Source organism: Zea mays, chromosome 3 (assembly GCF_902167145.1).
Source record: "Zea mays cultivar B73 chromosome 3, Zm-B73-REFERENCE-NAM-5.0, whole genome shotgun sequence".
NCBI lineage: Eukaryota > Viridiplantae > Streptophyta > Magnoliopsida > Poales > Poaceae > Zea > Zea mays.
In genome coordinates this window covers 115,874,487-115,946,153 of record NC_050098.1, presented here as the reverse complement: position 1 = coordinate 115,946,153, position 71,667 = coordinate 115,874,487, and the positions used below count along the sequence as shown (strand labels likewise).

Sequence of the window (71,667 nt, the reverse complement as noted above, 5' to 3'; positions counted from 1 at the left end):
ATCCATTTTGTCTCGGGGTGAACAGTGACGACAGACCCGATTTGGCGCTCGCATATCTTGAGAACTAGGGCATATCTCCCATTGGAACTCACACATAATAGCTAGCCCTAGGTGCCAGGAAGAGATTTGCACAAGACCCTTGGCGAGAATCGCACGTTTGTGATCCCTGCAAGCGTTTGAACAGAGGCAGAAACAAACACCCACGTGTTCGACGCGTTCTAGCGCGCCAGAGCACGCCCAGGCGCTCGGCCCCGCGCGCGCTGCGCCGCGCCAAGCCAGACCCGTGCCCACGCCCGCGCCTATAAAGCCGACTGAGGCCTCGACCGTACGCCCCCGATCGCTCTCAACCTCGTCGGAGCCAAGTTCACTGGCGATCGCTCTGTGCACGGCGTGCCAGCGGCCGCCCGCGACCCGACCACCATAGACCGGACACCCTAGACAGTCCCTGCCCCGTCCGACCCTCGAGAGAGCCTCTACGTGTCTCGGTGAAGCTCCCAGAGCCAGGAATTGAGCTCTACCTCGCCGGAGACACCGAATCGACGTCGCCGGACTTCACTCGATCGCCGTCGTACGTGGACCGAGCTCCACGGTGAGTCTTTCTTCGATTCCTTGCACGGGTAGTTTCCTTAGCACCCCGTGAAGCTCCCTGTGCCCTTGGATTGAACCCTACCGCCGTGAGTAGGCCGGAGCGCACGCTGCCGACGAGCCCGCCCGCCTGCGCACGTGGCCCGATCGATATCGACCATCACCGTCGACGAGCCGTACCTCGATGTGACCGCAAGGACTTCTCGGAGCTAACCCCGCCCTTCGCCGGACCTCCCTCGCCGCCGGTAAGTCGCGCCACCCTGTTTACTTCCGCGGTTACTGTTTCAAAGGGGGAGGGATCTCGGGGGGAAAGGAGAAGAAGTCGGGGGGGTTTGAATAGTCAAAGACTCAGGTGAATAGTTCTGCAGGAGCATAAGTTAAAGAGTTGGTTTAGGAAAAACCCAGGGTCCTCGGTGTAAACTGGTTTTTCATTAAACCTTTTAAACATTATTCATTTAAAAACAGACAGAGCTTGCAAAATTCATAACTTCAGTTTTATTCAACCAAATTTGGTCAAACCAATTTTGCTAGGTTCTAAATAATATGAACTACTTAGGAAAAATACAAACCACCCTAAGTATTGCAGAAGATTTTAAAGTTTAGATTTAATTAGTGAATTGACCTAAAGCTAAATAAAGAAGGGAAAAAATAGCTACACTGTTAGACTGAGGTCAAGAAAAATTAGAGAGATAGTTAACCACTAACTATCTTGTTTAAAAATAATAAACCTCTTAGTGCACTAGATTAGGGAGAGATTTACCATTAAAACTTGTTTTGACTTAAACTTAAAGAAAATGAAAAAGGGAGTTTAAAATAAGGATCAGAGGCCAACCACATTTTTGCTAGCTTACTTTGTTAACATAGTTCACTAGAAAATTTTGTTAAGCCCTCTGTTAGTACAGAAGAAATGCACTACCTTTTATTTTATGAAAACAATGAAAACTTAGAAAAACCTTAGAAAAATAATCCTGAGGAGAAACCACCCCAAACCTTAGGATAATTAATAATATGTTATTATAAATCTAGGAAAAATATAAGTTCTGTTGTTTGACATTTTTCAAATGACAAGTTAGTTATAAGTACCTTTTTGGCATTAAACTTTAGAAAATCACAACTAAATATCTAGTAGGCCTTTTTCTGTGATTTTTTTAACACAAAGATCTATCATTTCTTAGGAATCTTGGCAAAAATAAATGTTGACCCAGAAACCTCACAAATATTAGAGCTATAGTGTAAAGTGCCCTTTTACCCTTACTTTTGTTAATATTGTGCAAGGAGCATCTGAATTAATTTCAACCTCAAATGTTTAGAATAACCCACAGAGGTTAATGTTTACCCACTGTAATTTTTAGAACATTTTTGGAAAATGTTAACTTGCCATGATAGTGTAAAGGTACTCACCAAGAAGCATAATTGAAAGTAAAAATAAGGAATTTTGGGAAGAATAGTGGGGTGCAACCTTAAATCTTCCAAGAGCCAAAACAAACCTCTAGATGATGACTGAAATTTTAAGTTTTATTCAAGACCCCAAAATAAATGTATAAAACCCTTAAGGAAAACCAAAGGAAACCCTAGAGTACCGCTAAATTTAGTACTGTTTTACTATGCATAGCCTTTACAAAATTGCCATATCATTAATATGTATACATCTTTTTCATTGCATTCGATAGACTGTAATCTTGCTGACAGGGAATACATCCTCGTTCCGGAGCAAGGAGTTGCTCAGGAGGTAGCCCAGGAGCCAGCACTAGAGCCTGCCATCGAGGATCTGCCTGCCCCAGCTTTGGAAGGCAAGCCTCGGTTTTATGCATAACCTATTCTATATGTTATTTTACTGCACTTAATGTTTGTAGGCTTGTACTGTGCACTTAAGTGTAGGAGTTGACTGAAACCTTGGTTGCATGAACTCAGGTTCCCTTGTGATGGATGCTAGTATGCTAGGTCGAGTAGCTGCTTTGCTAATTAGGGATCTCGGTAGAAGTTGAGTGATTTTCTAGCACTCACGCGAGGTCAGGAATTGATTGTATCCACCTTGATCACAGAATAATGATGGTATGTGGACTCGGATCCATGGGGATGTGTGATCTACGAGATGAAATGGGAATAAGGATTAACGTGCGGATACCTGTGTCAAGCGTTTGAACGTACTGAGCACATACCGAGAAATATGGTAAATCGGTAAGCCTAGTACCTAAGTGAACCTGCTTGCAGACTTTACCCCTCACACGACCTGAGACGTGGTCTCCCATTCCGGTTATGGTGGGTACAAGTGTGGTCACTGCACGACGGCAGTCGGGGTCAGTGAGGCATTGTACGCCAAGGCGGTAAGCCCTGATCTGTTGCCAGGGGATCGATGGGGACGGTTGATGTGTGTGGGGACGGAGTGCCTCGCCACGTCGTGTGTTTAGGTTTACCTTGCAAGGATAAAAACTCGATTCGAATCATTTGCTTCTCGCAGCTAATGAGACTGCTTGATTCATTGTACTGCATTGAGTAATAAGTGGAAATGTGTTTGGCAAAAGATATTGATTGCTAAATGTTTGATACCGTGTATGATTAGCTAGGTACACATTTAGTCTTAAGAGAGTCACAATAAAACTTGAAAAGTTAAAACTTGATTTTAGACTCAGCTAGTGCTTTTTGGCAAACCAAACCCCTCAGCCAAACAGCTGCATGTCTAGAGGTAGAGGAGTAGATTCCTCACACCGGGTAAGTCTAGCTGAGTATTAGTATACTCAGCCTTGCTTGTGGCATAATTTTTACAGGTTCCCTGGAGGACATGGTTGCTGGAGTGACTTGGTCGTCCATCTTGCAACTGGGTTGGATAGTCGAGTGGGACCCTACCTCGGAAGAGGAGGAGCATGAGGAGTGATGGGCTAGGCTTCCCCATCCCTCCGTTTATTTACCGTTAGTTATATTCTGCTGCATTTCGAACAATGATCACTACTTTTGTTAAACTCCGATGATGTTATAATAAATTAAATACTCCTTAATGTATGGTTTTATGCTTTATTGTATTTGCTTTGTGCCTCGTCTTCGAGTGAGTACGTGGTACTTGAACCTGTTAGTGGCCTCGTCGGACAAGATCCGAGGGACTGACGTTTTATTCCTATTTAAGTGTGGTCTAGCCTTTAAGGTGGGACTTAGGCACTTAAGTTGGAATAATTCGGGCGGTTCTGCCACAGTTTGTGCACCTGCTATCGATTATCCAACTTGATCCACCGGATGCATAAACCTACAAAACAAATTTAGGCCTTATTCTTAGGTACCCAAACGGTCTTGGGTCCTTTGACATTAGAAACAAGCAACTTGGGTACCCAAACACAAGTCCTTGGACTCTTGTGTTTGCCCCCAACATATTTGGCAACTACTTTGCCTGATTTGTTAGTAAGCACATAAGAAGCATTAAAAGTCTTAAATGAAATGTTATGCTCATTTGATGCATTAGGAATTTTCTTTTTAGTCATTTTGATATGAGTGGAATGCCTAGAGCTAGATGCCTCATTTCTATACATAAAATCATGATGAGAAACATTGGCAGGTTTTCTAGCATGAATTTTCCTAATTTTATGCTTAGGATAGTTTGCAGGATATAAAATGTAGTCCTCTCTATCCTGAACCATGTGAGCCTTACGCTTAACTAAATTAGACAATTTGTTCTTGGGAGCATTAAGTTTGTTGTTGCTTTGGCTCCCTTGTTGGAAGCCAATGCCATCCTTAATGTCAAGGTGTCTCCCATTATAAAGCATACTACGAGCAAATTTAAAATTTTCATTTTCTAACTCATGCTCGGCAATTTTAGCATTTAATTTAGCTATGTGATCATTTTGTTCTTTAATCATGGCAAAGTGATCATCAATAGCTTCAACATTAACATCTCTACATCTAGTACAAATAGTGACATGTTCAACAGTAGATGTAGAGGGTTTGCAATTATTAAATTCTTCTAACTTAGCATTTAAATTAACATTCTCATCTCTAAGACAGGAGTTTGAATCATTGCACATGCTAAGCTCCCTAGTTAAGTTTTCACATTTTTCTACTTCTAGGGCATAAGCATTTTTTAACTTAACAATTTTTTTATTTTCTTTAATGAGCAAGTCCTCTTGGCATTCCAAGAGATCATCCTTCTCGTTAATGGTTTATATTAATTCATTTAATTTTTTCTTTTGGTCCATGGTAAGGTTGGTTAAGTGAGAAATTAAATCATCATTGTTATCATCACTAGAGCTACCCTCATCATCAGATGTAGTGTATTTAGGGGTATCTCTAGAATGTACCTTATTCTTCTTGCCATCCTTAGCCATGAGACACTTATGGCCGACGTTGGGGAAGAGGAGGCCTTTGTTGATGGCAATGTTGGCGGCGTCCTCGTCAAAGGAGGAGTCGGTGGAGCTCTCGTCGGAGTCCCATTCCCGCCCCATGTGCACCTCGCCACCCTTCTTCTTGTAATATTTCTTCTTCTCCATTTTCTTCTTCCCCTTCTTGTCGTCGTCCCTGTCACTGTCACTTGTATATGGACATTTTGCTATAAAGTGACCGGACTTACCACACATATAGCAAACCCTCTTGGAGCAGGGTTTATAGTCCTTCCCATTTCTTTACTTGAGGATTTGCCAGAAGCTCTTGATGATTAGAGTTATCTCCTCATTGTCGAGCTTGGAGGCGTCAATTGGAAGTCTACTTGGTGCAGACTACTCCTTCTTTTCTTTCGTTGCTTTGAATGCAACGGGTTGCACCTCGGGTGTAGAGGTGGCGCCTTGCTCCAAGTTGACAATATGTTTGGAGTATTTGATCATAAATTCAAAGCTCATAAACTTTCCAATTACTTCCTCGGGAGACATCTATTTATATCTAGGATCCCCATGTATTAATTGAACTTGAGTAGGATTACAAAAAATGAGGGATCTTAGAATAACCTTGACCATTTCATGGTCATCCCACTTGGTGCTCCTGAGGTTGCGCACTTGGTTGACCATCTGAAAGGGATATGTGCCTTTGGGCCATTTCTATAATGTTTTGGTGATTAAGTGTCCAACACAAAGTAAGTGAGTAGTTATGTGCCAAACAAGCAAGAAGTGCAAATCATGTAACAAGGTACGTTTCTAGACTTAGTACATTCTTTTGAGTACTAACATATTTTGTCTAAGTGCTAGAAACAGGGAGAAAAGAATTGGAAAAAGACTTGGCTTGATGCAGCCAAAACTCAGCTCAGTCTGGCACACCGGACCGTCCGGTGGTGCACCGGACAGTGTCCGGTGCGCCAGGCTGGTCCGCGGTGAACTCGCCGCTCTCGGGAAATTGACGGCAGCGTACGGCTAAAATTCATCGGACTGTCCGGTGGTGCACCGGACTGTCCAGTGAGCCAACGGTCGCCAGCGCAACGGTCGGCCGCGCAATCCGCGGGCGACGCGTGGCCCGCACCAACGGTCGGCAGGTGGCACCGGACTGTCCGGTGTGCACCGGACAGTGTCCGGTGCGCCATCGGGTCCGAAACTGCAACGATCGATTGTGCCTGTTTTGGAAGGCAATCGCGCACCGGACAGCTACAGTGACTGTCCGATGGTGCATCGAACTGTCCGGTGCACCACACGACAGAAGGCAAGATTAGCCTTCCAAGATTGTCTTCAACGGCTCCTAGCTGCCTTGGGGCTATAAAAGGGACCCCTAGGCGCATGAAGGAGACAAACAAGCATTCACTAAGCATCCTAAAGCATCCAGACTCTGTTCCCGCGCATTCGTTTCGTTGTGTTAGAGATTTGAGCTCTATTCGAGTCAAGGACTCCCTGTGTTGTCATTTGAGCTCAAGTCTTCTCTTGTGTGCGTGGGTGTGCTGCGATTTGTGTCTTGTGTGTGTTGCTCATCCCAACCTTACTCTGTGCTTTCATTGTGATCTTTGTTGTAAGGGCAAGAGACTCCAATCTTGTGGAGATTCCTCGCAAATGGGAATAATCATCTAAAGGAAAAACCGTGGTATTCAAGTTGATCATTGGATCACTTGAAATTTCTTTGGTATTTTTCAACCCTTGCACCTTATTATACTCCTCTCGACATAAGGAGTCAAGGAGTATAGAAGTTGCTTGGGAGTTGAAATGCCTAATTTGGGCGGCCTCGTCCGAGTCGTAGTCCTCGTCGCCCACCTGTGATGCCTGCGCTCCAAACTCAACAATATCCCATATGCTTTCGTGGAGTGAGGTTAGATGGTGTCTCATTTTATCACTCCACATACAATAATCTTCACCATCAAAATATGGTGGTTTGCCTAGGGGTACCGAAAGTAGAGGAGCGCGCTTTGGAATGCGAGGATAGCGAAGAGGCATCTTACTATACTTCTTGCACTCGTGGCGCTTCGAAGTTGTAGACTCGGCGCCGAATGTGGAGGGTGATGAAGACTCGGTCTTGTAGTAGACCACCTTCTTCATTTTCTTTTTATTCTTGTCACCCCTCCTATGTGACTTGATGGAGGAAGAGGATTCCTCCTTGTACTTGTCGCCAGACTCCCTTGATAGAGTCCTTCCCGAGCCTATGGCCTTGTCGCCCGTGACAATCTCCCTCTTGGTGTAATCTCCAAACATCACTTCGAGTTTGTTAGACTCTTAATGAAGAACTGGCTCTGATACCAATTGATAGTCGCCTAGAGGGGGGTGAATAGGCGAAACCTGAAATTTATAAACTTAAACACACATTAAGGCCGAGGTTAGCGTTAGAATTAAATTCAAGTGCGGAAGATTGTTTCTCTTACTATGAGTTGCTCAATTAATGCGGATGACGTTTGGGAGCAAACTCAAATCAATATTAGCAAGGAAACTTTAGAGAGAGGAAAGAGGGCAAACAAATCAGGTGAAGATCAATGGAAGTGAACACGGTGATTTGTTTTGCCGAGGTTTGGTTCCAAAGAACTGAAAGGCAAATGTGCCTTTGGGCCATTTCTAAGTATTTTGGTGATTGAGTGCCAACACAAGTGCTTTTGTGTTGATCTATGCAATGTGGTGGATAAAGTGCAAATCATGTCAAAAGGTATGTTTCTAGACTTAGTACATTAGTTAATGGACTAATGTGTTGTGTCTAAGTGCTGGAAACAGGAAAAATTGAATTGGAAATGAGATGGCTTTGTTCAGCCAAGTCTGCTCAGTCTGGGAGCACCGGACTGTCCGGTGGTGCACCGGACAATGTCCGGTGCGCCAGGCTGGCTCGAGCGAACTGGCCGCTCTCGGGAATTCACCGACGACGTACGGCTATAATTCACCGGACTGTCCGGTGTGCACCGGACTGTCCGGTGAGCCAACGGTCGGCCGCGCAATCTGCGCGGGACACGTGGCCGAGCCAACGGCTAGAAGGGGGCACCGGACTGTCCGGTGTGCACCGGACATGTCCGGTGCGCCAACGGCTCTCTGGCTGCCAACAGTCGGTTGCGCCAGTTAAGGAAAGAAATCGGGCACCAGACAGTGTCCGGTGTGCACCGGACTGTCCGGTGCGCCACGCGACAGAAGGCAAGGATTGCCTTCTCAGATTGCTCTCAACGGCTCCTAGCTGCCTTGGGGCTATAAAAGGGACCCCTAGGCGCATGGAGGAGAACACCAAGCATTCCTACAACATTCCTAAGCACCAAGACATCAATTCCGCGCCTTTGATTCTTTGCGATAGCAATTAGAGCTCTAGTTGAGTAGTGAACTCTTTGAGTTGTGTTGTGAGCTCTTGTTGCGACTTGCGTGCGTGGTGTTGCTGTGATTTCTTGTCTTGAGTGCGTTGCTAATCCCTCCCTTGCTCCGTGCTTCTTTGTGAATTTCAAGTGTAAGGGCGAGAGGCTCCAAGTTGTGGAGATTCCTCGCAAACGGGATTGAGAAAAAGCAAGCAAAACACTGTGGTATTCAAGTGGGTCTTTAGACCGCTTGAGAGGGGTTGATTGCAACCCTCGTCCGTTGGGACGCCACAACGTGGAGTAGGCAAGCGTTGGTCTTGGCCGAACCACGGGATAACCACCGTGCCATCTCTGTGATTGAATTCTTGTGGTTATTGTGTTTTGACTCCTCTCTAGCCACTTGGCAATTATTGTGTTAACGATTAACCAAGTTTTGTGGCTTAAGTTTTCAAGTTTCACAGGATCACCTATTCACCCCCCCCCCCCCTCTAGGTGCTCTCAATTGGTATCAGAGCTGTTCTCTTCAAGAAGGGACTAATCGCCCGAAGAGATGGATCCTAAGGGAAAGGGGATGGTGGTCGACAACAACGAGGAGTCTATCTTCAACGAGCCGAAGAATGACAAGTCGACTTGGGCTCGAGCCACAAGCGCAAAGACGGGAAGAAGAAGAAGAAGACAAGGCGCATCAAGGAGATTGTCTACTACGACAGCGGCGAATCTTTCTCTTCCCAAAAGGATGACGACGAAGACTACGAGAAAAAGAAAACGGTCAATTCGAACTTTTCTTTTGATTACTCTCGTATTCCTCAAAGTGCAAATGCTCATTTATTATCTATTCCACTTGGTAAACCTCCTCATTTTGATGGAGAGGACTACGGATTTTGGAGTCACAAAATGCGTAGTCACTTGTTCTCTCTCCATCCTAGTATATGGGAGATTGTAGAGAGTGGAATGCACTTTGATAGTTCGGATAATCCCATGTTCATTAATGAGCAAATTCATAAGAATGCACAAGCTACTACTGTTCTTCTAGCTTCATTGTGCAGGGATGAATATCACAAAGTGAGTGGCTTGGATAACGCCAAGCAGATCTGGGACACCCTCAAGATTTCACATGAGGGGAACGACATCACCTTGCTCACCAAGATGGAGTTGGTGGAGGGAGAGCTTGGACGATTCGCGATGATAAGGGGCGAGGAGCCGACACAAACATACAACCGGCTCAAGACCCTTATCAACAAAATAAGGAGCTACGGAAGCACACGATGGACGGACCACGACGTCGTCCGATTGATGCTAAGGTCCTTTACCATTCTTGATCCTCATTTGGTGAATAACATTCGTGAGAATCCCAGGTACACCAAAATGTCGCCCGAAGAAATTCTTGGAAAATTCGTAAGCGGGCGAATGATGATCAAGGAAGCGAGGTACGTGGACGATGCTCTAAACGGTCCAATCAATGAGCCTCAACCTGTTGCTCTCAAGGCAACAAGGAGCAAGGAGGCGTTACCCAGCAGGGTAGCACAAATTGAGGCCGCCAGACTTAATGATGAAGAGATGGCCCTCATCATCAAGAGATTCAAGACGGCGCTTAAGGGTCGGAAGGGACAGCCAAGCAAGACCAAAGTCAAGGGGAAGCGCTCATGCTTCAAATGCGGTAAGATTGGTCATTTTATCGCTAACTGTCCTGATAATGAAAGTGACCAGGAACACGGGAGCAAGAGGGAAAAGAAGAAAAATTACAAGAAGGCCAAGGGCGAGGCACATCTAGGAAAGGAGTGGGACTCGGATTGCTCCTCCTCCGACTCCGACAATGAAGGACTCGCCGCCACCGCCTTCAACAAGTCATCCCTCTTCCCCAACGAGCGTCACACATGCCTTATGGCAAGGGAGAAGAAGGTATGTAGTCGAAACTCTACTTATGCTTCTTCAAGTGAGGACGAATCTAGTGATGAGGATGAAATAGATTATTCATGTTTATTTAAGGGCCTAGATAGAACCAAGGTAGATAAAATTAATGAATTAATTGATGCCTTGAATGATAAGAATAGGCTTTTAGAAAAACAAGAAGATTTGTTGTATGAAGAACATGACAAATTTGTAGAAGCACAAAAATCTCATGCTTTAGAAGTTAAAAGAAATGAAATGCTTTCTTGTGAATTATCTTCTTGCCATGAGACGATTTCTAGCTTAAGGAGCATTAATGATGATTTGAATGCTAAGATAGAAATAGCTAGTAAATCAACAACTTGTGTAGAAAATGTTGTTATTTGCAATAGATGTAAAGACTTTGATATTGATGCTTGTAGTGAACACATAGCTTCTATTGCAAAGTTAAATGATGAAATGGCTAGTCTTAATGCCCAACTTAAGGCTAGCAAAAGTGATTTTGATAAACTAAAATTTGCTAGGGATGCCTACACGATTGGTAGACACCCCTCAATTAAGGATGGGCTTGGCTTCAAGAGGGAAGCCAAGAACTTAACAAGCCATAAGGCTCCCATCTCCGCCAAGGAAAAAGGGAAGGTCCCTATGGCAAGTAGTACTAAAAAGAATCATGCTTTTATGTACAATGATAGAAGACAGTCTCATAGGAGTTGTAATACTTTTGATTCACATGTCTATGACTCTTATGCTATGTATGCTTCCAGTTCTTCCTATATGCATGGTAGAGATATGCCTAGGAAAAATATTCATCATGTGCCTAGAAAGAATATTGTTCATGTTCCTAGAAAAGTTATGAATGGTCCCTCTACAATTTATCATGCTTTAAATGCTTCCTTTGCTATTTGTAGAAAGGATAGGAAGATAGTTGCTAGGAAATTAGGGGCAAAATGCAAGGGTGATAAAGCTTGCATTTGGGTCCCTAAGGAAATTGTGACTAACCTTGTAGGACCCAACAAGAGTTGGGTACCTAAGACCCAAGCCTAAATTTGCCTTGCAGGTTTATGCATCCGGGGGCTCAAGCTGGATTATCGACAGCGGATGCACAAACCATATGACGGGGGAGAAGAAGGTGTTCACCTCCTACGTCAAGAATAAGGATTCCCAAGATTCAATCATATTCGGTGATGGGAACCAAGGCAAGGTGAAAGGTTTAGGCAAGATTGCAATATCCAATGAGCACTCTATCTCTAATGTGTTTTTAGTTGAGTCTCTTGGATATAATTTACTATCTGTCAGTCAATTATGTAATACGGGATATAATTGTCTATTTACAAATGTAGATGTGTCTGTCTTTAGAAGAAGTGATGGTTCACTAGCATTTAAGGGTGTACTAGACGACAAACTTTATTTAGTTGATTTTGCAAAAGAGGAGGCCGGTCTAGATGCATGCTTAATCGCTAAGACTAGCATGGGCTGGCTGTGGCATCGCCGCTTAGCACATGTGGGGATAAAGAACATTCACAAGCTTCTAAAGGGAGAACACGTGATAGGTTTGACTAACGTGCAATTCGAAAAAGATAGACCTTGTGCAGCATGTCAAGCAGGTAAACAGGTAGGAGGAGCACATCACAGCAAGAATGTGATGAGCACATCAAGACCCCTGGAGCTGCTACATATGGACCTCTTCGGACCCGTCGCCTATCTAAGCATAGGGGGAAGTAAGTATGGTCTAGTTATTATTGATGACTTTTCCCGCTTCACTTGGGTGTTCTTTTTGCAGGATAAGTCTGAAACTCAAGGGACCCTCAAGCGCTTCCTAAGGAGAGCTCAAAATGAGTTTGAGCTCAAGGTGAAGAAGATAAGGAGCGACAACGGGTCCGAGTTCAAGAACCTTCAAGTGGAGGAGTTCCTTGAGGAGGAAGGGATCAAGCATGAGTTCTCCGCTCCCTACACACCACAACAAAATGGTGTGGTAGAGAGGAAGAACAGGACGCTCATCGATATGGCGAGAACGATGCTTGGAGAGTTTAAGACCCCCGAGCGTTTTTGGTCGGAAGCCGTGAACACGGCTTGCCACGCCATCAACAGGGTCTACCTTCACCGCCTCCTCAAGAAGACATTGTATGAGCTACTAACCGGTAACAAACCCAATGTATCTTACTTTCGTGTATTTGGGAGCAAGTGCTACATTCTAGTGAAGAAGGGTAGAAATTCTAAGTTTGCTCCCAAAGCTGTAGAAGGGTTTTTGTTAGGTTATGACTCAAATACAAAGGCGTATAGAGTCTTCAACAAATCATCGGGTTTGATTGAAGTCTCTAGCGACGTTGTATTTGATGAGACTAATGGCTCTCCAAGAGAGCAAGTTGTTGATCTTGACGATGTAGATGAAGAGGACGTTCCAACGGCCGCGATACGCACCATGACGATTGGAGATGTACGGCCTCGGGAACAATTGGAGCAAGATCAACCTTCTTCCTCAACTATGGTGCATCCCCCAACTCAAGACGATGAACAGGTTCATCAACAGGAGGCGTGTGATCAAGGGGGAGCACAAGATGATCATGTGATGGAGGAAGAAGCGCAACCGGCACCTCCAACCCAAGTTCGAGCGGTGATTCAAAGGGATCACCCCGTCGATCAAATTCTGGGTGATATTAGCAAGGGAGTAACTACTCGATCTCGATTAGTTAATTTTTGTGAGCATTACTCCTTTGTCTCTTCTATGGAGCCTTTCAGGGTAGAGGAGGCCTTGCTAGATCCGGACTGGGTGTTGGCCATGCAAGAGGAGCTCAACAACTTCAAGCGCAATAAAGTGTGGACACTGGTGCCTCGTCCCAAGCAAAACGTTGTGGGAACCAAGTGGGTATTCCGCAACAAACAGGACGAGCACGGGGTGGTGACAAGGAACAAGGCTCGACTTGTGGCAAAAGGTTATGCCCAAGTCGCAGGTTTGGACTTTGAGGAGACTTTTGCTCCTGTGGCTAGGCTAGAGTCCATTCGTATTTTTCTAGCATATGCCGCTCACCATTCTTTCAGGTTGTTCCAAATGGATGTGAAGAGTGCTTTCCTCAACGGGCCAATCAAGGAGGAGGTGTACGTGGAGCAACCCCCTGGCTTCAAGGATGAACGGTACCCCGACCATGTGTGTAAGCTCTCTAAGGCGCTCTATGGACTTAAGCAAGCCCCAAGAGCATGGTATGAATGCCTTAGAGATTTCTTAATCGCTAATGCTTTCAAGGTTGGGAAAGTCGATCCAACTCTTTTCACTAAGACTTGTAACGGTGATCTTTTTGTGTGCCAAATTTATGTCGATGACATAATATTTGGTTCTACTAATAAAAAGTCTTGTGAAGAGTTTAGCAGGGTGATGACGCAGAAATTCGAGATGTCGATGATGGGCGAGTTGAACTACTTCCTTGGGTTCCAAGTGAAGCAACTCAAGGACGGCACCTTCATCTCTCAAACGAAGTACACACAAGACTTGCTGAAGCGGTTTGGGATGAAGGACGCCAAGCCCGCAAAGACGCCGATGGGAACCGACGGACACACCGACCTCAACAAAGGTGGTAAGTCCGTTGATCAAAAAGCATACCGGTCCATGATAGGTTCTTTGCTTTATTTATGTGCTAGTAGACCGGATATTATGCTAAGCGTATGCATGTGTGCTAGATTTCAATCCGATCCTAAGGAGTGTCACTTAGTGGCAGTGAAGCGAATCCTTAGATATTTAGTTGCTACGCCGTGCTTCGGGCTCTGGTATCCAAAGGGGTCTACCTTTGACTTAATTGGATATTCAGATTCCGATTATGCTGGATGTAAGGTCGATAGGAAGAGTACATCGGGGACGTGCCAATTCTTAGGAAGGTCCCTGGTGTCATGGAACTCTAAGAAACAAACTTCTGTTGCCCTATCCACCGCTGAGGCCGAGTACGTTGCCGCAGGACAGTGTTGCGCGCAACTACTTTGGATGAGGCAAACCCTCAGGGACTTTGGCTACAATTTGAGCAAAGTCCCACTCTTATGTGACAATGAGAGTGCTATCCGCATGGCGGAAAATCCTGTTGAGCACAGCCGCACAAAGCACATTGACATCCGGCATCACTTTTTGAGAGACCACCAGCAAAAGGGGGATATCGAAGTGTTCCATGTTAGCTCCGAGAACCAGCTAGCCGATATCTTTACCAAGCCTTTAGATGAGCAAACCTTTTGCAGGTTGCGTAGTGAGCTAAATGTCTTAGATTCGCGGAACTTGGATTGATTTATAGCATACATGTGTTTATGCCTTTGATCATGTTCCCTATGCATTTTGTTGCTTACTTATGGTGCTCAAGTTGTACAAACACTCCCCGGACCTCACAAGTCCTTTTTGCAAGTGATGCACATATTTAGGGGGAGCTGTGCTACAACTTGACCCTTTGAGACTAACCATGTGCTTGAGTTTGCTTGTTTTAGTCTCAAAGGAGGTTTGAAAGGGAAAAGGTGGACTTGGACCATGCAAGACTTCCACTGCACTCCGATGAAAAGAGTAACTTTTCCAACTTCATCTTTATACACTTATTGCCTTTGTACTCTTATTTGAAGATTTTGGTGAGGCAATGGGGTTAAAGGGGGCCAAGATTGATCCCGTTTTGGTGCTTGATGCCAAAGGGGGAGAAAATAAAGGCCAAAGCAATAGATGGATCAGCTACCACTTGAGAAATTTTGAAAATAGTAGATTAGAGCTTTTGGAGCTTTTGGGTGTCAATACTCTTTTATTGTCTCTTATGTCAAAAGTTGGCCTCTTGTGGGGAGAAGTGTTGATTATGGGAAAAAGGGGGAGTTTTTGAAATCTTGAATCAATTTCTCTTGGAATGACTCGCTTTATGTCTTAACATGTGTATTTGACTTAGAGATAGAAATTTGAGTTTAATTTGCAAAAACAAACCAAGTGGTGGCAAAGAATGATCCATATATGCCAAATCTGATTCAAAACAAATTTGAGTTTTATTTGAAGTGATTTTGCACTTGTTCTACTTGCTTTATGTTATGTTGGCATAAATCACCAAAAAGGGGGAGATTGAAAGAGAAATGTGCCTTTGGGCCATTTCTAAGTATTTTGGTGATTAAGTGCCAACACAAGTGCTTTTGTGTTGATCTATGCAATGTGGTGGACAAAGTGCAAATCATGTCAAAAGGTATGTTTCTAGACTTAGTACATTATTTAATGGACTAATGTGTTGTGTCTAAGTGCTGGAAACAGGAAAAATCGAATTGGAAATGAGATGGCTTTGTTCAGCCAAGTCTGCTCAGTCTGGGAGCACCGGACAGTGTCCGGTGCGCCAGGCTGGCTCGAGCGAACTGGCCGCTCTCGGGAATTCACCGGCGACGTACGGCTATAATTCACCGGACTGTCCGGTGTGCACCGGACTGTCCGGTGAGCCAACGGTCGGCCGGGCCAACGGTCGGCCGCGCAATCTGCGCGGGACACGTGGCCGAGCCAACGGCTAGAAGGGGGCACCAGACTGTCCGGTGTGCACCGGACATGTCCGATGCGCCAACGGCTCTCTGGCTGCCAACGGTCGGGTGCGCCAGTTAAGGAAAGAAATCGAGCACCGGACTGTCCGGTGCGCCACGCGACAGAAGGCAAGGATTGCCTTCTCAGATTGCTCTCAACGGCTCCTAGCTGCCTTGGGGATATAAAAGGGACCCCTAGGCGCATGGAGGAGAACACCAAGCATTCCTACAACATTCCTAAGCACCAAGACATCAATTCCGCGCCTTTGATTCTTTGCGATAGCAATTAGAGCTCTAGTTGAGTAGTGAACTCTTTGAGTCGTGTTGTGAGCTCTTGTTGCGACTTGCGTGCGTGGTGTTGCTGTGATTTCTTGTCTTGAGTGCGTTGCTAATCCCTCCCTTGCTCCGTGCTTCTTTGTGAATTTCAAGTGTAAGGGCGAGAGGCTCCAAGTTGTGGAGATTCCTCGCAAACGGGATTGAGAAAAAGCAAGCAAAACACCGTGGTATTCAAGTGTGTCTTTAGACCGCTTGAGAGGGGTTGATTGCAACCCTCGTCCGTTGGGACGCCACAACGTGGAGTAGGCAAGCGTTGGTCTTGGCCGAACCACGGGATAACCACCGTGCCATCTCTATGATTGAATTCTTGTGGTTATTGTGTTTTGACTCCTCTCTAGCCACTTGGCAATTATTGTGCTAACGATTAACCAAGTTTTGTGGCTTAAGTTTTCAAGTTTCACAGGATCACCTATTCACCCCCCCTCTAGGTGCTCTCAAGAACCTAGTCCCCGTTGAGGAGGCCACAAAGGCCGGGTCTATTCCAACCCTTTCCCTCTCTCAAACGGTCACTTAGACCGGATGAGCTTTCTCCTTAATCACTTGGGTCACTAAGACCCCGCAAGGATCACCACACACTTAGGTGTCTCTTGCTAGATTTACAAAGCACTTATGAGAATAAGAATGGGGAAGGAGAAAGCAATCCAAGCAACAAGAGCAACAAATGAACACAAAACTCTCTCTCTCTCTCAAGTCACTAAGTGGTTGAGTTGATTTTGAGACTTGGAGAGGATTTGATCTTTGGAATGTGTCTTGGAGTGAATGCTATTGCACTTGTATTGAATAGGAACTTCAGAAAACTTGGATGCCATTGAAGGAGGTGGTTAGGGGGTATTTATAGCCTCCAACCACTTCCTAGCCGTTGGCTGGTTTTGCTGGTGATAGGCACACCGGACAGTCCGGTGGCGCACCGGACAGGTACTATTCACTGTCCGGTGCGCGCCACGTCAGCACGCCCGTTGGGGTTTGGAGCAGTCGACCGTTGAAGTGGTTTGTCCTGTAGTTGCACCAGACAGTCTGGTGCGCTCTGACTTCTCTCCTCTGAGCTCTGTCGAGCACTGTTCACCACTGTTCACTTTTGCAGATGACCATTGGCGCAGGGTTACCGTTGCTCCACTGGTTTCACCAGACATGTCCGGTGCACACCGGACAATCTGGTGAATTATAGCGGAGCGCGCCCTGAGAAACCCGAGGGTGCCCTGTTCGCTTGGTGCTCGGCCTGGTGCACCGGACACTGTCCGGTGCGCCATTTTTCAGCACACTCTCGAGTCTTGCTCCAAATAAATTTAAGTCCCCAACTTAATTTCTTTCTTGGTTTGTGTTGAACCTTATGCATCTGAGATAAATGACATCTAGACAAACTAGTTAGTCCACGTGGTTTGTGATGGGTTTCAAACACCAAAATTGTTTATAGGAAATTATTAAGCTCATTCCCCTTTCAAGTAGCCTTGAATCGATGGTGTTGTCCACCACGCGCTGATCTAGGGTGCAGCAACACCTCCACGACCACCTCCACAGGGCACATCACATCTATCAACGACCACCTTCTGCAAGGCGGAAGCATCAATTTCCGGGTAGATGCCATCACAGTTCAAGAGGTTTTGTTAAGAAGGGAATTTAATAGGATCCAGGAAAAAATGTAGATATGAGGATTTTTAGCAGAAGAGAGAAATCATGCCTAGAGGGTCTCTTAGAGGGTTGAGATGAAGGGTCGAGGTCCATGGAGACCTTGAGGCTCCGAATCCCGCAGGAGGCCACTCCTTCATCTGTGGCTCATGTCTTCGAATCTCAGAACGGGTTCGGTCACGACCTCGGGCGGACTTCCACCTCACCCGAGTCTGGCTCTGACATCGATATCCACAACGGAGGACGACCGACGTCATCAGACACTACAGAGCTGACACACTACTTAAAGATGTTTTTTCCATACTTAGCACTGTGTCAACCACTACGGTATGTGCAACCTTTCGCCAGGGGGCTCGGGTATGTGACCGATCCCTCGTCTTCGGCCTCGGCTCTCAGCAGAAACCGAGCGGGCGCAAGTCAACAAGTACAAGATCATTCCTCAAGCCATACCATCTACAGGGGTACGGTGACATCTCCTCACAGTACGTGTCCAACTTCTGTCCTCCAGGTAGCTCCCTTGAGGCTATAAATAGGATACCCATGACTTTAGGAGGACACGTGCAAAAATATTTCACAAGTTTTCTTCCCCATACGGTATTGGCACTTGTCTCAATTAACCCTAGGGACTTGGGAGTCTTCCCTCTCCCGCTCTGTTTGTACTCCCTACTGTAAGCAGTTAGGTGCGAGTAATATTGTAACACCCCTGGTGTTACGATAACTAAAACTTTGGCATGTCATCATATGCACTTGTATTATCTTGCTTGATACTGAAAGTCGCCTAGAGGGGGGGTGAATAGGGCGAAACTGAAATTCTCAAAAATAATCACAACTACAAGCCGGGTTAGCGTTAGAAATATAATCAAGTCCGCGACAGAGAGGGTGCAAAACAAATCGCAAGCGAATAAGGAGTGAGACACGTGGATTTGTTTTACCGAGGTTCGGTTCTCGCAAACCTACTCCCCGTTGAGGTGGTCACAAAGACCGGGTCTCTTTCAACCCTTTCCCTCTCTCAAACGGTCCCTCGGACCGAGTGAGCTTTTCTTCTCAATCACTTGGAACACAAAGTTCCCACAAGGACCACCACAAGATTGGTGTCTCTTGCCTCAATTACAAGTGAGTTTGATCGCAATGAATAATCAAAGAAAGAAGAAAGCAATCCAAGCGCAAGAGCTCGAAAGAACACAAGCAAATCTCTCTCACTAATCACTAGGGCATTGTGTGGAGTTTGGAGAGGATTTGATCACTTGGGTGTGTCTAGAATTGAATGCTAGAGCTCTTGTAAGTAGTTGAAGTGGGAAAACTTGGATGACTTGAATGTGGGGTGGTTGGGGGTATTTATAGCCCCAACCACCAAACTAGCCGTTTGGTGGAGGTTGCTGTCGTATGGTGCACCGGACAGTCCGGTGTACACCAGACAGTGTCCTGTGCGCCAGCCACGTCACCAAACCGTTGGGTTCCGACCGTTGGAGCTCTGACTGCCGGGCCCGCCTGGATGTCCGGTGGCGCACCGGACATGTATTGTAGAGTGTCCGGTGCGCCACTTCGCGCGTGCCTGACTTCTGCGCGCTCTGGCGCGCATTAATTGCTGTTGCAGATGACCGTTGGCGCGAAGTAGTCGTTGCTCCATTGGCTCACCGGACAGTCCGGTGTACACCGGACATGTTCGGTGAATTATAGCAGAGCAAATTCCCGAGGCTGGCGAGTTCCTGAGGCGCTCTTCCTTGGAGCACCGGACACTGTCCGGTGTACACCGGACAGTCCGGTGAATTATAGCGGAGTGCCTCTGGATTTTCCCGAAGGTGAGGAGTTCAGCGTGAAGTCCCCTGGTGCACCGGACACTGTCCGGTGGTGCACCGGACACTGTTTGGTGCGCCAGACCAGGGCACACTTCGGTTATCCCTTGCTCTCTTTGTTGAACCCAATTCTTGGTCTTTTTATTGGCTAAGTGTGAACCTTTGGCACCTGTATAACTTATACACTAGAGCAAACTAGTTAGTCCAATTATTTGTGTTGGGCAATTCAACCACCAAAATCAATTAGGAACTAGGTGTAAGCCTAATTCCCTTTCAATCTCCCCCTTTTGGTGATTGATGCCAACACAAACCAAAGCAAATATGGAAGTGCATAATTGAACTAGCTTGCAAGATGTAAGTGCAAAGGTTGCTTTGAATTGAGCCAATATAAATACTTATAAGATATGCATGGATTGTTTCTTCATTTTTAACATTTTGGACCACGCTTGCACCACATGTTTTGTTTTTGCAAATTCTTTTGTAAATCCTCTTCAAAGTTCTTATGCAAATAGTCAAAGGTAAATGAATAAGATTTTGCGAAGCATTTTCAAGATTTGAAATTTTCTCCCCCTGTTTCAAATGCTTTTCCTTTGACTAAACAAAACTCCCCCTAAATAAAATTCTCCTCTTAGTGTTCAAGAGGGTTTTGATATATCAATTTTGAAATGCTACGTTCTCCCCCTTTTGAACACAATAAGATACCAATTTTAAATTTATCAATTGAGAATCATACTATTTGAAAAACTCTTTTTAAAATTAGGTGGTGGTGCGGTCCTTTTGCTTTGGGCTAATATTTTCTCCCCCTTTGGCATGAATCGCCAAAAACGGAGTCAAATACTCTCTCCCCCTTTGGTCATAAATAAATGAGTGAAGATTATACCAAAGACGGAGTCCTTTTCTCCCCCAAAGATGGAGAGTTGCTCGGAGTGATGGCGAAGGATGAGTTACGGAGTGGAAGCCTTTGTCTTCGCCGAAGACTCCAATTTTCTTTCAATACACCTATGACTTGGTTTGAAATTCACTTGAACATACGTTAGTCATAGTATATGAAAGAGATATGATCAAAGGTATATGAATGAGCTATGTGTGCAAATCAACAAAAGAAGTTCCTAGAATCAAGAATATTTAGCTCATGCCTAAGTTTGTTAAAAGTTTGTTCATCTAGTGGCTTGGTAAAGATATCGGCTAATTGGTCTTTAGTATTAATGTACGAAATCTCGATATCTCCCTTTTGTTGGTGATCCCTTAAAAAGTGATACCGAATGGCTATGTGTTTAGTGCGGCTATGCTCGACGGGATTATCCGCCATTTTGATTGCACTCTCATTATCACATAGAAGAGGAACTTTGGTTAATTTGTAACCGTAGTCCCTAAGGGTTTGCCTCATCCAAAGTAGTTGCGCGCAACAATGGCCTGCGGCAATATACTCGGCTTCGGCGGTAGAAAGAGCTACGGAATTTTGCTTCTTTGAAGCCCAAGACACCAAGGATCTTCCCAAGAACTGGCAAGTCCCCGATGTGCTCTTTCTATTAATTTTACACCCCGCCCAATCGGCATCCGAATAACCAATCAAATCAAATGTGGATCCCCTAGGATACCAAAGCCCAAACTTAGGAGTTTAAACTAAATATCTCAAGATTCGTTTTACGGCCTTAAGGTGAGCTTCCTTAGGGTCGGCTTGGAATCTTGCACACATGCATACGGAAAGCATAATATCCGGTCGAGATGCACATAAATATAGCAAAGAACCTATCATTGACCGGTATACCTTTTGATCGACGGATTTACCTCCCTCGTCGAGGTCGAGATGCCCATTGGTTCCCATGGGTGTCTTGATGGGTTTGGCATCCTTCATTCCAAACTTGCTTAGGATATCTTGAGTATACTTTGTTTGGCTTAGGAAGGTGCCCTCTTGGAGTTGCTTCACTTGAAATCCTAAGAAATACTTCAACTCCCCCATCATAGACATCTCGAACTTTTGTGTCATGATCCTACTAAACTCTTCACATGTAGACTCGTTAGTAGACCCAAATATAATATCATCAACATAAATTTGGCATACAAACAAGTCATTTTCAGGAGTTTTAGTGAATAAAGTAGGATCGGCCTTGCCGACTTTGAATCCATTAGTAATAAGGAAATCCCTAAGGCATTCATACCATGCTCTTGGGGCTTGCTTAAGCCCATAAAGCGCCTTAGAGAGTTTATACACATGGTTAGGGTACTTACTATCTTCAAAGCCGGGAGGTTGCTCAACATAGACCTCTTCCTTGATTGGTCCATTGAGGAAGGCACTTTTCACGTCCATTTGGTAAAGCTTAAAGCCATGGTAAGTAGCATAGGCCAATAATATACGAATTGACTCAAGCCTAGCTACGGGTGCATAGGTTTCACCAAAATCTAAACCTTCGACTTGGGAGTATCCCTTGGCCACAAGTCGGGCTTTGTTCCTTGTCACCACACCATGCTCATCTTGCTTGTTGCGGAACACCCATTTGGTTCCTACAACATTTTGATTAGGACGTGGAACCAAATGCCATACCTCATTCCTAGTGAAGTTGTTGAGCTCCTCTTGCATCGCCACCACCCAATCCGAATCTTGAAGTGCTTCCTCTATCCTGTGTGGCTCAATAGAGGAAACAAAAGAGTAATGCTCACAAAAATGTGCAACACGAGATCTAGTGGTTACCCCCTTATGAATGTCGCCGAGGATGGTGTTGACGGGGTGATCTCGTTGGATTGCTTGGTGGACTCTTGGGTGTGGCGGCCTTTGCTCTTCATCCTCCTTGTCTTGATCATTTGCATCTCCCCCTTGATCATTGCTGTCATCTTGAGGTGGCTCATTTGCTTGATCTTCTCCTTCATCAACTTGAGCCTGATCCTCATTTTGAGTTGGTGGAAATGCTTGCGTGGAGGAGGATGGTTGATCTTGTGCATTTGGAGGCTCTTCGAATTCCTTAGGACACACATCCCCAATGGACATGTTCCTTAGCGCGATGCACGGAGCCTCTTCATCACCTATCTCATCAAGATCAACTTGCTCTACTTGAGAGCCGTTAGTCTCATCAAACACAACGTCACAAGAAACTTCAACTTGTCCAGAGGACTTGTTAAAGACTCTATATGCCCTTGTGTTTGAATCATATCCTAGTAAAAAGCCTTCTACAGTCTTAGGAGCAAATTTAGATTTTCTACCCTTTTTAACAAGTATAAAGCATTTGCTACCAAAGACTCTAAAATATGAAATATTTGGCTTTTTACCGGTTAGGAGTTCATAGGATGTCTTCTTGAGGATTCGATGTAGATACAACCGGTTGATGGCGTAGCAGGCGGTGTTGACCGCCTCGGCCCAAAACCGATCCAAAGTCTTGTACTCATCAAGCATGGTTCTTGCCATGTCCAATAGAGTTCTATTCTTTCTCTCCACTACACCATTTTGTTGTGGGGTGTAGGGAGAAGAGAACTCATGCTTGATGCCCTCCTCCTCAAGGAAGCCTTCAATTTGAGAGTTCTTGAACTCCGTCCCGTTGTCGCTTCAAATTTTATTGATCCTTAAGCCGAACTCGTTTTGAGCCCGTCTCAAGAATCCCTTTAAGGTCTCTTGGGTATGAGATTTTTCCTGCAAAAAGAACACCCAAGTGAAGCGAGAATAATCATCCACAATAACTAGACAGTACTTACTCCCGCCGATGCTTATGTAAGCAATCGGGCCGAATAGATCCATGTGTAGGAGCTCCAGTGGCCTGTCGGTCGTCATGATGTTTTTGTGTGGATGATGGACACCAACTTGCTTCCCTACTTGGCATGCGCTACAAACCCTGTCTTTCTCAAAATGAACATTGGTTAATCCTAAAATGTGCTCTCCCTTTAGAATCTTATGAAGATTCTTCATTCCAACATGGGCTAGTCGGCGGTGCCAGAGCCAACCCATGTTAGTCTTAGCAATTAAGCAAGTGTCGAGTTCAGCTCTATCAAAATCTACTAAGTATAGCTGACCCTCTAACACTCCTTTAAATGCTATTGAATCATCACTTCTTCTAAAGACAGTGACACCTACATCAGTAAAAAGACAGTTGTAGCCCATTTGACATAATTGAGAAACGGAAAGCAAATTGTAATCTAATGAGTCTACAAGAAAAACATTGGAAATAGAATGGTCAGGAGATATAGCAATTTTACCCAATCCTTTGACCAAACCTTGATTTCCATCCCCGAATGTGATAGCTCGTTGGGGATCTTGGTTTTTCTCATAGGAGGAGAACATTTTCTTCTCCCCTGTCATGTGGTTTGTGCATCCGCTGTCGATAATCCAACTTGATCCCCCAGATGCATAAACCTACAAAACAAGTTTAGTTCTTGACTTTAGGTACCCAAACGGTTTTGGGTCCTTTGGCATTAGAAACAAGAACTTTGGGTACCCAAACACAAGTCTTGGAGCTCTTGTGTTTGTCCCCAACATACTTGGCAACTACCTTGCCGGATTTGTTAGTCAAAACATAAGATGCATCAAAAGTTTTAAATGAAATGTCATGATCATTTGATGCACTAGGAGTTTTCTTCTTAGGCAACTTAGCACGGGTTGGTTGCCTAGAGCTAGATGTCTCACCCTTATACATGAAAGCATGGTTAGGGCCAGAGTGAGACTTCCTAGAATGAATTCTCCTAATTTTGCTCTCAGGGTAGCCGGCAGGGTACAAAATGTAACCCTCGTTATCCTAAGGCATGGGAGCCTTGCCCTTAACAAAATTAGATAACTTCTTAGGAGGGGCATTCATTTTGACATTGCCTCCCTGTTGGAAGCCAATGCCATCCTTAATGCCAGGGCGTCTCCCTCTATAGAGCATGCTTCTAGCAAATTTAAATTTTTCATTTTCTAAGTCATGCTCGCCAATCTTAGCATCTAGTTTTGCTATATGATCATTTTGTTGTTTAATTAAAGCCATGTGATCATGAATAGCATCAACATCAACATCTCTACATCTAGTACAAATAGAAGTGTGCTCAACGGTAGATGTAGAGGGTTTGCAAGATTTTAATTCTACAACCTTAGCATGCAATATATCATTTTTAGTTCTAAGGTCGGAAATAGTAGCATTGCAAACATCTAATTCTTTAGCCTTAGCAAGCAATTTTTCATTTTCAATCCTAAGGCTAGCAAGAGACATGTTTAATTCTTCAATTTTAGTAAGCAAAACATCATTATCATTTCTAAGATTGGGAATTGAAACATTACAAGCAATAGAATCAACCTTAGCTAACAAATTAACATTTTCATTTCTAAGGTTGCCAATGGTCTCATGGCAAGTGCTTAGCTCACTAGATAATTTTTCGCACTTTTCAACTTCTAGAGCATAAGCATTTTTTACTTTAACATGCTTCTTGTTTTCTTTTATAAGGAAGTCCTCTTGGGAGTCCAAGAGATCATCCTTCTCATGGATAGCACTAATCAATTCATTTAATTTCTCTTTTTGTTGCATGTTTAAGTTGGCAAAAAGAGTACGTAAATTATCTTCCTCATCACTAGAGGATTCATATCTAGTGGAGGTTTTAGATTTAACCTTTTTCTTTTTGCCGTCCTTTGCCATGAGACACTTGTGGCCGACGTTGGGGAAGAGAAGTCCCTTGGTGACGGTGATGTTGGCGGCGTCCTCGTCGTCGGAGGAGTCGCTAGAGCTTTCGTCGGAGTCCCACTCGCGACAAATATGGGCATCGCCGCCCTTCTTCTTGTAATACTTATTCTTCTCCTTTCTTCTCCCCTTCTTGTCGTCGCCCCTGTCACTGTCACTAGAAATAGGACATTTTGCTATAAAGTGACCGGGCTTACCACACTTGTAGCAAACCTTCTTGGAGTGGGGCTTGTAATCTTTCCCCCTCCTTTGCTTGAGGATTTGGCGAAAGCTTTTGATGACAAGTGTCATCTCCTTGTTGTCGAGCTTGGAGGCGTCGATGGGTGTTCTACTCGGTGTAGACTCCTCCTTCTTCTCTTCCGTCGCTTTGAATGCGACCGGTTGAGCTTCGGACGTAGAAGGACTGTCAAGCTCGTTGATCTTCCGTGAGCCCTTGATCATAAATTCAAAGCTCACAAAATTCCCGATTACTTCCTCGGGAGTCATTAGTGTATATCTTGGATTACCACGAATTAATTGTACTTGAGTAGGGTTAAGGAAAATAAGAGATCTTAGAATAACCTTAACCACCTCGTGGTCATCCCACTTTTTGCTCCCGAGGTTGCGCACTTGATTCACCAAGGTCTTGAGCCGGTTGTACATATCTTGTGGCTCTTCCCCTTGGCCAAGACGGAAGCGACTGAGCTCCCCCTCGATCGTTTCCCGCTTGGTGATATTGGTGAGTTCATCACCCTCGTGCGCCGTCTTGAGCACGTCCCAAACTTCCTTGGCGCTTTTTAGTCCTTGCACCTTGTTGTACTCCTCCCTACTTAGAGAGGCGAGGAGTATGGTTGTGGCTTGGGAGTTGAAGTGCTCGATTTGGGCCACCTCGTCCTCATCATAATCCTCATCCCCTATGGATGGTACCTGTGCTCCAAACTCAACAACATTCCATATACTTTTGTGGAGTGAGGTTAGATGAAATTTCATTAAATCACTCCACCTAGCATAATCTTCACCGTCAAAGGTTGGCGGTTTGCCTAATGGAACGGAAAGTAATGGAGTATGTCTAGAAGTACGAGGATAATGTAAGGGGATCTTACTAAACTTCTTGCGCTCATGGCGCTTAGAAGTTATGGAGGGCGCGTCGGAGCCGGAGGTAGAAGGTGATGAAGTGTCGGTCTCGTAGTATACCACCTTCCTCATCTTCTTTATTTTGTCGCCACTCCAATGCGACTTGTGGGAGGAGGCTTTCTTCTCCTTCCCTTTCTTTTTGTTGCGGGACTCTTCCGATGAAGCCTTCCCGTGGCTTGTAGCGGGCTTGTCGCCGGTTTCCATCTCCTTCTTGGCGAGTTCTCCCGACATCACTTCGAGCGGTTAGGCTCTAATGAAGCACCGGGCTCTGATACCAATTGAAAGTCGCCTAGAGGGGGGGTGAATAGTGCGAAACTGAAATTATCAAAAATAATCACAACTACAAGCCGGGTTAGCGTTAGAAATATAATCAAGTCCGCGAGAGAGGGTGCAAAACAAATCGCAAGCGAATAAGGAGTGAGACACGTGGATTTGTTTTACCGAGGTTCGGTTCTCGCAAACCTACTCCCCGTTGAGGTGGTCACAAAGACCGGGTCTCTTTCAACCCTTTCCCTCTCTCAAACGGTCCCTCGGACCGAGTGAGCTTTTCTTCTCAATCACTTGGAACACAAAGTTCCCACAAGTACCACCACAAGATTGGTGTCTCTTGCCTCAATTACAAGTGAGTTTGATCGCAATTAAGAATCAAAGAAAGAAGAAAGCAATCCAAGCGCAAGAGCTCGAAAGAACACAAGCAAATCTCTCTCACTAATCACTAGGGTGTTGTGTAGAGTTTGGAGAGGATTTGATCACTTGGGTGTGTCTAGAATTGAATGCTAGAGCTCTTGTAAGTAGTTGAAGTGGGAAAACTTGGATGACTTGAATGTGGGGTGGTTGGGGGTATTTATAGCCCCAACCACCAAACTAGCCGTTTGGTGGAGGCTGCTGTCGTATGGTGCACCGGACAGTCCGGTGTACACCGGACAGTGTCCGGTGCGCCAGCCACATCACCAAATCATTGGGTTCCGACCGTTGGAGCTCTGACTGCCGGGCCCGTCTGGATGTCCGGTGGCGCACCGGACATGTACTGTAGAGTGTCCGGTGCGCCACTTCGCGCGTGCCTGACTTCTGCGCGCTCTGGCGCGCATTAATTGCTGTTGCAGGTGATCGTTGGCGCGAAGTAGTCGTTGCTCCATTGGCTCACCGGACAGTCCGGTGTACACCGGACATGTCCGGTGAATTATAGCGGAGCAAATTCCCGAGGCTGGCGAGTTCCTGAGGCGCTCTTCCTTGGAGCACCGGACACTGTCCGGTGTACACCGGACAGTCCGGTGAATTATAGCGGAGTGCCTCTGGATTTTCCCGAAGGTGAGGAGTTCAGCGTGAAGTCCCCTGGTGCACCGGACACTGTCCGGTGGCACACCGGACAGTCCGGTGCGCCAGACCAGGGCACACTTCGGTTATCCCTTGCTCTCTTTGTTGAACCCAATTCTTGGTCTTTTTATTGGTTAAGTGTGAACCTTTGGCATCTGCATAACTTATATACTAGAGCAAACTAGTTAGTCCAATTATTTGTGTTGGGCAATTTAACCACCAAAATCAATTAGGAACTAGGTCTAAGCCTAATTCCCTTTCAGATACACCTAGAGTGCATCTACTAGGTCTAAAAATTTCGAAACAAAGATAGTACGTTGCGTTGATATGAGCTAAAGAGTTTGAAGAGTTAGTGAGTGATTGAGTGAGAGCAAACTACTTCTAAGCTAAAAATGCCTTGGCCATGAAATCCAAGTATCAAAATTGGACTTTGAGGTAAAGTGCAACCTTGCTTTAAGTGAGGGATCAGACTGGAATATATTTGTATGGAGAAAGGCAAACTCAAATGAAACCCTCAACTAGCCCAAAAGTGGAGTTTTAAATCTAGAGAGAATTTGCTAGCGATCCATATATCAAAGTTGTATATTTTGGAAAGTTGAATGACTTTAATATTTGTATATTTACATGTTGTGTCGAGAAATTTGGAGTAATTTGCAGATTTCCAAATTGATACAGTTTTGGTTCAGCCAAAAACAGTTTGCTTTACCTATTTCTGGACCCCTGTATGTTTTAATCTGGGGGCTTTTGGCAAAAGGTTGCTATAGTAAACTTGTAGAGTGACTATAGGAGAACAACTTTTATTAAGTATTGAAGCTCTAACTCTATATGGAACTGGTAGAAAAAGGAGCCTAAAGAATGCAGTGTTCAGTTTGGAAAAAACAGAAGATAAAAATTCAGTCCTGCTGATTTTTCAGTCTGAAGCAGATTTGGGATACTTCTTAAGGGCTGATTCATGTAGTTCTGGGCCATGAGTGCTGTACCAAAGTGGAAGCCCATACCTTGGTGTGCAAGTTTGATTAAGGGTAATGCCACTAAAACCAGTTGGAACTGACAGTAACAGTAGTTCAAAGATTCAATGTGCTAAATCTGAATTCAGACTTTGGAGCTCTCTAGTGCTTGATCCTTGGAGTATTAAGCCATACCTTTTATAGCAAAGTTGAAGAACATATATTTGTGTGCAAGTTTGCTTAAGAGAGGCTGGCTTGGTTCTATACAAAAATCACAGAAAAGGGTGCCTAAAGATGGGCTGTCAAGTTCTTGAAGTTTTCAGATTAGGAATAGTGAACAGATTTGAGTTTCAGCATTTGGCTCTACTTTGGGGCTGTGTGGTGCCTTTTCTAGGCAATTTTGAACTGAGATCTTTATAACAAAAATGAAGGTTATCTATAAATGAACAAATGTCTTTAAGGGTGAGAGACTTGATCCTATACAAAACCTGGAGAAAATTGGTTCCAAGATCAGCTGTCAGGTTGGCTGTAATTGAATTATGTTCAGTCACTGAAAACTGAATTTGCAGTGCATGATGCCCAGTTTAGAGCAGTTTTGTGACAAATTCATGAGGTTTTGGGCTAAAAGTTCTATAGAAAGAGGGAAGATCATCTGAAGGTGAGACAGTTTCATGTGAAAAGTTGGGCTTGCTACTGAGTAAAATGTGGAGAAAAAGGTGTTGCAATTTTCTGTGTCAGGTTGAGGGTGAGCTGTTCCAGTTAGCTGAAACAGGGTGTTTTAGTCTGCTTGCTCTACTTTGGGGCACCATAACTCGTGACCTATGAAGTATTAACCCTAGAAGTGTACAGCAAAGTGAAAGACCAATGTTCAGTAAGCAAGTTTGATGTGGGGAGGTAGCTCTGTTCTTATGGAGAAATTAGAGAAAAGTAAAGATAAAAATTGAGTCTGCAGTCGACTGAGGCAGATCAGGTCTGTGCAAAACTCTAAAAACATATCCATCCCTGGCAGATATTTTGGTAATTTCAGAGGGTGCCATTTTTAGATGAAACCCTATTAAAGATCTCGGTCGCTGTGGTACTGGGTTTCTATGCGAAATGAGCATGTGAATATGTATTAATATTTGAGAAAGGTATCAGGGTGAGCGGTGCACACTCTGATAACCGTGGCGTCAAAAGCAGAAAAGAAAATCTCCCCAAACCAGTGACTCAGCTACAACCGCGCGCCTCTGTCAAAACCTCAACGTACTCTACAGACTTCCCCTCACTGTAGCTAGCTGTACGTGGATAGGAAAGGGTGAGCCGCGTGCACCATTCTCTGAAGTCCAGCCGTATAGCTGGAGCGCCCGATAAAAACAGACGCTTCAGGCTGTTTCGTTTACAACCCAGTTAGTGATCACCTGCGAGCCGCTCGGCCTGAGACCGCCTAAATAAAGATCGTGCCCTGCGAAATTGGTGAGCATGCCGCCGATACCTCCTATTATCATAATCGGTCGAGCGTGATGTTATTAATATTTATAATCACCTGTTCTGTATTCCGTTGGTAATCATAAAGCTCTGGCAGCCTCAGGTAGGGTAAATTAGGCGTGAGATATCAATATGATCTCGGAACTAGGTCTGACTGGTCCATTATAGACTTGATACGCGAAGCCTACCTTCGCTAGTGACTAGTGAGGTTCATCGACCACCGGTTTTTGCGTGCGTTTCGGGGTTGGACCTGAGTTCATCGTCTGCGTGCAATCTTGGACCGAAGTTGTGAATAAACCAAAGGGGAAGGACCTCGGTGCAAATACCCATGATACATGAAATAGTAGTTAGAGTTCCTGCGTAATTATTTCTGAGTCTAGGGTGCTTATAGCATAGTGGAGATGGCGACTGCTGTACTCAGTTATGGGTACAAATTTTCTGGTTCTTAATGGGCTTTCAGAGGGAATTTCAGCCCATTACTACTCCATGGTTTTTCTTTTAAACTGTAAACTGATAATTAGAAAACCAGAAGATAACTAAGTATGAGTATTTAAAACACCCTAATCTTTAATACTAATTTAGGGTTAGATCAAACTTGGGTCACACAAAATGTCAAACATCAATATTGGCAAGCTTTAGAGTATATGTTCTCGGATACTTTGAAGTAGATTTAGCTTGACCACTTTAAGCCAACATTAGGTAACATAAAACTATAGGTATAATAGCTATATGTTTACTTAAGAGTAATTGGGCATTCCACATCTCCCTTGTGAGAGTTTGCACAACATCTCATTACATGAGCATTCATGTAATTCGAATTGACTTGTAGAACACCAAGAACAAGAATTGGTCCTTGTGAAGAAGGAACCTACTCCAGTGCTATTGATCCAGTGGCGGATTCCATCTAACTGCTTATCGTGTTAGAAGATCTCAGATCTCCTCCTGCAATAAGGCAAGCCCCGGTGCATTTGCCACCTCCCTTGTGTTTTCAAAATTTTATCACTTATATGTTGCATTAGGTGATAGGAGTTGATTGATTAAACACTTGATGCATTACTATCCTTGAAAGATTGATTACCATACATTGTCACCTGTTTTATAAAAGCTAGGGATGCTTAGTCATGCTGATAGACTAAGAAAAATATTTTGATCTATGACTCATGTTTTTACAAAAAAGAAAATGGGCTTGGGATAATGAAGGCATCAAGACGTTGATAAATTCATTATCCAGGCATGGTCCCTCTGCCAGGCGCCAAAATTTTGAAATAGTTTAAGATGGGACCAGACGCTGAGCAGGAAAAGTCGCCCGTCTGTGTCGATTAAGGACCGTACCGATTGTTGTCCTGCTGATCTAGGACCTTTTATCTGGCCACATACCTCGTCATGGGTAAGCCTGAACCCGGCTATTCCATACATGAAAAGACAATCGCGCACTAGGAGTGGAGAGACGGCGAGAGTGGCACATACCCTCCTGGCAAAGGACCGCCTAAAAGGGGTGGTGTGCTCTCGGGTGGCACAGACCTATCATGTGGTGGAGGATCCGTGGGAATGGTAGACATGTGCAAAAGAGTTAAGGGAAGCATATGTCGTGTGGTTGGAGATCCCCAGCTGAGTATTAATCGATTCGGATCGCCGAACTTCTCGGATATGAAGACTGGATCATCAACCTTCATCGCAGATAACAAGCGAAACAAAATTTGGATTTTAAAAGCAACCTAGTGTAGGTCAAGTAAATGATCTAGACTAGGAAAATGCTAGATTCAGGCTAGAAGATTCAGGTAATAAACTAACTTGTGAAATAAAACTTGGCTTAAGGACCCACTTCTAGTAAGCTTTTCTGCAAAAAGAGTCTTTGAAACTTGATGAGCTTTACCTTGAATCCCTTTAAGCCAGCATATCCTTGAGAGTCTTTTCTTTAGTCGGGTAAATCTTGCTGAGTAATTGCCTACTCAGGGTTTTATCCCTTATTGTTTTTGTAGGAGAAGTTTTATTCCCTTATCTTTGGGTTAGTTACTTCATGTGGAGGACTTGAAGCTTAGAATGTTTTTATATATCTCTTATGGAAAGGCTTCACCCTTCCAATTATTGTAATAAGTTATGCACTTCGAGTACTATCAGGACTTGTAATAAATACATCTATTTCTACCATGTAAAACTTGAGTTCTGGAATGTAAAGTGTACTTTGTAAAAGTCTTCCGCTCTATCTCCAATGTGTGTGTATCAAATGTGATTACTGTAATATACCTGTTATGTGGGAGATCCTTGGGATGATGAGTTCCAGTTGGCGAACTCGATAGCCTTGTTAAGTTACCCGGTACACGTGCACAGCCATCTGAGGCCAGTAAGGCAAGGATTGGTGCATGTGGGCCTGATAACTTGGGAGGGCTGTCACAAATATAAGTCTCATCCCGTCTGCAGGAAGTTGGGTCCTTCTCGTTCGAACCAGGATAAAAGACTTGTGTCAACTTGTATCACCATTCGGGTCAAAGACACACGACATTATATCAGTAGTTGGTTAGTTCCTGTGGTCCAAACACCGATATAAATGGTTTGTATGGTGGTTGGTGTGCACGACTACATGTTGTACTGCTCATATCGGAAATGACAAATCTCATATCTTTGTATTAATCATGGTTTACGTAACGTTAATTTAGTAACATTAATTATTTTGTTTCATAAAATGGAATGAATATAGGTATTAAAATGGATAATCTATACCATACTTAAAGCACCAGTTTCAACGGTCGTCATGCGTTATCTTTTTACAAATAACCCCTCACAGCTATTTCAAATTAATCTGTTGCATGTCTATAGATGGCCAAACGGTGTCCGGCACGGGCTAGACGCACGCGGGCCACAACTATGGCCCAGGCACGTCATGCCGGCCTGCTAACTATGTCGGGCCGGCCCGTTAGCCCGTCGACCCATTTAATTAAATCAGCGTAAAATGTTAAAAACGATGCAGAAGGTGGGGTTCGAACTCATGTCCTGATGGAAGAAGGAAGGACGGGAGACACTGGGTGAAGCTGTCTAACCAGTAAAACATCATGCTAAGATGTTTTTAATATTAAATATAAATTGTATATAGGTATATACATTTTTTTGTAAAATAAAAAAATAATCGTGTCGGGCCGGGCCGGGCCAGCACTACGGGCCGAGGCTACAGCCCAAGCACGACACAACGTTCTTGGCTCTTGCAAACATTAGGTCGTTTCTGAGACCACATTGGCGCAATGGACTACATGATGTTTGAGGTTGCTGAATTGGATGGAGCAACAATGATTTGTCACACTAACAACAAGATGAAATGTTATTTATTGGTTTTAAACGTTAGTAATTGCTACGAAGTAGCATACTTTATATGGAGCGCATCTAGTTTTAATTGATGTCTGACTTTAGCAATCACTCCATATTTTGATCTATCTTTTTTATAAGTTTAACTTGATGGGACTTATTTTAGAAACTTGAGCTCACAAACTTTGTCTTATTTGGTCTATGTATGATGGAATTATGTCATTTTATAATCTCCGTTCATTCAGTTAGTCGTTGTGAACTCTTTTCTAATCGCTCACTTCATTGGCCGTGTTGTACCAAGACATATTGCATGGAGTAAACAATAACATCAGTTAGCCAAATCAAAAAAAATATTATACAGAGAGCGGAGACAATCAATATAAAATCTTGAATTTTTTATGGATAGTTTACGTGGGTATTGTTGTAAGTCGTCGCAACGCACGGGCAACCGACTAGTCTCTACTATCTATTAAGTCAATAGTGTAGACCACAATCATGCCCTCGCTCCCCCCTTCCCCTCTTGCGTCGATCCCATGGCCCCGCACCCCTATTCTATGTTCTCCCCCACGCCCCCAACTGGACCATCTCGGCGCGGGCGCGCCGCGACGGCGGCAAGGCACTACATCCCGCTGCCACGTCAAGCCTGTCCAGGCCGACTTTTCTTCTCATCACGGGGCCCTTGAGGGGGACCAGCTCCTCAGAATCCTCCACCATCGCCCACGCGCCCGGCACCGCATTGCGTAGCAGCGACTCCGCCAGCATCAACGCGCCGACACGCGCCTCCCGCGAGGTCGCGCTCTGCAGCACACGCACCAGGGACGCGATTGTCGACGGCATGTCGGCGGCGAGCGCATCGGCCACGCGCCTATTTCTCTCCTCCTCAAAGTCTTCTCCACATCGCCCAGCTGCCCCCACCTCTCGCTTAACCGTACCCCGCACCCTATTCAAACAAACCCTTCTTGTGCTTCCTCCTGTAGATCCCGATGCCTCGGCTCCATGGCCGCCTTCGTCCCTAGCTCCAGTCTCTCCGCCCTCTAGCTCAAGATAGAAAACACACATAAATCCATGGAGCCCACAGTCGAGGACACCGCATCTGTCGTGCCAGACTCGTGGGAGACGGCCGACATCGATGGTCACATGAGCCGGCTCATTCTCTCCGCGTGTTGTGTGTCCTCCCCGCTGGACCTCGCCTTCTCCATGAAGAAGACAGTCACCTCTGTTACTCGAGGATAGATCGCGGGCTAACCCCGACCCCTCCATCACCAATCGGCGCTGGCAGCATCTATTCCCCACTGGATATGAGGGTGAGAACATCATCCCGGTGGACGGTGTCCTCGAGAAGCAGAGCCTCCGGCACGGCTCCAACCTCTTCCTTCGACTTCGACCAAATCCATGAACTACAGTTCAATCTATCATTTCCCCCTACCATCTGCCTCTCCCTGCCAGGGTCTTCAATCCTCTGGGCTGGTTGTCCATTAGAGAGCTTGTGCTATCGTCCCGCAAGGAGAACTTGAAGTATGTTTCTTGAGCTTGATTCTGCTTCTCTTATTTTTAATCGAATAATAAGCATAATCAAATGTGAAAGGGGATTAGGCTTACACCTAGTCCCTAATTAATTTTGGTGGTTGAGTTGCCCAACACAAATAAATTGGACTAACTAGTTTGCCCAAGTATATAGATTATACAGGTGTAAAAGATTCACTCTCAGCCAATAAAAAGATCATGTTTTGGATTCAACAAAGGAGCAAAGAGGCAACCGAAGGCACCTCTGGTCTGGGGGCACCGGACTGTCCGGTGTACACCGGACAGTGTCCGGTGCACCACCGGACAGTGTCTGGTGCACCAGAGGACTCCAACTCGATCTTGCCACCTTCGGGAATTTCTCAGGCCGGGGCGCTATAATTCACCGGACTGTCCGGTGTACACCGGACAGTGTCCGGTGCTCTAAGGAAGCGCGGCCTCCGGAACTCGCCAGCCTCGGGATTTCACTTCAGCCGCTCCGCTATAATTCACCGGACATGTCCGGTGTGCACCGGACTGTCCGGTGCAACTCCGGAGCAACGGCTACATCGCGCCAACGGCTACCTGTGACACATTAAATGCGTGCGCAGCGCGCGCAGAAGTCAGGCGTGCCCATACTGGCACACCGGACAGTAAACAGTAATGTCCGGTGTGCACCGGACATCCAGGCGGGCCCACAAGTCGGAAGCTCCAACGGTCGGAATCCAACGGAACTGGTGACGTGGCTGGGGCACCGGACATGTCCGGTGTGCACCGGACTGTCCGGTGCGCCATCGAACAGACAGCTCCACCAACGGTCAAGTTTGGTGGTTGGGGCTATAAATACCCCAACCACCCCACCATTCATGGCATCCAAGTTTTCCACTTCCCAACTACTACAAGAGCTCTAGCATTCAATTCTAGACACACCAAAGAGATCAAATCCTCTCCAAAATCCACACAACGCCCTAGTGACTAGAGAGAGGGATTTGCTTGTGTTCTTTCGAGCTCTTGCGCTTGGATTGCTTTCTTCTTTCTTGATTCTTTCATTGCAATCAAACTCACTTGTAATTGAGGCAAGAGACACCAAACTTGTGGTGGTCCTTGTGGGAACTTTGTGTTCCAAGTGATTGAGAAGAGAAAGCTCACTCGATTCGAGGGATCGTTTGAGAGAGGGAAGGGTTGAAAGAGACCCGGCCTTTGTGGCCTCCTCAACGGGGAGTAGGTTTGCGAGAACCGAACCTCGGTAAAACAAATCCGCGTGTCTCACTCTTCATTTGCTTGCGATTTGTTTTGCACTCTCTCTCGCGGACTCATTTCTTTATTACTAACGCTAACCCGGCTTGTAGTTGTGTTTACATTTGTAAATTTCAGTTTCGCCCTATTCACCCCCCTCTAGGCGACTATCAATTGGTATCAGAGCCCGGTGCTTCATTAGAGCCTAACCACTCGAAGTGATGTCGGGAGATCACGCCAAGAAGGAGATGGAGACCGGCGAAAAGCCCACTACAAGCCACGGGAGCACTTCATCGGAAGAGTCCCGCACCAAGAGGAGGGAGAAGAAGAAGAAGAGCTCCTCCAACAAAGGGAAGGAGAAGAAATCTTCTTCTCACCACAAAGAGAAGAAGGAAAAATCTTCTTCCCACAAGCCGCATCGGAGTAAGGACAAGCCAAAGAGGATGAGGAAAGTGGTCTACTACGAGATCGACACTTCATCAACATCGACCTCCGGCTCCGATGCGCCCTCCGTAACTTCTAAACGCCAAGAGCGTAAGAAGTTTAGTAAGATCCCCCTACACTATCCTCGCATTTCTAAACATGCACCTCTACTTTCCGTCCCATTAGGCAAACCACCAACTTTTGATGGTTTAGATTATGCTAGGTGGAGTGATTTAATGCGATTTCATCTAACCTCACTCCACAAAAGTATATGGGATGTTGTTGAGTTTGGTGCACAGGTACCATCCGTAGGGGATAAAGACTATGATGAGGATGAGGTGGCCCAAATCGAGCACTTCAACTCTCAAGCAACAACAATACTCCTCGCCTCTTTAAGTAGAGAGGAGTATAACAAAGTTCAAGGGTTGAAGAGCGGCAAGGAGGTTTGGGATGTGCTCAAAACCGCGCATGAGGGAGATGAGCTCACAAAGATCACCAAGCGGGAAACGATCGAGGGGGAGCTCGGTCGGTTCCGGCTTCGCAAAGGGGAAGAGCCACAACACATGTACAACCGGCTCAAGACCTTGGTGAACCAAGTGCGCAATCTCGGGAGCAAGAAGTGGGACGACCACGAAATGGTTAAGGTTATTCTAAGATCTCTCATTTTCCTTAACCCCACTCAAATTCAATTAATTCGTGGTAATCCTAGATATACTAAAATGACCCCCGAGGAAGTTATCGGGAATTTTGTAAGTTTTGAGTGCATGATCGAAGGCTCGAGGAAGATCAACGAGCTTGATGATCCCTCCACATCCGAAGCTCAACCCGTCGCATTCAAGGCGACGGAGGAAAAGAAGGAGGAGTCTACACCAAGTCGACAACCAATAGACGCCTCCAAGCTCGACAATGAGGAAATGGCGCTCGTCATCAAGAGCTTCCGCCAAATCCTCAAGCAGAGGAGAGGGAAAGACTACAAGTCCCGCTCCAAGAAGGTTTGCTACAAGTGTGGTAAGCCCGGTCACTTTATAGCTAAATGTCCATTATCAAGTGATAGTGACAGGGGCGACGACAAGAAGGGGAGAAGAAAGGAGAAAAAGAGGTACTACAAGAAGAAGGGCGGCGATGCCCATGTTTGTCGGGAGTGGGACTCCGACGAAAGCTCAAGCGACTCCTCCGACGACGAGGACGCCGCCAACATCGCCGTCACCAAGGGACTTCTCTTCCCCAACGTCGGCCACAAATGTCTTATGGCAAAGGACGGCAAAAAGAAGGTTAAATCTAAATCCTCCACTAAATATGAATCTTCTAGTGATGAAAATGTTAGTGATGAGGAAGATAACTTGCGATCTCTTTTTGCCAACCTCAACATGCAACAAAAGGAGAAACTTAATGAATTGATTAGTTCCATCCATGAGAAGGATGATCTCTTGGACTCCCAAGAGGACTTCATAATCAAGGAAAATAAAAAACATGTTAAGGTTAAAAATGCTTATGCTCTAGAAGTAGAAAAATGTCAAAAACTATCTAGTGAGCTAAGCACTTGCCGTGAGATGATTGACAACCTTAGGAATGAAAATGCTAGTTTAAATGCTAAGGTTGATTCACATGTTTGTAATGTTTCAATTCCCAATCCTAGAGATAATAATGATGATTTGCTTGCTAGGATTGAAGAATTGAACATTTCTCTTGCTAGCCTTAGAGTAGAAAATGAAAATTTAATTGCTAAGGCTAAAGAACTAGATGTTTGCAATGTTACAATTTCCGATCTTAGAGATAATAATGACATCTTGCGTGCTAAGATCGTTGAGCTTAATTCATGAAAACCCTCTACATCTAGTGTTGAGCATGTTTCCATTTGTACTAGATGTAGAGATGTTGATATTAATGCTATTCATGATCACATGACTTTAATTAAACAACAAAATGATCATATAGCAATATTAGATGCAAAAATTGCCGAGCATAACTTAGAAAATGAAAAATTTAAATTTGCTAGAAGTATGCTCTATAATGGGAGACGCCCGGGCATCAAGGATGGCATTGGCTTCCAAAGGGGAGACAATGTCAAACTTAGTGCCCCTCCAAAAAGATTGTCTAATTTTGTTAAGGGCAAGACTCCCATGCCTCAGGATAACGAGGGTTACATTTTATACCCTGCCGGTTATCCCGAGAGCAAAATTAGGAGAATTCATTCTAGGAAGTCTCACTCTGGCCCTAATCATGCTTTCATGTATAAGGGTGAGACATCTAGCTCTAGGCAACCAACCCGTGCTAAGTTGCCTAGAAAGAAAACTCCTAGTGCATCAAATGATCATAACATTTCATTTAAAACTTTTGATGCATCTTATGTGTTGACTAACAAATCCGGCAAAGTAGTTGCCAAATATGTTGGGGGCAAGCACAAAGGTCAAAGACTTGTGTTTGGGTACCCAAAGTTCTTGTGTCTAATGCCAAAGGACCCAAGACCATTTGGGTACCTAAAGTCAAGAACTAAACTTGTTTTGTAGGTTTATGCATCCGGGGGCTCAAGTTGGATCATCGACAGCGGGTGCACAAACCACATGACAGGGGAGAAGAAAATGTTCTCCTCCTACGAGAAAAACCAAGATCCCCAACGAGCTATCACATTCGGGGATGGAAATCAAGGTTTGGTCAAAGGTCTTGGTAAAATTGCTATATCTCCTGACCATTCTATTTCCAATGTTTTTCTTGTAGATTCATTAGATTACAATTTGCTTTCTGTATCTCAATTATGCAAAATGGGTTACAACTGTCTTTTCACTAATATAGGTGTCACTGTCTTTAGAAGAAGTGATGATTCAATAGCATTTAAGGGTGTGTTAGAGGGTCAGCTATACTTGGTAGATTTTGATAGAGCTGAACTCGACACTTGCTTAATTGCTAAGACTAACATGGGCTGGCTCTGGCACCGCCGACTAGCACATGTTGGGATGAAGAATCTTCACAAGCTTCTAAAGGGAGAACACATTTTAGGACTAACAAATGTTCATTTTGAGAAAGACAGGGTTTGTAGCGCATGCCAGGCAGGAAAGCAAGTTGGAGCCCATCATCCACACAAAAACATCATGACGACCGACAGGCCACTGGAGCTCCTACACATGGACCTATTCGGCCCGATTGCTTACATAAGCATCGGCGGGAGTAAGTACTGTCTAGTTATTGTGGATGATTATTCTCGCTTCACTTGGGTATTCTTTTTACAGGAAAAATCTCAAACCCAAGAGACCTTAAAGGGATTCTTAAGACGGGCTCAAAATGAGTTCGGCTTAAGGATCAAGAAAATAAGAAGCAATAACGGGACGGAGTTCAAGAACTCTCAAATCGAAGGCTTTCTTGAGGAGGAGGGCATCAAGCATGAGTTCTCTTCCCCCTACACGCCACAGCAAAATGGTGTAGTGGAGAGGAAGAATCGAACTCTATTGGACATGGCAAGGACCATGCTTAATGAGTACAAGACTTCGGATCGGTTTTGGGCCGAGGCGGTCAACACCGCCTGCTACGCCATCAACCGGTTATATCTTCACCGAATCCTCAAGAAGACATCGTATGAACTCCTAACCGGTAAAAAGCCCAACATTTCATATTTTAGAGTCTTTGGTAGCAAATGTTTTATTCTTGTTAAAAGAGGTAGAAAATCTAAATTTGCTCCTAAGACTGTAGAAGGCTTTTTACTAGGATATGATTCAAACACAAGGGCATATAGAGTCTTTAACAAGTCCACTGGACAAGTTGAAGTTTCTTGTGACGTTGTGTTTGATGAGACTAACGGCTCTCAAGTAGAGCAAGTTGATCTTGATGAGATAGGTATTGAAGAGGCTCTGTACATCGCGCTAAGGAACATGTCCATTGGGGATGTGTGTCCTAAGGAATCCGAAGAGCCTCCAAAAGCACAAGATCAACAGTCCTCCTCCATGCAAGCATCTCCACCAACTCAAAATGAGGAAGAGGCTCAAGTTGATGAATAAGAAGATCAATCAAATGAGCCACCTCAAGATAACGGCATAGATCAAGGGGGAGATGCAAATGATCAAGACAAGGAGGATGAAGAGCAAAGACCGCCACACCCAAGAGTCCACCAAGCAATCCAACGAGATCACCCCGTCGACACCATCCTCGGTGACATTCATAAGGGGGTAACTACTAGATCTCGTGTTGCACATTTTTGTGAACATTACTCGTTTGTTTCCTCTAATGAGCCACACAAGGTAGAGGAAGCACTTCAAGATTTGGATTGGGTGGTGGCGATGCAAGAGGAGCTCAACAACTTCACTAGGAATGAGGTATGGCATTTAGTTCCACGTCCTAATCAAAATGTTGTAGGAACCAAATGGGTCTTCCGCAACAAGCAAGATGAGCATGGTGTGGTGACAAGGAACAAAGCTCGACTTGTGGCCAAGGGATACTCCCAAGTCGCAGGTTTGGATTTCGGTGAAACCTATGCACCCGTAGCTAGGCTTGAGTCAATTCGCATATTATTGGCCTATGCTACTTACCATGGCTTTAAGCTTTATCAAATGGACGTGAAAAGTGCCTTCCTCAATGGACCAATCAAGGAAGAGGTCTATGTTGAGCAACCTCCCGGCTTTGAAGACAGTGAGTACCCTAACCATGTCTATAAGCTCTCTAAGGCGCTTTATGGGCTCAAGCAAGCCCCAAGAGCATGGTATGAATGCCTTAGAGATTTCCTTATTGCTAATGGCTTCAAAGTCGGAAAGGTCGATCCTACACTCTTCACTAAAACCCTTGAAAATGACTTGTTTGTATGCCAAATTTATGTTGTTGATATTATATTTGGGTCTACTAACGAGTCTACATGTGAAGAATTTAGTAGGATCATGACACAAAAGTTCGAGATGTCTATGATGGGGGAGTTGAAGTATTTCTTAGGATTTCAAGTTAAGCAACTCCAAGAGGGCACCTTCCTAAGCCAAACGAAGTACACTCAAGATATTCTAAACAAGTTTGGGATGAAGGATGCCAAGCCCATCAAGACACCCATGGGAACTAATGGGCATCTCGACCTCGACACGGGAGGTAAGTCCGTGGATCAAAAGGTATACCGGTCGATGATAGGTTCTTTACTCTATTTATGTGCATCTCGACCGGACATTATGATTTCCGTTTGCATGTGTGCAAGATTCCAATCCGACCCTAAGGAATCCCACCTTACGGTCGTAAAACGAATCTTGAGATATTTGGCTTATACTCCTAAGTTTGGGCTTTGGTACCCTCGGGGATCCACATTTGATTTGATTGGTTATTCGGATGCCGATTGGGCGGGGTGTAAAATTAATAGGAAGAGCACATCGGGGACTTGCCAGTTCTTGGGAAGATCCTTGGTGTCTTGGGCTTCAAAGAAGCAAAATTCGGTCGCTCTTTCCACCGCCGAAGCCGAGTATATTGCCGCAGGCCATTGTTGCGCGCAATTGCTTTGGATGAGGCAAACCCTGCGGGACTACGGTTACAAATTAACCAAAGTCCCTTTGCTATGTGATAATGAGAGTGCAATCAAAATGGCCGACAATCCCGTCGAGCATAGCCGCACTAAACACATAGCCATCCGGCATCATTTTCTTAGGGATCACCAACAAAAGGGGGATATCGAGATTTCTTACATTAACACTAAAGATCAATTAGCCGATATCTTTACCAAGCCTCTTGATGAACAAACTTTTACCAAACTTAGGCATGAGCTCAATATTCTTGATTCACGCAATTTCTTTTGCTAGATTGCACACATAGCTCAGTTATATACCTTTGATCATATCTCTCTTATATGCTATGACTAATGTGTTTTCAAGTCTATTTCAAACCAAGTCATAGGTATATTGAAAGGGAATTGGAGTCTTCGGCGAAGAGAAAGGCTTCCACTCCGTAACTCATGCTTCGCTGTCGCTCCAAGCCACTCTCCATCTTTAGGGGAGAGAGCAAAAGGACTTCGTCTTTGGTATAATTCTAACTCATTTATTTATGACCAAAGAGGAAGAAAGTACTTCGAGGGCTCTAATGATTCCGTTTTTGGCGATTCATGCCAAAGGGGGAGAAAGCAAGAGCCCAAAGCAAAAGGACCGCACCACCACCAATTTCACAAATTTTGTGTTTCCAAGAATATTATAAATTGGTATCCTATTGTGTTAAAAAGGGGGAGAAAGTAGTATTTCAAAAATGATATATCAAAACCCTCTTGAACACTAAGAGGAGGATCTCATTTAGGGGGAGTTTTGTCTAGTCAAAGGAAAAGCATTTTGAAACAGGGGGAGAAAATTTCAAATCTTAAGAATGCTTTGCAAAATCTTATTCATTTGCTTTTGACTTTTTGCGAGAAAATTTCAAATCTTAAGAATGCTTTGTAAAATCTTATTCATTTGCTTTTGACTATTTGCAAAAGATTTTTGAAAAGGATTTACAAAAGAATTTGCAAAAACAAAACATGTGGTGCAAGCGTGGTCCAAAATGTTATAAGTAAGAAACAATCCATGCATATCTTGTAAGTAGTTATACTGGCCCAATTCCAAGCAATCTTTGCACTTACATTATGCAAACTAGTTCAATTATGCACTTCTATATTTGCTTTGGTTTGTGTTGGCATCAATCACCAAAAAGGGGGAGATTGAAAGGGAATTAGGCTTACACCTAGCCCCTAATTAATTTTGGTGGTTGAGTTGCCCAACACAAATAAATTGGACTAACTAGTTTGCCCAAGTATATAGATTATACAGGTGTAAAAGATTCACTCTCAGCCAATAAAAAGATCATGTTTTGGATTCAACAAAGGAGCAAAGAGGCAACCGAAGGCACCTCTGGTCTAGGGGCACCGGACTGTCCGGTGTACACCGGACTGTCCGGTGTACACCGGACAGTGTCCGGTGCACCACTGGACAGTGTCCGGTGCACCAGAGGACTCCAACTCGATCTTGCCACCTTCGGGAATTTCTCAGGCCGGGGCGCTATAATTCACCGGACTGTCCGGTGTACACCGGACAGTGTCCGGTGCTCCAAGGAAGCGCGGCCTCCGGAACTCGCCAGCCTCGGGATTTCACTTCAGCCGCTCCGCTATAATTCACCGGACATGTCCGGTGTGCACCGGACTGTCCGGTGCAACTCCGGAGCAACGGCTACATCGCGCCAACGGCTACCTGCAACGCATTAAATGCGCGCGCAGCGCGCGCAGAAGTCAGGCGTGCCCATACTGGCACACCGGACAGTAAACAGTACATGTCCGGTGTGCACCGGACATCCAGGCGGGCCCACAAGTCGGAAGCTCCAACGGTCGGAATCCAACAGAACTGGTGACGTGGCTGGGGCACCGGACATGTCCGGTGTGCACCGGACTGTCCGGTGCGCCATCGAACAGACAGCTCCACCAACGGTCAAGTTTGGTGGTTGGGGCTATAAATACCCCAACCACCCCACCATTCATGGCATCCAAGTTTTCCACTTCCCAACTACTACAAGAGCTCTAGCATTCAATTCTAGACACACCAAAGAGATCAAATCCTCTCCAAATTCCACACAACGCCCTAGTGACTAGAGAGAGGGATTTGCTTGTGTTCTTTCGAGCTCTTGCGCTTGAATTGCTTTCTTCTTTCTTGATTCTTTCATTGCAATCAAACTCACTTGTAATTGAGGCAAGAGACACCAAACTTGTGGTGGTCCTTGTGGGAACTTTGTGTTCCAAGTGATTGAGAAGAGAAAGCTCACTCGATCCGAGGGATCGTTTGAGAGAGGGAAGGGTTGAAAGAGACCCGGCCTTTGTGGCCTCCTCAACGGGGAGTAGGTTTGCGAGAACCGAACCTCGGTAAAACAAATCCGCGTGTCTCACTCTTCATTTGCTTGCGATTTGTTTTGCACTCTCTCTCGCGGACTCATTTCTTTATTACTAACGCTAACCCGGCTTGTAGTTGTGTTTACATTTGTAAATTTCAGTTTCGCCCTATTCACCCCCCTCTAGGCGACTATCAAAATGTTCAGCACTTAATAGATTTCTCACCTAGGTTAGAAACTTAGAATGTAAGTTATTGGTGTTCTGAACCTATATCCAATGCCTATCTAAACTCTGTACATTTTTATGTGTTGTTGTTCTATTACTCAGAAAATGAAAATGTTGGTGTCATAACAGGAAGTAAAGTTCTAGCTTACAAATATCTAAAAGTGCCATTTTTCATGTGGTGTTGTCCAACACCTACTGTTTTGTCTTTTACCTCGTAGAATGATGTTATCTGGATGCTATATAAACTTATATTTCGTGGGACAATATTATCTAAATGTTACCTTATAGGGAAAACAAGCTAGATGTTGCTTTTTTGTGATCAGTGAAACACCTATGAACGCCTCCTCTATCATTTCTTTCCTCCACATATTATCACAGTCGCCTAATTCAGTTTCTAAAGAAACTATGATGAGTTAAAAAGGATCAACAACATTGGTATTCATTGTCAATTGATCCATCAGAACATAGAGGCAAGTCCTCATTGTTGAGGTTGGAGGTAAGACCCAATTTCCGTTATTTGGCGCGACACGGGACGTGGCACTAGACAGTCAGGTAGCACATTTTTCTTGGAAGAACGGCTAAATATATGCATGCTAAAAACTCCGAGGGAGTATGTTATCCCATCTCACTAGCTATATTAGTACGAATTTGGAGCTAGTGCTCTCATTTTATGATGGTAGAATTTCACTATGAAAACGATGTTTAGATAATCGGCGGGGATATCGTGGGTTTTGTTTGTTTTTTGTTGTTCTGGTGTGAGGTCGGTACATTTCTGTATGAAGCAGTATTATTCTAATCATTCGGTGTAGCAGTGGATTATGGTTAATGGGGCCTTCATTTTTATGCATAACATGGCGTTTGACTTACTATTTAGCTTTACATCTGAATGCTCCTCTTATTCTAGGATACTTTTCAGTGTTGCATCATCAATACTTGAATAGTTTTTGTTGTCAAATTATTGTAGGATTATTTGAATGACAAATTCAAGGAAACAAGACACAACAACATACAACAACATGTACTTCCCTCAGGTTCGCATAGCAGGATCCGTCTTGTCTGCTATTCTTTTTCTAGGTTAGTGCTCGATGATAACTTGTGATTCTTGCTTGACCTTTCAAAATTGTCTGAATTCTTCATTATCAAGAAATAGGCAATTAATCTAATATTTGTAGCCATAGGTAATGTTTCTTATAGTTTAACCATTGTACAACAATGAATTGTCAAACTATTAGACTGTCATAAAGTTAAGATATAGTTTTGTTCAATCCCTAATATATGTTATTTGAAGCCAAGATCATTCCTATCATGTTTATTTCCACTTTTAAATGATAATATGCATCGAAACAGAGCATGGATGGTAGAAGTTGTTTTCCTTCATGATAGCTGATTTAGTGTATTGTTCAAGGTGCTGACATGGGAATCTTTAGCCAGGTAAATTAGCATCCTTTAAATTCTCATTATCAATACCTTGCACAATAGAATTTCCACCTCACCTGCTAACCGTTCAATTTGATGCAAGCAGCCCTTAGTAGCTGATTTTTATATTTGCATTGGATAGATATTGATGATGATAAACACTGCAATAAGTATCATGATTGTAAACACTACAATAAGTCTTACCTACTAACTGTTCATCTTTTGCCTATGTATTTATGCAAAGGAAAGAAAGTCTATGAACCACCAAGAATCATGATTGTAAATACTGCAATAAGGCAGCTTTTTATGACGAGAAAGCATGTGCGGTTTGGTATTAAAACTTCTTTTGAGGACCTGCCTTTGTTTGGATTTTTTTGCGTCAAACTATATAACTATAGGAAATCTCTTAAGGGATAATGTGGTAATAAATTTCATCCAATGTATCAGAATACATTTCCATGTATAATCTGTTACTAAATTATTAGCTATACATGGTGTGGTCTGCTTGACTTGATTCATCTCTTTGCATTGATATCCATGCTTTTCATCATTTCACATGTTCAGTTGATGTCCTTTTCGTGAGGCGCTTGTGGTTCAGACAGTCTCCCCGGTTGAAGCACACCCCGTTCTAGTATGTTTCTTTGATTTGTTATCATTTCTTTATTTTAACATCTATTCTAGATTTCTTTTTTTCTGCTTTGTTCTTCAGTACTTTGCTGATTGATTAAAGAAAAAAATCCCCACATGTTAGCTAGCCTGTTGGGAGTGGTGTTGGCAAAATAGTAATTATACAATAGTTGTTGGCACCTTAGCTTAATGATTATACTCATAACATTGCAACACATTTCAATTATTGGTTTTATACATAATTTGCAGAAACTCTCGTATATCGTCTAGATCTCTACATAAGGTATTTGTCAAGCTTAATCTATTTTCCTAATAATGCACATACACAAGACGATTTGAAGAAATGCTCAAACTTGAGCACATGCTTAAGGAGTGCATCGATGCATGCACTAAATTATCGGCTAATTGACCGAGCTCGGCTTGGCTCGGCCACTCAACAAGCTGAAGGAGAAGGTTTGTCTCGCCTCGAAGTCGGCTCGCGAGCCGCCTCAACTCATGAGCTGCATCCATGTGGCTATGACATTATGCTCAAATAATAGGGTAGCAATAAATATGATATGCCATTTGTTCTCAATAATGATCAGTTATGTTTTTCAGGTTCAGGTTTAAAGAAATGTCCACAAATTTAGAATAAGTGCAGCAGTACAGTCTTCTTTCGATCAAGACTACTGGGTGCAGCGAAGATTGTTCTTATTGTCCTGACATCAAGATACAACACTGAATTGAAGGATTGATGGACAAGAATGTTGACGTAGCAAAAAAAGGTATTGTTATTATAGCAATGGATTTTTTAATAGACAAACTTTGCATGACTATCCTCATATAAAGATTAAAACAATGGATAGTTAAAGGTCAGGACAAATATGCAGTTTAGTGGGAAAATGAAATTTTCATTCAACGGGTCTTTTCGCCTGATTTTGGTCTATAATTTTGACTTTACAGATGAACCCGACAAGTAAGTCTGAAGCGCGATTAGGATCAAGAACATCAACAATTCCTACCCTTCATGGTTACAATCAATTGCCTCTACAAAGTTTTAAAGACCGCTTAATTTTAATTAACACCACAACACATGGCTATACAAATGTTATTGTTGCACTATTTTTCCCGTTGCAACGCACATGTATTTACCTAGTTGAAATAAAAGGAATGGTTGTTGAGGTAGTCATAGGAAAATGTATATTTGAATATTATTGTGGGATTTAAAGGGGCTGTGGAGGTGAAGAGAGATGTTAAAGTAGTCATAGGCCCTGTTTGGGACAGCTGCTGTTTGTTGAAAAAGCAGCTTATCTGATAAGCTGGTAAAAAGCAGCTTCTGCTTGTTGGCTGCTTTTAGTTCATTTTGAGAAGCAGCTGAACTGATAAGCTGCTGAAGAAGCTGTCTATTTGGCAGGACTTCAGCTTAAATTTGTGAAGAAGCTGAAAATAAGCTGTGCCAAACAGGGCCATAGACTCATAGCAGGAGATTGTTGAAGACAGTCTCAAAATCGGTCCGTCTGGGGATCCAATCCACATGCGAGCTGGACCCGCCGAGTGGCCCCCATGGCCTTGACTTATTTACCCTTTCCCTCTCCATCCTCCCCTTCCTTCTGATCGCCTCCTTCCCGTTCCCCGCAGCCGCCCAAACCCTAGCCCTAGCCCCTAGCCCCGCTGCCGGCAAGGCCGGAGCGCCCGGAGCCCCCGCTGGCCGGCCCCGGAGAAGACGTCCCATGCGGCTGTATCGCGCAGGGGAAATTTAGGTAACGCCCCCGCCCCTCGCCCTCCCCCTCCCCGTCCCACGTAGGGCTCGATCAGATCCGATCTGGTGGCACTTGCTGGAGGCGGCGTACGGATCCCCTAGGGTTAGGGTTTTCTTGGTTTCTTCAGATTTTGGGCGTCGTAGGCGACGTTCGCCTTGTGCTCTCGCCCTGCGTGGTTCGTCTGACCCTGTGGTGTGCTTGTTAATCAATTGTATTATATTTTCTGACAACCTTTGATGAACAGAAAAAAGGAAAAACAAAACAAATGATGTCTGTAGCAGTAGAATTGGGGTTTAGTGATGAATGCTGCATGCAATCCTTATGTTATCGCTTTGTTAGTAGCGGTGCCGTTACGCTTGCGGCTTCCTGGTTGGCCAATCTGGTGACAATGTCTAGCACCTGAGCCGTATAAGACTAAAGGAATCAATGTGGTCATCGGTTACTGGTGCGTTCCACATTCTGCTACTCCAAATTTTGGGATATTTTTAGTGCCAGCGTGCTCAGGAAACGGTCGGTCTTTATGCTCGTCTTCAGTGTAAAAGTTGTTTACCTTTTTAGTCACATTACTTTCTGTTCCTAGTACTGATTTTTTGTGCTGCTTTGCTTTGCACTAGCAATCTACTGATCTTGTGATTTGTCGTACTTCCGCATTCCAATGACTATGCATTCTATATCTAGTACAGCTTCATGTGTGCTTCTATGCTTTGCGTTAGTGGTATGACTATCATGTGCTTGCAGCTGCTTATCGAGCTCTTGATGACTTGGAAAATCTCTGCGTTTCAGGTGAATGTTACAAGCATGATGACTCAAACCCTGCAAGGGAAAGTTATGGCCTACACACCGAGCAGTTTTCCTGTTCAGCAACAGATTCTGCCGGAGGATCTTGAAATGCTTCAGCTGGATAACATGGACCAGGGTACCTCTCCGGTTCGTGCTGTCATCATTAAAAGAATGTAAGTTTGGAAGCCACCAGCATCAATACTAGTTTTGACTTGCAATTTTGTTGTTGCTGACTTGCTGTTAATATACGCGGCTCTGCACTTGCTGTCAACAAGAAAACATGTCACTACTGATACATGGTTCACACTGCTAATTCATTGCATTTGGTTCTTTTTTTCGCTCTTGAATGAGTTCATTTTCACATCTAATGTATTGTTGGCCATATGTTTGCAATTTGGCAATCCCATCCCCCACTTGAAATACACGACCTATATTCTCAATTGCTACTTCCCTATTATCAGAATCATCCACTCTTTGTGCAGCTCTAGAAGACTGTGGTGCATTTTCTCATGTGGGAAGACAATTTTGTAACAAAGATTAAGAATTTTGTATGAAAATATCTGATAGTTGCAACTAAGATTTCGTTTCTGTGTATTTCCCTGTGCTCACGTAGGTAGCCTGCACCATTACTCGTCTATAATGCTTCATAATGAATTGTTACATCTTACAAGGCTGAATTCTTCATTTTATTTGTATTCTGCTGATGCAGCATAGTTAATCTTATACCTCAGTATATGGTGTTGCACTGTATTCATGAGCATCTAGCTGCAGATTTTACTTGTTTTTATTCAATTTTACTTGATTCCAGTCAGATAAACAACTTTCTTTAGTTATATATGCTTCCCGTTTTGAGTACTAGTTATTTTTATCTATCTTTAGTGTACATCTTTTCCTTCATAAGCCAGTGATTTGAAATTTTATCAGGAACAATAAAGAGTGGTTTAAAAGGAGATAATTGATTTCATTATTTTCTTTCCTTTTGCCTATGTTTTCTTTTTCACACTGCATATTCTGATGTCTCTTTTCTTGTATCCAGTGAAACATGCCTGAGAAATAGAGAAGAATTTTGTAACTTGTGCCCAGATTCATTACTGAAAGCTTCAGAAATCATTGACAACCTGCTATACAAAATTGATCCGCAGGTGTGTTCTTTCGTTCTGCGATGCAACCACAACACATTATATAGCATGCTAGTATCTTTTATTTAGGTCTGAAAATCTTGTTCTTGAATACATCCTAAAAATCTACAAAGCTATCTGTGGTATCATGTTACAAATAAGAGAAACTTTATTGGATGATAGTATTGAGGTCCAATGGTGATGATATACAAAGTACATGAGCATAGTTATTAAGGCGATAAGGTGAGTTTTAGGCGAGCGACCCCCTTTTTACCTTTTAAGCGGAAAAGTGTAAGGTGAGCTGGCGCCTTACTCATATATAAAGGTAGGAAAATATAGAGAGTTAAGGCGAGATGTGTGTGTGTGTATATATATATATATATTTGCACACAAAATTAGGTTCTGAACACTCCAATGAGACTCTAATGTACATAACTCAAGCATTTTTTTTGAATTATAATATGTCAAAAGATGTTAGAAAGAAAAAAGGAAGTGGAAAAGGAAAGGAAAAAAAGAGTGGTATGGACTTTTATTTGGTGGCCCATCTACAACCCATTAATTCAGCACAAACCCAGGTTCCACCATAGCCACATGTACCCTTACCTTTTCACTGCTCCAACAAAGGCACATAGCCGCTGTCGATTCTTCGTTTCCTCGCAGGCTCGCAGCACCGGCACTCCATCTTCTGCTCCCTCCCCCGCTCACGCTTGGCATGCAAGCTCGGCTGGGACGTCAGCGGCTCCCCATCCTGTCAGTAGCTTCGCGCCCTTGCCTGCAGTCCTCCGCACACTGATCGGCACGCCCCAGTGCGGCCCGAGTGTCTACGTCGCCGCTGCGCCTTACGTTTGCGGGCAAGGCGAGTGGGACGACTTGCTGTCTAAGCGTGCCTTAACGCTTAAGCGTCGCTTAAGCGACGCTTTAAAAAGCATGTACATGAGAGACACAAGAGGAAAACCCTAGACTAGGAGATTACAATAATACCCTTTACTATGGGCGTCAGGCGTGTTTGGAATGGCTCTAGAGCAGAACTCCAAGGATGAGCTGACAAGAGCCTACCAAACACCCTAACTCCAGAGTTACTAACTCCATGGAGCTTTCAGAGCTGTAGTACAATTTTTTTGGAGTACCTCTTTTGTTGCTCCGAAAACTCTAAAAAAGCAACCTAGACGTGGAGTTTGGAATTATTTACCCGCCACTCCCACTGGTTATGAGAAATCAATTTAAACTCTAGAGCAGAGCTGCTCCACCGAGAGTTTTGGTGTGGAGCTGCTCTGGAGTGGAGCAGAGCCATGCCAAACATGCCCTATACCTTAACAAGAACAGTACATGCCACCCAATAATAATTTAGCTATTGTTGTACCTTTTGTCCTTTGTTTCAGCTGTATCTTTCATATCTTAATCACGTAACTCTAACTAAATATCCTAATTACTAATTTATGATGCCTTGCTAATGCCTACCCATTTTCTATATCAGCCCCAATACATGGATCTTGACACAATAGAAGCCAGGGTGAATGATTTGCTGAGATCGTTCCTGTATGGAAACCAAAGAGACCCATGGATATCTTCAGCAGTTCCATCAACAAAAGATTTGAGGCAGCTGCCTGGGATACAAATGACAGACTCTAGTGTATATCATAATAGAGTTGTCCCTGGTTTTACTAATTTGCCTGCACGCCCAGGAGGCATACCTTCACATGCTGTGTTCACTGCTCAGAGTAAGTTGGGATGATGGGCTCTACTTCTATCTCTCAATATACCTTTAAAGTTAATATTATTCGTTGACTATATTTTGGCAGGATATGTACCACTGAATCACAACATGACTGCTGCCAGTTTTGCTCTAGTTGAAAGGCCTGAAAGCTTTATGAGTACCGTAGTTGCTCCATCTGTGTCAGGACTTCCTAACTGTATTTCTGGCCCTGGTGGGATTGATAGTTCTGGATTGCAAAATGGCTATTCAAAGGACCATTTTCCAGGTAAATTCTCTCAAATCTTGCCTTACATATTTGATTTGAGCTGATCATTTGTACTTTGCAAATTTGGTTTGGTCATTTCATTAAAATGGCATGAGCAAATTTTGCTAGGTGATGCTTATCATGTTGATAGTCCACAACTGTCTATGTCCGGGAGTCCCAGTCCTTTATCAGCCTTATGTGATCCAATCACAAGTTCGGGTGCAATGATAAGATCATCAATGGATTTTATCCCTAAAGCAAGTGGGCAAAAACTCTTTACTGGCAAAGGACAAATGTTTCAACAATACAGAGAATATGAGAAAGAGTTAGATGGTGCATGGAGCCACCCCACAGAGAAGCCAGTTCACTCAAATAGGACAACTCAGAGCGATGAAATATATCTCAAAGGAGAATGCGGACCTGATACACTCACAGAAATGAAGGAAAACTATGGGCGCATCTCAGACTCTAGAGATCCTTGTGACCCTGAGAGAGAAATTGTTGAGAGATCTGAACAGACATCAAATATCACAGTATCAAAGGCAACTTCACCAATTTCAGATGAATCTTCTGGCAGGCGTCCAGCAAAACGCCTGAAGGCTGATGCTCCCCGTCTTGTCAATGTCAATCAAGTAGAGAGTCCACAGGAGCAAAAACCTGTTGTGAATGAGAATCATGTATCTGGTGGTGAAACAGTACAATCGGAAATCACAGAATTACCTGCAAAACCACCTTGCAGTTCATTGGGAGACATTAATGCTGAGAGCAATAATATGCTTGAACAGGGTAGTGAAGATGTACCCAACATGGATATTGTTAAGGAAGAGGAATTGTCCCGTGCAAAAGGTGACATTGAGATGAAAGATGCTAAGACTGTTGCATTGGATCATACACCAAAAGGGGTCAATTTAAGTTCAAGACGAAAGAGAGGGGCTTCTATACTTTATGGATTAACTGCTGAGGAGCTTAGAGATCACATGAGTAGTCTAATAAACCGGCATACTTGTCAGGTGAGTGGATAACCCTTTCAATCTCCCTATGTTTTCTGCGACTTTATTTGATTCTGTAGAATCAACATATTATGCCACCAAACAGTTGGATAGTTGAACAATAATCACATTCATGGGTCATGGCTATGATATCACTGTCTAATCATACTCATGGCTATTATATAACTGTCTAATTGCTTGGCGACATAGTACATTGATGCTAAAAGATCAAACGAGAATCCTGCGCATGATTTATCCATGGTTAAGAATATAAATTTTATTTCACTCAGATTGGATCAATGCATCATTTAGTATTTGAACATAATTTACCTTGATTTTTTCAGAGCAAGGTGACATCTCAAGAATTCCCATCAATTGATGGATTGCCTGATCAGAACACATGCAGTTTGTGTGGGATGGAGAAGCTTCTTTTTGAACCTCCTCCACGATTTTGTGCGCTCTGTTTCAAAATAATAAATTCTGCAGGGTGCTATTATGTTGAAGTTGAAAATGGAACTGAGAAATCTTCTATATGTAGCAAATGCCACCATCTTAGCAGTTTAAGAGCTAAATATCAGAAGAAATTTAATTATGCAGAAACAGATGCTGAGGCTGAATGGGTAAGTTTCCTTTTCACATGTCAATTCATCCTTATGTCTATATTAAATTCTAATCTTTTGTTTGATTGCATTTTTCAGTGGGTCCAGTGCGACAAGTGCAAAGCTTGGCAACATGAAATCTGTGCTCTTTTTAACAGAAAGTGTGAAGGGGCAAAGGCTGAGTATACTTGTGCAAAATGTTTTTTGAAGGAAAAGGATAGTGGAGATATTCAGGCACTGGAGTCATCCACTGTTCTTGGGGCACAGGAGTTACAAAGAACCAAGCTAAGTGATCATATTGAGCAAAGACTTTCAGAGAGGCTTGAGCAGGACAGGCAACAGAGGGCGAGCGCCTCTGGAAAAGTTGCTGAAGAGGTATTTATCACACACTCATAAACCTATGTTTTCAAGTCGTCCGATTAATCGTGGTTAGTCGCGATTAATTGTCCAAGCCGGTTTGGACCAATCACGATTAATCGCCCAAGTCGTCCGACTAATCGCGATTAATCGCCCTAGTTGGTCAGCTAGAACGACCAACAAGTCGTCCGACTTGAAAACATTGCACACTAATGACATAAGGCTCATTCATACCTGCTACTAGTGAGTGTCTATTCATGTTAAATCCATGTGTAAATGTTATTCCTATTTCTATTTGCTATATCCTTTTGCGTTCTACCAGGCCTTTTGTTTCTCTTATTGATCACATAGAAGTGTTAGTCCTTTTACTATAATGCATTAATTATTATACATAACAAACAGGCTGCTTTACACATTTTTTATTTTTGACTGGTATTATTGATACTGTTTTGCTTGCATTGTATTTCCTTGGACATCAAGAAAGGATGGTTAGCACACAAGAGTCCATGGGAGCAGTTAGTTTTAAACCCACTAACTTCATGTAGCTATCCAGATCTTGTTAAAATCCTTTCCAACCTAGGAAGATTAGAATTTTGGAAAAAATATTGTGGTCATTAATCCTTATTGAAATCAAGACTACACACGTGTTCAAAATAATCAGGCTATGTTGGTTGTAATTTTATTTGCTCCAGTCTAGGAGCGACATTGCAAACTGATGTCAACTTCACGGAAGGTTTATTTGAATTTTGTTATCTGTGCTTCAATTTTAGGTACCAGGTGTGAAAGGGCTTACAGTTAGAGTAGTTTCTTCAGCCGAAAGATTACTGCAAGTCCAACCACGTTTTCGTGGTTTTTTTAAACAAGGAAAGTATCCTGGGGAATTTCCATACAAATCGAAGGTACATGATGGTTGACGGATGGACCAATATCTCTTATTTTTCTCTGCCTAGTAGATAATTGTAGCTATCTTGTACTAATTTCTGTGTTTTATACAGGCCATTCTCTTGTTTCAAAAGATCGAAGGTGTGGATGTTTGCCTCTTTGCCATGTATGTACAAGAGTATGGCTCAGATTGCCCACCACCAAATCAAAGACATGTTTATCTTGCATATATTGATTCTGTCAAATACTTCCGGCCTGAAATCAAATCTGCAACTGGAGAAGCTCTCCGCACCTTTGTGTATCATGAAATTTTGGTATGAGAATTCCAAATCATCAAACATATTCTTTGCTTGTGCAAATGAGTTTATGATTCTAGAATCAAATTGTTTCAATGCTTATTGTAGATTGGTTATCTGGACTACTGCAAGAAACGAGGGTTTGTAAGCTGTTCAATATGGGCTTGCCCATCTACGAAGCGAGATGATTATGTTTTATATTGCCATCCAACAGTACAAAAGATGCCCAAGTCTGACAAGCTTCGAAGCTGGTTTGTCTTTCTAACATGACATTGATGAATTTAAACTAATGCTATTCTATATGGGCCTTAATTTTATCAGTTTTATTTATAATTTTAGGTACCAGAACCTGATCAAGAAGGCCATTAAGGAGGGTGTTGTTGTGGAGCGTAATACACTCTCTGACTTCTTCCTTCAGCCTACAAATGAGTGCAAGGCCAATATTTCGGCAGCATGCTTGCCATATTGTGAGAACGATTTCTGGCCTGGAGAAGCAGAGAGGCTGCTTGAGAAGAAAGATGATAATGCTTCACAGAAGGAAGAGACACAGGTAGGAAGGCTCTTGCGTGTTGCCAAACGCGACGACAGAAAAGGAAACCTTGATGATATTTTGCTTGTGCATAAGGTTAGTTTGTTTTTTTTAATCTTGCCTTTCAGCATTTTGTGGGATCCTGACATCTCGTTTTTCATTTCCAGCTTGGGGAAAGGATGCGCACAATGAAAGAAGACTTCATTATGCTTTGTCTGCAACAGTTTTGCAAGCACTGCCACCATCCTATCCTATCTGGCAAAAGTTGGGTTTGCACTAGCTGTAAAAATTTCCATCTATGTGACAAGTAAGCATTTCTTCTGATCACTGTTCTCTTTTGTTACTCTGCTCAGAAAGTTGTTTAAAACTTTGATGGCTACATAGGATGGCATCATAATTGTTTAAAAGAGAACACCAGTGGGCATATCTGCTGTTGAAAAAAAATAGTTTGATACTTAGTTAACCTCGTCAACTTCCAGCTTCTTCTTGCTTTCATTTGCCAATTAAAAGCAAAAGATGAGTTAACCTCAATCTGTATGACAGCAATTATTTTGATTATTGATTATGTGTTGGTTTTCATAGGTGTCATGCAGAGGAGCAGAATACAGCACAGAAGGACAGGCATCCGGCCACCACAAAACAGAAGCATGCATTCGAAAGAGTATGTAGGCAAATTTCATTTCTTGGTTCGATTTTTTTCCGATGAAATAAGTTGACAACTTGCTTCTATTCAATAGATGCATGATGGATCAATATACTAACCGTAGTGGCTAACTGTCTGACAGATGGAGGTACAACCTCTTCCAGAGACTGATGATGGAGATCCGACAATGGAAAGTAAGTATTTTGACAGCAGGATCGATTTCTTGAAGCACTGCCAAGACAATCAATTCCAGTTTGATACCATCCGGCGGGCAAAGCACTCTACAATGATGATTCTGTATTACCTACACAATTCAACCTGCTCTGCTTGCCATCGTGCCGTGGACCAATGCTTGGTGTGGCGGTGCCTAGAGTGCCTAGGCTGCACCTTTTGTGGTCAATGCTATAAACAAAATGGTCAAGGCTTGCATATTCATGAATTAAGGCAGATTGACACTAGAGAAACTTCACAGAAGCACACTCTACAGGTATCCTTTCTAAATTAGCACCTTCTAAATAACTTATATCGTGAAGTTTCTATCATCGCAGCCACTTCTTGGCTGCATTCTTTTGTTTTGGTGTTCTCATAAGATGGTTTTGGCATCGGTGGCAGGTCTCATGTGGATCGCACCATCATTCTTCGAAACAAAACTTTGCTCAAATGATTTTTATTTAAGAAGTTCTATGAGAAAATTGCAGTTGCATATTCTATAGTGTGTGGGTGTTCATCTTTCTGTGAATTGCTTATGTTCACAAAAACTGGATCTGGTTCCATTTCCATAGCACTTGGCTTCTATACATGATAGCTCTGTGTTCTTATGAACCTTGTGGGTGTTTCCAAAGCAGGACTACATTGATGGCCTTGTGCATGCATCGAGGTGCTATGATCCACGTAACTGCACCCATCCACTCTGTTTAACCCTGAAGAAACTGTTCGCCCATGGTGCACGATGCCATGTCCGTGCCTGCAATAGCGGCGGTTGCAAAAAGTGTCTCTTTATGTGGAAACTCCTGTTCCGCCACTCAAAAGATTGCAACGACGGAGACTGCGCGGTTCCTAGATGCAGGTAAAGCCATGGCTCTTCTGAACCATTCATCACTTGAAACACAGCGCACATTTGCTTGGTAGACTCGTTAGCTCACCCGCAAGTTATTTGTGGTCCTTGTAGGGATGTAAAGGCATTCATAGCTGAAAAGATGAAGCTTAAAATCTAGTAATGGACCCCCTCCCCCTTCTCCCCCTTCCTTAACCAGTCAAATTCGTTGATGAAGATGCAATAAACTGCGGTTGGCCATTGCTGGTGGATGGAACTGCAAGGTAAATAATGTGGTGACTTACTGCTTCTGGTGTGGTTGCATGTGCTCCATGCCACAGAGGATCACCCAACCGAAGCTTACATAGGCAATCTGACATTGGTTTTTAGTGCCCGTACATACCTTGTACATATAGTTTTTCTCTCCAACACAAATAGGGGTTTGTTTTAATTTCTTCATCGTCAAAGTTTTGTTCTCCATAATGTCTGCCTCATTTTTGTTCAGTGTTGCAGTGCTGCGGTGGCATCCAAATATTCAATGAATGGGTAACTAACAAGTCAGCGACTAGATAGTTTACTAGGGTAAACAAGAGCTAACAGGGACCAGTTAGTCCCATAGATCAAACAAGACCTGACAACCATCCTATAAGCTTGTTATTCAAGTGGCAATTTGCAAGGCACGGACTACTAATTAGTGCTATAACTTGAGAAGTTACACAATGATCTTATCCAGGGACCCATTGCGCCGTTCATTTTCTTTTCCATTCGAACCATTGGCTTCATAGAGCCGTTGTCTAAACTCACGTATGATAGATTCTAGATAGCTATAAAGGGGTAAATAACGTATAAAATATTTTTTTATAAAACTCAATTATAACTAGAGCCAACTTGATGGATGTGGAAGCACATACTTGATTTTACTAGAGCTTCTCTTTGTAAACCTTTCACATCAAATGAGCATAAGAGTCGCTCACAATGATGATCAGAGCTGGTGACAATTTTCAATATCCCACGAACTTCGAGCTTTCGTGCTGTCTAGGTTATAACAATCACCATCACCAAGAGTATTAGAAATGTAATCGGTTCAATCCACTCAACTAGTGTCATAAGATGTATGAACTCTATGCAATGCACTAGGAGTGCTCCACCCAAACGATGAATTACAAGTTGCAAATGAATTGTGAGCCTCAAGAGATATTCATAAGAGACCGGTTGAGAGGTCTATTTATAATCTCACAAAAGAATCTAACCGTTACCTCTTGAAACACAGAAATCGAGAGCACCAAACATGTTCTCGCACCGGACATATGGTATCATTTGTACTTTATTTGATCGGGTTTTGCAATTTCTCTTGCTTCAGCAACGCTGAAAACAGTGTGCACGAGAACGCGGAACTTCCACGAAGCAGTTTTTTTTTTTTTTGCGCAAACGCGAAACTTCCGTGCCTACCCAAGGATTTCTATAGTGTTTTCTTGACTTGTTTTTGTTTCCCCTTACTATTTGGGTTTTCTTAGCGCTATCTCTAGGTCTCGTAGTCTCGTCATAGCTACCGGGACTTGAGTATGCTAGAGAAGAGAAGTTTTAGTAAAGTTTGGAATATTGACTAGTTTTTTTTAATTAGAATTTAAATTGGCTCGTAGCCTTCTATTTTGGTATCCGTTTTGTTCGTTGACAGTAAAACTCGAGCATCGATCAAGTAGAGATGGCAATAGGGACCCGATCCCCGATTTCCCGTCGGGAATTCCTCTATTAGGGGATGGAGATGGGGAAGATTCTCCCCCGACGGGGATGGAGAAGCATTCATCATCCCCATTCCCCGCGGGGACTCGTTAAACTTACATGCGGCAATGTTTTCATTTAATAGTAATGATAAAAATAAAGAATTACCTTGTTAAGAGATCACCCGTTGTACAAATATATTGATTTTAATGCGCACATAATGATTTTTACATCTAACAATATGTATAAGTGACAATGTTTTACATGAATAACAAATGAAGTACGATTTAATTATAATTTAAGCGGAGATGGAGATTCTGACGGGGATTGGGAAGAAATGTCTCCCGCAAGCGTTCGTGGGATCCCCGCGGGAAATTTTTTCGTCGCGGAGACAGGTTTGGGAGTAAAACCCGACGGGAAATTCCCTGTTGCCATCCCTAGGATCAAGCCACTCTCACGCAATGGTCGTCCTTGTAAAAACAGGACATGCCCGCTTACTCCCATTTAAAAAAAATGATTTTCGAAGGAGAAACTAAAAAGTGAAGGAATACGTAGGACAGTCTTAGTTGTCTGGGGCTTTGTGGCTAACTGTTGTCTTGATTAGAGTCTGATTAAGAAGCAACAGATTAAAGCAACACCACTGCATCGTCTGTCGTTTCACAAGCACCTGAGCAGAGTTAGCTCTTTGGCCGCCGACGGCGGGGAGGGCTCGAAGTCGAACTCGAACTCGCCGCCGCACTGCTGATCCATCTGCCAGCCCTGGCGGCCCAGGCTCATCTCCAGGCTCGGTGGCGTCGCAGGCGGCAGTCCAAGCACCCTGACGCTCATCACGCCGCTACAGTGCTGCTGATTGAGCCACTCCGAGCTGGAGACCGTGCCGCTCGTGTTGTTCGGCGACGGCCGCCGTTGTTGGAAGCCGCCGCCGCTTCCTGCGTGGTCGTCGCGAGCCTCGTCCTCCACGAGACGATGGGCCGCGATGGCGTCGTCCCCGTGATGACGGTCGACGCGCTCATCTCCTACCTTGAGTCCCTGCAGCTTGGTCACTCCTTCGCTGCAGCTCCGCTGATGCTGGACCTGCCGTCCGACGACCCAAGCACAAGCGGCTGCGGCGGCGGCGGCGTCGTCTCGACGACGATCCACCGCCGGCGCCGGTTGCTGCTGCTGCTCCCGTCCGCCTGGAGACTGTGGCGTCCTGCTGCACGTGCACAGACAGACCAACCTACCTCGCTGATGAGTATAGTTTAATTAATCAGACGTGAGCATGGTAAACAGCATGTATACTTCGTACAAAAAGGGGTATCTAGCTAGCTAGGTGGTACCGGCCGGCCGGTACCGGCCGGCCGGCCGGGGGACAAGAGCATCTGAACTCTGATGAACACATCCATACGTCCATCGACGACGGATGGATCATGCTGCATGCGCTGCCAGTGCCAACTGCCAAGTGGCTTGTCAATGCTCGCCACTACGAGCGAGCTAGCAGACCGAGCTAGACGACGCACCTCAGCACAGGCTTTCACAGATTTAACACCTAAGCTACTACTTAGTATCTGAAAAGAAATCAATGCGGCAGTGCGTGCAAACCTATCAGTATGGTTGTTGTTGAAGGCAGCAGGGACGGTGTTGTTGACGACGACTGAGTTGTTGCTGTTGCTGTTGCTGTTGGAAACGTCGTCAACAAAGCCAGCATCCCCTTCACCGACACCGGTTGTGAGAAGGACGACCATGTCTCTGGCATGCCCATGGCCTGCAACTGCAACACACATGCATGACCTTGAATCCTCAGACCATGCACAGGCTGCTGCAGTGAGCTAGCATTATGATCTAGGCAATATGTTGTGTTAAGAATCCATCCTTTACCTGCTACACATGGTCTGTCTGCGCCCTGCTGCTTCACTGTTCTGTACATCTGCTGGAGAGAAAGAAACATATATAAGAATAATGGCGCCATGTTTGTTCTTCGTTGCGTGTGTGTGTGTGTAATGGAGCTAAACAGTAGCAGCAAGAAGGAGAGAAGCTAGTGTAGCCTTGCCTGCAGGTGGCTCTTCACATGTGCCAGTGTAAGATCCTTCACGTTCATCAGCTCCAGCACCGACTTTGGTGTTGCTCCTACAAGATCGATGCAGCAAGAAAAAAATAACAAATCAAAGGAAGTTTCAGAATAATCAACAAGAATATGCACATGCATGCAGGGAAGGAAAATCCCCCCCCCCCCCCCAACGAACTCCTTAGACATATATAGATGTAGCTAGAAAAAAATGCATGATGCTTAAACTATCTTTAGTGCTAGTTGGAGAACTACATTTTCCCGAATGATTTCTATTTTCCTAAAGAAAAATGAACTACTTTTCTTTACGAGGCGTTTGAATTCTTTCATTTTAGAGAAATTAGAATTCATTCAAATAAAGTAACACATTTAGCTCGGAATTTGACATTCCGCCATTTTACAAAGTTTAGATATAAGCTTATCTCGAATTCATGAGGTGAGGTGGAGGATTGGAAATGATTTTATATCTTAGTAGAATTTGTTTCTACTCTGTAACTTACATGATGTTCTTCGTCTCACTCCTCTATAGTAAAAATATAGCACATAAATATCTCCGACATCTTGTTAATAATAGTATATAAATATATTTTGTATAAATCCAAATTAGCTTAATTGATATATGCCTAAATTACTGTTATTAGAATGAAATTCAATTTCAGTAATTCAAAGGGAACATTAGAAAAATGAAAATCCATTAAAAAAATATGGTTTCCAAACTAGTCCTTAATATTTTTTTAGCATTCTTCCGATTATACTCCTTCGCAAGACGGCAGGAGGCACGGTACTGTGACAGTTTTGGGTTTAAAAAAAAGGCGTCTTGAAGAACCGTAAAAAGAGTCAGTTCCCAGTCAATCGTCACCCCATAATTCTCACTTTCCCAGTAGTAAAAATACACAGTTATAATAAAATTATATATTAGTTAACCTTCCTCGCGAAAGGAAAGCATATGAACTTTTTTTCTAATTGCAATCAGGCCGGAGAACTTTGAAAGGAAGAACACCGATCGATAGGAGGAACTCGGTCCAAGAGAATTAACAGCAAAAAGGCAAGATCAACGACAACGACAATGCCCTGAAAGAATAATTCGTGGTACGTATTAACTAATTGGTCGTCTGAATTTGACATACTCTCGTGGCCGCCAAGGAGCTCGACGGCGTGCACGAAGTGCGCGTGCAGCGCGGTGGTCCACCGCATCCGCGGCGCCCTGGAACTTCTCCTCCCGCCGGCGCCGGCGGCGGCGCTGCCCGACGTGCCCCTCTTGAACCCGTGGCCCGCCGTCTGGCTTGGCTGGTGCAGCTGGCGCCGCTGCACCTGGAGGTTGTTGTACTCCCGCATCGCCGCCGCGTCGTCCGCCTTCTTCGTCGCGGCCGCCGCCTCCGCCGCCGTGTCGTCGTCGAGTTCCAACCCCAGCAGCAGCCTCGGCTCCGGTGGCGACGGAGGGCTGATGTGGAGGGAGAGATCAGGAGCTGCTGTCATCGTCGTGGTCGTCGTCGTGATCATGGTAGCGGTTGGGGTTTGTTGCAACGTCGACGACGGTGTGCTAGAGCTGAGCTTCTTGGTTGTTCAAAGCCGAGGAGGAAGAGGAAAGCTTGCAGAAGAGTAAGCCACAGAGGTAGCAATGGCCGGCTGCGGTCGACTCGAGTGATCAGGTCATGAGTGGCATATCATTCTTGTATGGGTGTTTGGGTTTGAGCGTGTGATGGATGATGAGAGAAAGGAGAAGAGGGGGGAATGGAGATGGTGTACACTGTACTGTCTGTACAGCTAGTACGTACTGTAGTGAGCTAGCTGCTAGTAGCTAGAGTCTAGAGAGAGAAGATGATGCTGTCCTAGTAGCTACTACGACTACGAGTACTGTAAAGGCTGAGGGGATGGTGATAGTTAGAGAGAGAATATCGAGAAGAAGATGAGATTGGCAGTGTCCCAGCAGTTCAGATATTCCCTCAAAGAAGAATAAATAATATATATGCGTAAGTTGCAAAACGCCTAGAGATCGATAGAAAACGAGAGAAATGCATAAATAATGCGATCATGACCAAAATAAATATATAAATACGAGGAATGTATAGAGATAGGAAATCTAGGTAAAGATGACAGAGGAATAAATAATGCCTAGAGAGAGAGTATGTGTGTGTGGGTATTGGGTAGTAGGAATGTAGGACAGAGGGCTCCATCAGCAGGTTGCATGAAATGGAAAAAGAGGAGACAGAGAGCGACTGAGAGTGTGACATGGTCTAACGGATTTGACTGTGAGTGTCATGCATCTCACTGCGCAGCGTGCATGCAGTATCAAAAAGATGAAACGGTAGTGTATTCGTGTCGGTCAATTTACCTTAAGTCTGATCAAGTTTACAGTAAATAGTAGTATATATTGCGTATATCTCTAATAAATCTATGATAAAAAAATGTATTCTATAGCTAATGTGATGGTACTTATTTTGTAATTACGAATGTCTATACTTTTTAATGTAAATTTAGTGAAAGCCTAAACAGATTAACTTCTTTGACTCTTTCACACGATCACATCGACACACTTCTCCATTTGACAAATTCCATGGCCCATCTAATTCACTCTGCATGAAGAACCACAGCTCGACCATTCTCCCTCCCAAATCCCTCTATTTGTAGTTTCTATTCACATTTAAATACCCCCTTAACTATTCTTTCCTCGTATTTCATCTCCTCTCCAGCCATTCCCGTATCCAGCTCCCCTTTACTCTTTAACGGAGCTATTTAACTTTTTATATTATTTTTGGAGTTTTAAAAAATAACACCATACTTATATATAGTACTATAATACATACTGGTATCAGGTAACTAAACTTGAAATGGTTATTGGAAAGGGGAAGTTGGTTCTCTCCCTTCGGTGGGGAAAATTACCTGCCCCCTTGCATGCGGTGAGCAAAATACCGGAACCGAGTTCTTTGCCGAGTGCCTGTGTCACTCGGCAAAGCCTCGATAGCACTCGGCAAAGGCTTTGTCGGGTGTAGTACTCGGCAAAGAGGGCTCGGTGTAGTACTCGGCAAAGGTGTCTCTTTGCCGAGTGCCAGCTGGAACTTGGCAAAGAAAAGTCATCGCGACAGCGCCAAGCGATGGTGACAGAGCCTTTAGTGTCAAGCCAGCAGACACTCGACAAAGGGAGCTCCAGTAGGCCCCCACACCAGATTTTGTGTCGAGTGTGTGGGCTGGGCCCCGGCAAAGAAGGCACATTTGCCGAGTGCCAGGCTAATAGGCACTCGACAATGGGAGCTCTAGTGGGCCCCCATGCCAGATTCTGTGTCGAGTGTGTGGGCTAGCCCTCGGCAAAGAAGGCACCTTTGCTGAGTGCTTGCTGGTTTGGCACTTGGCAAATAAGGAGCCTTTATTGAGTGCCTACTGGTCCATGAAAGGAAAATGTGCCCTTGGACCATTTCTATAATGTTTTAGTGATTAAGTGTCCAACATATAGTGAATGAGATATTGTGTGCCAAACAAGCAAAAAGGTGCAAATCATGTAACGAGATACGTTTCTAGACTTAGTACATTGTTTTGAGTACTAACATATTTTGTCTAAGTGCTAGAAACAGACAAAAGAAGAAAAGAAAAGAGATGCAAAGGACTTGGCTTGGTACAACCAAATTACAGCTCGGCTTGGCACACCGGACTGTCCGGTGGTGCACCGGACAGTGTCCGGTGCACCAGGTCAGCCTCCGGTGAACAGGCCAATCTCGGGAAAAATCGGCGGCGTATGACTATAATTCATCGGACTGTCCGGTGGTGCACCGGACTGTCCGGTGAGCCAACGGCCACCAGCGCAACAATCAACCGCGCAATCCGCGGGCGACACGTGGCCCACGCCAACGGTCGGCAGGGGCACCAGACATGCTACAGTGACTGTCCGGTGGTGCACCGGAATGTCCGGTGCACCACCCAACAGAAGGCAACTTTGGCCTTCCTTGTTGGCCTCCAACGGCTCCTAGCTGCATTGGAGCTATAAAAGGGACCCCTAGGCGGATGGAGGAGTCACCCAAGCACACTCGAAGCATTCCAAGACTTCTAGTCCTCACTTTCACGCAATCGTTCATCGTTCTTGAGATTGGAGCACTTTTCGAGTTGTAAACTCCCCGCGCGTGTTTTGTGTGCTCATTTTCTCACTTGTGTGCGTGTTTGCGGTGTGGATTTAATTCTAGTGTGCGTTGCTCTTCCCAACCTTACTCTGTGCTTTCTTTGTGATCAATCTTGTAAGGGTGAGAGGCTCCAACTTGTGGAGATTCCTCGCAAACGGGAAGAAAACTATAAGGAAGAATACCGTGGTATTCAAGTTGATCGTATGATCACTTGAAAGGGGTTGAGTGCAACGCTCGTCCATTGGGACGCCACAATGTGGAGGTAGGCAAGTGTTATACTTGGCCGAACCACGGGATAAACCACTGTGTCTCTTGTTGTCTTTCTCTGTGATTATTGTGATTCGCAAGAGCTCGCTCTATAGCCACTTGGTTCTATTGCACTCACATATTTATAACCAAACTTGTGGCTATTTAGTGTTGAATTTTACAGGATCACCTATTCACCCCCCTCTAGGTGCTCTCAATTGGTATCAGAGCCGTTCTCTTCACGTAAGGGACTAATCGCCCGAAGAGATGGATCCTAAGGGAAAGGGGATGGTGGTCAACGATAAGGAGAAGGAGTCCATCTTCAACGAGACAAGAGATGACAAGCCAACTGACTTTGGCTCGAGTCACAAGAAGAAGGACGGGAAGAAGAAGAGGCGCATCAAGAAGATCGTCTACTACGACAGCGACAAATCTTCTTCTTCACCAAGAGACGACGACGACGAGAAAAAGAAACCGGTTAATTCAAATTTTTCATTTGATTATTCTCGTATTCCTTTCAATTCCAATGCTCATTTGCTTTCAATTCCTCTTGGTAAACCTCCACACTTTGATGGAGAGGACTACTCTTTTTGGAGTCACAAAATGCATAGTCACTTATTTTCTCTCCATCCTAGTATTTGGGAGATAGTTGAAAATGGAATGCAATTTGATAGTACGGATAACCCTGTATTTATTAACGAGCAAATTCATAAAAATGCACAAGTTACCACTATTTTGCTAGCATCTTTGTGCAGGGATGAGTACAACAAGGTGAGCGGCTTGGACAACGCAAAGCAAATCTGGGACACCCTCAAAATATCACATGAGGGAAACGACGCCACCATGATCACCAAAATGGAGTTGGTGGAGGGCGAGCTGGGAAGATTCGCGATGATCAGGGGAGAGGAGCCAACACAAACGTACAACAGGCTCAAGACCCTGGTCAACAAGATTAGGAGCTATGGAAGCACAAGATGGACGGACCACGACGTCGTCCGACTTATGCTCAGGTCTTTTACTGTTAGTGACCCTCACCTTATGAACCTCATCCGTGAAAATCCCAGGTACACAAAGATGACGCCCGAGGAGATACTCGGAAAGTTTGTGAGCGGGCGCATGATGGTGAAAGAAGCCCGATATGTAGACGACGCGCTTAATTGTCGATTACCCATCTACGAGCCTCAACCCGTTGCTCTCAAAGCAACAAGCAGCAGGGAGGCGCTACCAAGCAAGGTGGCACAAGTTGAGGCGGCCGAGCTAAACGAAGATGAGATGGCTCTAATCATCAAGCGTTTCAAGACTGCGCTAAAAGGACACAAGGAGTATCCCAACAAGAGCAAAGCAAAGGGAAAGTGCTCCTGTTTTAAATGCGGTAAGATTGGTCATTTTATAGCACAATGCCCCGATAATGACAATGACCAGGAACAAGAAAAGCATGGGAAGAGGGAGAAGAAGAAGGCCTACAAGAAGGCAAAGAGCGAGGCTCACCTTGGCAAAGAATGGGATTCAGACTGCTCTTCTTCCGACTCCGACGACGAAGGACTTGCTGCCTCAGCCTTCAACAAGTCATCTCTCTTCCCCAACGAACGCCACACTTGCCTCATGGCAAAGGAGAAAAAGGTAAGTGTTCGAGAAACCCCTAAGTATACTACTTCAAGCGATGATGATTCTAGTGATGATGAAGTAGATTATACCGATTTATTTAAGGGTTTAGATAGAGCAAAAGTAGATAAAATTAATGAGTTGATTGATGCTCTAAATGAAAAATATATATTGCTAGAGAAGCAAGAGGACATTTTATATGAAGAACATGACAAATTTGTTAGTGTACAAAAGTCTCTTGTTTTAGAAACTAAAAGAAATGAAATGTTATCCTCTGAATTGTCTATGTGCCATGAATCAATCTCTAATTTAAAGATTTTAAATGATGATTTAAATGCTAAACTAGAGAAAGCTAATACTACTAGATCTTGTGTAGAACATGTAGTTATTTGCAATAGATGCAAGGATTTTGATATTAATGCTTATGATAAACATCTTGCGTCTATTACCAAATTGAATGATGAGGTGGCAAGTCTTAATGCTCAACTTAAAACTTGCAAGATTGATTTTGATAAGTTAAAATTTGCTAGGGATGCCTACACCGTTGGTAGACACCCCTCAATTAAGGATGGACTTGGCTTTCGAAAGGAAGCCAAGAACTTAACAAGCCAAAGGGCTCCCATTCCCAACAAGGAGAAAGGAAAGGCCCCTATGGCTAGTAGCATTCAAAGAAATCATGCTTTTATTTATGATAGAAAATATTCTAGGAATGCGCATTATAATAGGAGTTATGTTGATTATAATGATTCACATGCTATGCTTGCCTCTAGCTCTACTTTTGTGCATGGTAAGCCTAGGAAAAGTAATGTTGTGCATCATGTGCCTAGGAGAGTATGTAATGAACCTTCTACTATTTACCATGCTTGCAATACCTCTTTTGCTATCTTTTCTAAGAAGGAAAAAATAGTTGCTAGGAAGTTGGGATCCAAATGCAAGGGAGATAAGACTTGTATTTGGGTTCCAAAGGCTATTGTGACTAACATTGTAGGACCCAACAAGAGTTGGGTACCTAAAACCCAAGTGTAAATTGCCTTGCAGGTTTATGCATCCGGGGGCTCAAGCTGGATTATCGACAGCGGATGCACAAACCACATGACGAGAGAGAAGAAGATGTTCACCTCTGTAGGAAACGGGTGACGCCTAAGAGGGGGGGTGAATTAGGACTTCTAAAACTTTTACTAAACTAGGCCACAATTAAATCCCTAGAGCAAAACCTATGCAAATAGTTAAACTAGAATGTGCAAATTAGGTTTTGTCTAAGTGTTGCTATCTCTACCGCAATGGCTATGTTTCAATCTACACTAAATAATTATGACTACAAGATTGAAACTTAAATGCTTAATATAAATGCGGAAACTTAAAGAGCAGAGTAGAGAAGCAAACTCTCGTGGATGACGCTGGTATTTTTACCGAGGTATCCAGAACCGCGCAAGGTCCCGACTAATCCTCATTGGTGCCCCTACGCAAAGGGAAGCCCACGCGAGGGCCAAGCACCTCGGTCGAGTAACTCCGTAGAGAGCCGCGGGCCTTATCCACGCGCAAGTGGTGCTCCGCTTCCGGCTCCTCTCGGACGCTCCCCGCCGTCTCCACTATCGAGCTTCCGGCCGAAACGCCGCGGGCCTCGTTCCCTCCGGTACACGGTGGCGGCCGTGACACAAACCCGGTTGTCACGGTCTCGCAAGACAATCGCCCCACTAGGTACAATTACAACGGCTCACGCAAGAGCCGAGAGGTTGTGAGGTTTATCTAAACTCGCTCAACAATCTAGGGTTCACCTAGAGCAAGCTCTAAAGCGGTCTAACTAACCTAAGCACTTCGCAAAGCACCTACGCTAATCACCGAGTGATTATATTAAGCACTTGGGTGTAAAAGCACTTGGAAATGTCTACTATATGCCTTGGTATGTCTCTTGGGCTCCCACACCTTCAAATGGCCGGTTGGGTGAAGTATATATAGGCCCCAACTCAAATATAGCCGTTGGAAAGCAGTTCTGCAGCTTTCTGTGGCGCACCGGACAGGTGCACCGGACTGTCCGATGGTGCACCGGACATGCCACGTGTACTAGCCGTTAAAAGTAGCCGTTGGAGCTTCCGAAGTTGGCGCACCGGACATGGCGCACCGGACGGTCCGGTGTGCACCGGACAGCCCATGTCTGCTTGTCGTATTTTGGCCATAACTTTTAACTCCGAACTCCGATTTCGATGATCTTGTACTTTTTAGAAAGCTTATGAAATTCTCTACATCCCAGAGTTGAAGCCATATCAGTTTGAGTAAATTTGGCACACCGGACAGGCCAGTGTGCAACGGACATCCCATATGCTACTGCAGTTTTTCAGCAATTCCGACTTCGTATTGTGGGCATAACTTTTAGCTCCGAACTCCGATTTTCATAATCTTGGACTTTTTGAAAAGCTTATAAAATTGTATACATCTCAGAATTGAAGCCATGTCATTTTGAATAGATTTGATATTGTGAAACACTTCCAATTCAGTCAGCCCTTCCTCTCAACTTTATCAACTTCACTTTTGTTTTGTAGCTTTGTATCTCACTTCTACTTCTTGATGTGTTGGACTGTTAGCATGTATAAAGTGTCTTCAATATTACTTTGTAATATCTTCTATGAGTCTTATAATGTCTTCTTTGAGGTGTTGCATTCTCAGAGCCTCAGTCCAATCCACTTCGCATCCTGTGAACTACAACACACAAATACTTGGGAAATACATTAGTCCACAGGTTATGTTGATCATCAAACACCAAAACCTATTGAGCTAAATGGCCCGAGGTCATTTTCCTTACAATCTCCCCCTTTTTGGTGATTGATGACAACACAACCAAAGCAAGCAAATAATACAATTATTTGAATGATAATATGCAATCTACTTGCTAAGATGCATGTTTGTCCCCACAATGTGATATTATGGACTTAAGCCTCCCCCTAACTCCATAATTCACTTCCTTCCTATTTTTGGACCAAATAACCAAAACCACTTGAAAAACCATTTGTAGATATAAAATTTTAAATTAGTGGTGTTTGGTGTTTGATATAGTTTTCATTGCTTTGATCCCTAAACTTCTCCCCCTTTGGCATCAACCACCGAAAAGGAAGACATTAAAAGTATGTAGGAAGAAAAAAATGACCCTCAGATGATTACTCCCCCTAAATGAGTGTTCTCCTTTAGAAAGAATTTTCTCCCCCTTTAGAGACGAAGAAAAACTCCCCCTGACAGAGATCTTCTACTTAGGAAAAAGCATGTGAGAAATAGAGGTACAAAACATGATTTGAAAAGACTAACTTCCCTTATGCATATGTAACAGAATATGAGTTAACCACTTATGCATTTTTAGCAACATGGAAGTATATGATATGAAATATAGTCTAATCAAATATTGGAGAAGACATGTAAATGATACTAGATGTCGTCTCAAAAGATACCGATTGAAGTTCAATGGCGAGCTTGAGAGACATGAGAGTTCTTGGAGATTTTGCAGTGGAAGTTTGTTGTCATTCTCCGGGGACCTCGTTTTCCTTACAATGAGACTATCACATGAAATAGACTTGAAAAGGTGTTAGTCTCAAAGTATTAGATTATAGAGTAATCTCCCCCTGAAAGTGTGCATACAAGTTTTGAATACTTGCAGGAGACATGCACTTTGATTTGATATCAAGAGGGGCAAATTATCTATAATCCAAACTTTGGCACATATAAGTTAAATGATACCAATTGTAGGATATAATCTTTTGATGCATTAGTGTCATTTACTTAGGGATGTTAAATGAGCTGTGTGTCGTGCTTAATTAAACATTTTTAGCCATGTAGGTTTGCTTAATTGAAAGCAAGCAATCCTACCATGTGATTTACCTAGTATGCATAATTTTAAAACAAAAGTAAATACTAGACATGAAAGGTAAGCTAGATACAAGGTGAATAGATACGCATATCTAAAGATAAGAAATACAATAAATCTAGTTACCTTAGTCATGGGTGGGGAAATTTAGGTCCAAGATATTCACTAACCCACTTGGCAATAAACTTGATCCAATATGATGTATCCCATGATATACATCCCAACTTTGCCAAGTCTCCAAACTTCCCATTGACCTTCGGTCTACTCACTTCCCTTTCGGGATCCAAACCTTCTTGGTGCTTTTCATAGTTGAAATTATTTCCTTTGGCACCCAGATACGTTTGGCCCCCTTTCCTTTGTTGGCTTGCTTGTTGGCCTTGATTGCTATCACCTTTCCATTCTTTTTCTTTTTGATCAAGTATGGTGTAGCAGCCTTGTTGTCCACCTTTTTGATGTAGGTGTTGGAGATTTTGCTTGATGGCTTTTGCTTGAGCTTTTGCCTTTGTTTATCCCCGGTCATCGCCTTGCATTGGAAAGACTTATGGCCTTCCATGTGGCATAGCCTACATATCACAATTTCTCCCTCCATAGGCTTGTTCACTCCCGCAGTGGTGTTATCCTGTGGAGGTCGGATTTGTTTGGCTTTGCCTTTCTTGTCATACAAAGCCTTGCCAAGGCGAGCCACTTCTTGCCTTAATTGTTCATTTTCTTTTGCAACCTCGTCCGAACATGTTTCTACAACAATATTCTCAACACGAACTTGGTTGCAGGGGTTAGAATCATCAATTAAATCAAAACAAGAAGTAGAAGCATCTTTCTTAATAATTTTAGGTATTTCAACTAAAGATGCTG

The 71,667-nt window shown here is 43.8% G+C and overlaps 2 protein-coding genes across 11 annotated transcripts; one reads left to right on the top strand and one right to left on the bottom strand.

Moving 5' to 3' along the window:
- The first annotated feature begins 47,779 nt into the window (after positions 1-47,779).
- Positions 47,780-57,755, top strand: LOC103650456 (probable histone acetyltransferase HAC-like 3). 3 transcript variants are annotated; one of them, XM_008676047.3, is made up of 17 exons: positions 47,780-48,067; positions 48,851-49,020; positions 49,884-49,989; positions 51,440-51,683; positions 51,765-51,944; positions 52,053-52,933; positions 53,257-53,532; positions 53,611-53,886; positions 54,639-54,767; positions 54,864-55,064; positions 55,155-55,297; positions 55,386-55,671; positions 55,743-55,882; positions 56,158-56,236; positions 56,361-56,705; positions 57,064-57,284; positions 57,387-57,755. In XM_008676047.3, the coding sequence occupies exons 2-17, from the start codon at positions 48,866-48,868 to the stop codon at positions 57,430-57,432; spliced, it is 3,708 nt and encodes a 1,235-aa protein (XP_008674269.1). In that variant the 5' UTR covers positions 47,780-48,067; positions 48,851-48,865; the 3' UTR covers positions 57,433-57,755. The 3 variants fall into 3 exon arrangements, with proteins under 3 accessions (XP_008674269.1, XP_008674268.1, XP_008674270.1); XM_008676046.4 differs by having other exon boundaries at positions 47,783-48,067; positions 57,061-57,284; XM_008676048.4 differs by lacking the exons at positions 57,064-57,284; positions 57,387-57,755 and adding an exon at positions 56,831-57,054 and having other exon boundaries at positions 47,797-48,067.
- A 1,732-nt stretch (positions 57,756-59,487) lies between these two features.
- LOC103650455 (uncharacterized) lies at positions 59,488-62,981 on the bottom strand. 8 transcript variants are annotated; one of them, XM_008676041.4, is made up of 5 exons: positions 62,142-62,981; positions 61,000-61,076; positions 60,828-60,879; positions 60,552-60,765; positions 59,488-60,162 (listed from the first exon to the last, which is right to left on the bottom strand). In XM_008676041.4, exons 1-5 carry the CDS (start codon positions 62,512-62,514, stop codon positions 59,628-59,630), a joined length of 1,251 nt encoding a protein of 416 aa, XP_008674263.1. In that variant the 5' UTR covers positions 62,515-62,981; the 3' UTR covers positions 59,488-59,627. The 8 variants fall into 8 exon arrangements, with proteins under 8 accessions (XP_008674263.1, XP_008674260.1, XP_008674262.1 ...); XM_008676038.4 differs by having other exon boundaries at positions 59,488-60,189; positions 62,142-62,978; XM_008676040.3 differs by having other exon boundaries at positions 59,488-60,165; positions 62,142-62,977.
- Between the last annotated feature and the right edge of the window lie 8,686 nt (positions 62,982-71,667).

Coding starts and splice junctions, on each gene's coding strand:
- LOC103650456 (XM_008676046.4), top strand. CDS start 48,866: ATGATGACTCAAACCCTGCAAGGGAAAGTTATGGCCTACACACCGAGC. Junction 55,672..55,742: donor ATATTTTGCTTGTGCATAAG/GTTAGTTTGTTT, acceptor TTTCATTTCCAG/CTTGGGGAAAGGATGCGCAC. Junction 56,237..56,360: donor AGAAGCATGCATTCGAAAGA/GTATGTAGGCAA, acceptor ACTGTCTGACAG/ATGGAGGTACAACCTCTTCC.
- LOC103650455 (XM_008676038.4), bottom strand. CDS start 62,514: ATGATCACGACGACGACCACGACGATGACAGCAGCTCCTGATCTCTCC. Junction 61,077..62,141: donor GCTCCTTGGCGGCCACGAGA/GTATGTCAAATT, acceptor TCGATCTTGTAG/GAGCAACACCAAAGTCGGTG. Junction 60,880..60,999: donor ATGTGAAGAGCCACCTGCAG/GCAAGGCTACAC, acceptor CTTTCTCTCCAG/CAGATGTACAGAACAGTGAA.